The sequence below is a fragment of the Ixodes scapularis genome, unplaced genomic scaffold, assembly GCF_016920785.2.
Source record: "Ixodes scapularis isolate PalLabHiFi unplaced genomic scaffold, ASM1692078v2 PGA_scaffold10__122_contigs__length_95168666, whole genome shotgun sequence".
NCBI lineage: Eukaryota > Metazoa > Arthropoda > Arachnida > Ixodida > Ixodidae > Ixodes > Ixodes scapularis.
The window spans coordinates 82,492,997-82,563,173 of NW_024609836.1; the positions used below are offsets into that span (position 1 = coordinate 82,492,997).

The 70,177-nt window shown below is 45.7% G+C and overlaps 4 protein-coding genes across 4 annotated transcripts; 1 reads left to right on the top strand and 3 right to left on the bottom strand.

Moving 5' to 3' along the window:
- The first annotated feature begins 10,747 nt into the window (after nt 1–10,747).
- Nucleotides 10,748–11,725, top strand: LOC8053211 (sulfotransferase ssu-1). Its single transcript, XM_002435952.5, has one exon. It carries the CDS (start codon nt 10,748–10,750, stop codon nt 11,696–11,698), a length of 951 nt encoding a protein of 316 aa, XP_002435997.4. The 3' UTR covers nt 11,699–11,725.
- A 718-nt stretch (nt 11,726–12,443) lies between these two features.
- On the bottom strand, nt 12,444–16,983 carry LOC8053210. The gene is made up of 4 exons (XM_029982935.3): nt 16,853–16,983; nt 15,884–15,936; nt 13,308–13,712; nt 12,444–12,678 (listed from the first exon to the last, which is right to left on the bottom strand). Exons 2-4 carry the CDS (start codon nt 15,927–15,929, stop codon nt 12,467–12,469), a joined length of 663 nt encoding a protein of 220 aa, XP_029838795.3. The 5' UTR covers nt 15,930–15,936; nt 16,853–16,983; the 3' UTR covers nt 12,444–12,466.
- A 1,542-nt stretch (nt 16,984–18,525) lies between these two features.
- LOC115322574 (sulfotransferase ssu-1-like) lies at nt 18,526–19,473 on the bottom strand. Its single transcript, XM_029982937.3, has one exon. It carries the CDS (start codon nt 19,471–19,473, stop codon nt 18,526–18,528), a length of 948 nt encoding a protein of 315 aa, XP_029838797.3.
- A 12,124-nt stretch (nt 19,474–31,597) lies between these two features.
- Nucleotides 31,598–48,034, bottom strand: LOC121048630 (B-cell receptor CD22). The gene is made up of 4 exons (XM_042288611.1): nt 48,004–48,034; nt 46,947–47,135; nt 44,249–44,539; nt 31,598–31,860 (listed from the first exon to the last, which is right to left on the bottom strand). The coding sequence occupies exons 1-4, from the start codon at nt 48,032–48,034 to the stop codon at nt 31,598–31,600; spliced, it is 774 nt and encodes a 257-aa protein (XP_042144545.1).
- Between the last annotated feature and the right edge of the window lie 22,143 nt (nt 48,035–70,177).

The window sequence follows — 70,177 nt, forward strand, 5'->3', positions numbered from 1 at the left end:
CAAAAACAACGTAAAACAGCACCATAGCCGCTCTCACGTTGAAACCGAAACCAACCAAATTGAAGCAACCTAATGGCGCCGGGTGCGTCAGCGCCCTCTATCCGCCGGTGAGGTAACTACTAAAATGAAAAGGTCTATACATAAATGTGTGAAGGCAAACATGCTTTGAAGGTGCTTGAGGCGGGACGGCAGGTAATTCTGCCATCGCGTCTGCGGTGAACACTGTGTCTTTTGTACGATGTATGGAGCAGATTACTGCGGCTTTACACTTTCTATCATGATATGGTTCTGCACGTCTAAAAAAAAGGGTGTTTTTAGTCCACCCTAAAAGGAGAAACGCTCTTGTAACTCCTTCAGAAAGGGGACAACTTTCGTCCCGGAAAGCAGATTTTCAAAAAGATTGAAAATAAAATTTCTAAAATAAACCTCACTCATCATTTTTGTAGCTGCCCGGTAGAATCAGAGACATAATTAATTTAGTTGAAGTGCTGAAAATTGAAAAGACGCAATAAATTGTTCACTGAGCTCTTAAATGGCGAATATTAGACTATAGGAATGTTTATACCAAAAAGCGCTCTAAATTCATAGCATTTATTTGGATATACGTGTGCACGTGCGTGCGTGCGTGTGCGTGTGTTCATCATCCAGATATGCATATGAAGGACCTACTGATCAAACGAATAAGAAATGATAAAGCGCAGAAAAGCAAATCAATAAATGAAAAATTCGGCTAAGCAAGGCCGGCGTACAGACTGGTGCCGGCCATGAAGGGTGAAAACAAACCCAAAACCGCAGTATTTGTAGTCACCGACAGATACACTCTTAAAAATGCTTATACGTCTACCTTCCCGCAGGATAGTCGGAGCACTAATCATTGCGATCTGCGAAGAGACCGCGGCGAATGACGAGACTGAAAATATGTTAAGCTTAAAAATGAAATCTGAGTTGTGACATTGAGAATGACGTTTCATCCGTCATGCTGAGTGTGGCGCCATCTATCTTATTTGGTGGCAACTAAAGTCGTCACCCACAACGCGACCCCCGAGAAGGTAGCCGCACCAGTCTATTCCAAGACTGTCGGCCTTAATGCAGTTCTCGGCCCTTACGCCCTACTCCGCCTCAGAGCCACTCCCGGCCCTTCCGTCCCTCTCGGCCCTAATGCGACTGTCGGCCTTAGTGGGATGCTCCCGGTAAAACTTAGCCTTAAAGGGGCACTCATGTGGTTTTTGAGTTCGTGTTTTGATGATGACAACTGAATTTAGACGCCCAAAGTATCCCTAAAAACCAAAAAATATAGTCATGCGGTGATTATTTCTTTAATAAAATTATAGTTGAGGGCCGCCAAACCTCGGATCCGTCCGAAAACGAAACCACTCTCATTGGTCATCGCACGCATATCAAAACGATCTCGGGCCAATGGCGTTGAACGACGTTCCGTCGCGCAGCGATCCCGAGGTAGCCGCACCAGCCGCACCGGCCGAACTTCTTTGTCATTCGAGCTTTAAACCTTCGATCATGGCGGACTTCTCTACGCTCGAGGACCTGACGCCGTTAGAGGTTGACATTCTTCGGCGGACAGCCGACCTGGGGATGATTTCCTATGACGCCACTCCGACGTGCAATGTGGACAATAGCAGCGCTTAGGAGTCGTATTCGGGTTCCGAGGACGACGAAACGCAGACCTTTTCGGGCGTTCTTCGATTTGCGGTTGGGGCAAGTCGTAACCAAACCAACGTTTGGCATACCAGCGTAACCTCTGGTACGTGATGTCAAACGATGTCGCCACGTTGACTTTCGCTTCGGGAGGACGGGGAAGGCTGGTTCAGACGCTTGCAACGAGCGCGTTACCTACAACTGCGTCCGTTGCAACCGGAGCGACCGGAACGACCGCTCTGGGCCGCGCGTACTTACACCCGCAGCCACTGCCACAAGCGCAGCGGGTCGTCAGCACGGCGACCGCTTCTACGCCGCCGTCACCAGCTGCTTCAGCGGCGCCTCTAAAAAGGGGACGCACTGCCACTCAATGCCGTAACAGAATATAGACACAGTTTTCTATAGCCTAAAGCTTTATTTTTTTTTTCATGGTAGGCTTGCAGGGTACAGTGGATGAAAAAAAGAACAGAAAAAGATGCAGTACGCCGTCTTAGACGATCCTGACTCTAATACACGACTTTGCCAACAGTACAAATCTCGCCACACGCCTTTTCTACGATTATAAAAGACGATGTAATCTTAGCAGCGATATAGCAACGTAGAAATATGATTTCGTGATCAGATAGACGTTGCGAGCGTTCAGGATTGCTAACACTCATCATTTTTTTCCGGTGATGAAAATGCGTAAAATTTCGCATCCTTTAAACGGTACGCGCCAGTAATACCTTGAACATGAGCATACGCATGAAATGCGCCAAATAAGAAATCCGGGCGATGTTAGAGCCTCGAGGACACAAATGCTACGAAAGCACCACTGTAGTCGAAGTGAACAAACAGGACGGCACGGGCGCTTCTGCTGTCTTGAGAGTGCCGCCACGAGATCGCCGCACGAGTAGGTGGATCTTCCCTTCTAGTACGTGCTGGGTTATCATAGCGACACACGACGAAAATTCACAGTCAAGGATAGCGCTTTTACGCGGAACGATGAACTTTCACCACGCCGTCCACGTCGACGATAACCACCGACGACATGTTTGCAGTTCATGATACGTGCGCTTCCGCGCATCCCGTGGGAACGGGAAATTCACCCCCCGCGGACGAAGGCAAGGAGAAAACGTAGTCCCTTGTTTGGGAAATGATAATTGCAGTATTGCGTATTCTAAACTAGAACTATTTTATGTCCTGTGAAATTATCATGCACAACATATCTAATCGAACTGAAAATTGTTCCTTTAGCGAAACTTTACAAAGGCCGCCAAAATTTTCAAACATACAATAATTTCATTGCTCGGCGCAGGAACAGAAAAGAGTCCGCACATATTTCATTCCTGCGTGATTAATAGGCGGTTCTGCCTTCTAAAACTGAAGATACTAATTCACTGACACTTCCTTAACACCATCGCACCAAAAAGTAGCTTCCCCAAAAAACACTTGAGTGCCCCTTTAAAAAAAAACAAAAAAAACAAACAAACACGTATTTTGTTAATATAGTCCCCCAGTTTTTCTACCCGAATGAAAACAAGAATGTAACGGATTACAATTATTCCTTTACGTAAAAAAAGTAAAGAAATTACTTTACTATTACTTTCTGAAATATGTAATTATCCCCTTACAAAATCACTGATAAATGTAAAGGATCATAAGTAATTTCGTTAATTGTAATGGATTACGTACACGTCTGGTTATCGCCCTCCTAATTTACAGACAGTTGAATTTAATGAAAGTCTTTGTAATGCCCTAGGCACATAACAAAAAAAAATTCCTAATTACCTACTTGTCCTTGCTGGGAATTTTAATTTTCCTGGTATTAATTGGTCGAGTCTACAACTCCTTGACTACTGAGTAAACCCAGTTCAGTCCCAATGCCTTCCTTCAAACTTTGCGCATCAACGAGCTTCACCAGATGGTTTCTGGGCCCACAAGAAATAATGTCACCTTAGACCTGTTTCGGACTACCGATCCTCAATATGTGCTGGACGTCAGTATTATTCATCAGATTAGTGACCATAGGTTTATTTTTGTTACTGCAGCTGTTTAATAATGCAATTAAATGCAAAGGTGCAAGCGAGCTGGCCAAGAATGACGAAAATAATTCCTGGAGAAGGGGAACAAGGGCGACAAAGGACAAACCCAGATCTCCAAACAAAGCTAGGTGGCTGGTGCGCGACCGAAAAAATCCGCCTGGTCATGGTATCGAACCAGGGACCTCTTTATTTCCAGTGGAGCGCCCTGCCAACTGAGTTAACCAGGAGTTAGACGTCAGTAGAGCAACGGGTTTTATCAGCTGCAACCAGTCTAACACCAACAAAGCTGAACAAGGGTGAACTTTACGAGTGACCTTCGTGACGTCACTTGTAACCTTCGTGACGTCACTCGTGACCCTCGTGACGCCACTCGTGTGACATCATTATAAGAAACGTCCCATACTGCAACGCGTGGTTACGTCGACGGCGACGCCGCTCAAGCCGGAAACGTGCGCCTATGAGCTGCGCTCTAAAAATAAACGCTCATGCCGTAATTATTTGAAAGCCAATAAAACAAGCCGCTCCACTGTGGTTCCGAGCCATGTGTTTTCTTCCCGCGCGGCACGTCGTAGCCAGTTTTTCTATCGTTGTATTTGTTTTTCTATTTGAGCTGTTCGCGTGCGGCTGCAATTGTCGTCCTGAATTAATTTCTGTAGAGGGGGTGTCCACTCAGCTGGAAGCGATGCTTCACGGGCCGAAAAATCGCTTTTTAGTCAACTTGGGTGCAGTCAAAGCCACGACTTGCGTCAGGTGTTAAGTGTACGGAGCTACGCCGTATTGAGCTGGAAAGCTTCTAACGCTCAAACCAACGCGCCACTTTGAAGGCAGTTTCTCCTAGGACCGCATAGTACACTCTTAGAAAAAAGGGTATGGATAGTCCTCCCTTAGGGGAGGAACGGTCTTGTAACCTATGTTCCTTTAGAAAGGGAGAAACGTTCGTCCCTGAAGCAGGGGAGCAAAGTTCCTCCGTCGCTTGCATCTCAATATGGCGGCCCCGAATCGAGCAAATCGAGCCCAATAAGGCTTGACGAGGACGCTACGTCTCTTGTACGGGCCGAGAGCAGCAGCAAATAAACGCGTAACATGAGCTTTCCGCAAACTGTGTTTATTTCCGAAACCAGATTCCCCCCACATGTACAGAAACTTGCGATTCGAAAGCAGTTACTCAGTCTTCTCGTCGACAGCACTGCGATGTTAAACGGAGACAACCGATACCCAGTTACTTCGCGCACTTTGCGTCTTACCTTTGGTGTTCCTCGAGTCACAATTCCTTCGTCAACCGCACATCACGGAGAACGGCAAACTCAATCCGTGAAACCAAAAGCCGCTCTCGAAAGAACAAACTCGAACCCGCTGGGCCGGCTGGGCCGCTGTTTATCGCGTAGCGTGAAAGGTTAAATCGCTAGCCACCAGATGGCGGGGTCAAGCAGAGTAATTGCAAGTAGCCAGGCTAGGTGGCGCTAGGTACCGCCCAATTCATGTTCTACAAAAAATAATTTGCTCTTCTCGGGCCACTACTGCGCTTGAGGATCCTCTACTATACACACATTACGCTTTTTACAAGCATCAGGTGAACATACATCAATACAACAAACACCACACTAATCCGAACACTACACCCGTGCTCTGCGTTTCATTCTTTTATACTGGTCGTTTTGAACGTACGGAACTTTTCGGTGATTCCCTAAGCAATAAAAAATATTCCCAGCATGTTGATTTTTTCCCAGCAATGTCATACCTTTGAGAGTATTTTGAATGGCTCAGGGGATTAATCTCTTATTAAAAGGTAAACGCCCGATCATGCCGTAATTATTTGAAAGCCAATAAATCAAGCCGCTCCAATGCGGTTCGAAGCCATGAGTTTGTTTCCCCACACGGCACGTCGTAGCCTGTATTTCTATTGGTTTTTCTATTTGTGCTGTTCGCGCAAAGCTGCAATTGCCGTCTTGAATTAATTTCTGTAGAGCGGATATTCACTCAGCTGGAAGTGATGCTTCACGGGCTGAGAAATCGCTTTTCGATCAACTTGAATGCAGTCAAAGCCGCGACTTGCGGCCGGTGTTAAGTGTACGGAGCTACGCCGTGGCGAGCCCGAAAACTTCTAGCACTCATCCCAGCGCGCCACTTGGAGGGCGGTTTCTCCAGGAGCCGTAGAATATTTAAAGGGGCGATGCAACAATTTTTGTACATTGCGCAAATACCGCTTAGAACGGATCCCTGACATTAATGACCTATGAAACACGCTTTCGTTTTTCACCGCATGCAATAGAAGTCCCAGAAAAAAAATGAAGAAAAACGAGCAGCGTTCACCCCCTCAACTCGCAGCCAGAACAAGCGGCCACGTGACCTGGAGCCGATTATATGCCGCCAATGTTGATCATAGCCACGCGCTGGGGTTGGCAAAGCACAGGGCACGCGCTGAGTTCCAGATATTGTTATGGCTCGGCTATTGTCGTCGTTGCAGCGATTGGACACGGGCCACTACCCGAATGCTTCTCGAGCTAGTAATTATCACGAGCCCAAATCGAGTGCCTACGCAATTCTCGGGTCCAATCAATGAACAGCATTCAAATATCGTCATATGGGTGTACTGCGATCCCCACGTTACGTCATCAAAATTTGCAAAGGAGAGATTGAATGAAAATGGTCACTTTTCTCCTCGAAATCACACCGCAACAAAGGAGTTTCTTGGCCAGTGGCGTTGCGTGCGAGTATCCTTGAGTTCAACTAGTCCCAGTAAGCTCGTGTAAAGCGAAAAACATTCCAACTGAATATCGTTGCATCGCTCCTTTAAACAGCAAAATAAAGTGTAGCTTTTTTTTTTTTTCGATTTGACCTACTATTGTTTTTTAATGCCGAAATTCCATACTGTAAATATACGTACTTTCCGTCACGATTTCGTACTGTTCAGTCCTTGCCCCAAGCGCAATCGCTCTCGGGGACGAGACAATTCCGACAGTCACATTGGCCACTGTACGATAGCGATAGGAGCTTCTACTGTTCAGGCCAGCGTTCCAACATGACTATCCGCACGTTGATCGATTGCACATAATTCCTCAAGGGGTATTAAACTTTTTAATGTAAAGCGGAATGTCAACCTGCGACACCTCGCCCCCTCCGATCACGGCCCGACCAACGGCATCAATGCCCGACAATTTACGATCTCATCTTGTTGTTACACCACTGATACGCGAACACACGGTCACATCGGCGATAATTCCAATCTTCTGTTCACAACCCACAACACTGTTATCACGATGATGCAGCTATGTTACTGACACGCACAAATACAGAACCACGTTGAACGCCGGTTGCACTCGGCATCGGAAAACAGAACCGAACTCAGGAAGGAAGGCACCCAGGCAGCCGGCAGCAAAACCTGCCTGTCTTGGACGCAGTTCCTGCGGTTTCCATAACGTCGAAAACGTCGACACAGCTCCGCGTGGTTTCGCTACTGTAGTGACTGTAGTTGCTGTAGTTCCGTGCCGCGCGAGGCCCGCAATCCGGAGATGGCCATCCCCCAGTGTACGTGGCGCTGCTGGCACTGCTCCGGAACTTCGCTGTTTCTAGCGGCTTCGTTTGCTCGTTTGATAAAATTAGTGATAAAAACGTCAATGCAACCGAAATGTTCTGCACGTTTAGACTAGAAGACGGAATTACAGGCGGCCTTCGCTGCCGCTGAAGCTCAATCAACTCAACAGCATTTATTAAACAACGTGCGCGACCTGCTCTAAAAACGAAAGCGAAAGAAGATGAGTCGGGAGGGCGAAAGCTTTATCCCGTCTGCCTAGAGAAGGAGAAAAACGTTTCGTTCCTCCACTTTTCTCGTGTCCGCTTGGGGGCGCGTCAGTAGAAGGGAGGAAGACGCGCCGTTGCTACTTTTTTCCTCCATTTTTTCTTAGAGTGTATATTTAAACAACAGAACAACGGATGGCTTTTTTTTGTTGTTGTTGATTTTACGTACTATGTTATGCCAAAATTCCGAACTGTAAATATACGCACGTTCTGCCACATATCCAGACTGTTCAGTCCTTCCCCCAGAGCGCAATCGCTCTCGGGGAGGAGAAAACAGAACATTGCAGACGACAGTCACATTGACCACTGTAGAATAGAAGCTACGGTTCAGGCCAGCGTTCCAACGTCACTCTCGGGGAGGAGACCACAGGACATCGCACGTGACAGTCACATTAGTCACTGTACAATAGGAGGTACGGGTCAAACCAGCGTTCCAACATGACTATCCGCAGGTCAATCGATTGCACTGTAATTTCTTAAGCGGTCTTAAATGTCAACCTGCGACACCCCGCCCCCTTCGATAACGGCCCGACCAGCGGCATCAATGCCAGACATTTCATCTTGCTGTGACACCACTGGTTCCAGTCTTCCTTCACAACGCACAGCACTGCCATCGCGATGTTGCTGCTATGTTGCTGACATGCAGGAATACAAAACAACGTTGATTGCCATCTGGCACTCGGCATCGAAAAACAGAACCGAGCTCGGCACAGAAGACACGCAGGCCGGCACGCGGCAGCGAAACCTGCCTGTCTTAAGCCTAGTTCAGACAGTTGCGTTTGACTGCGTTTGACTGCGTTGCGGCTGCTAGAAACCGGGACATTGCTTCTGCTTATATATCGCGTGCCAAGATGATTCCTTGAATTGGATTCCACGCTTCATTCGAAGCACAGATGTGCCGGTGACTCGCTTTCGGTTCTCGACGCAACGCAGTCAAACGCATTCAAACGCAAGTGTCTAAACCGGCCTTTAGACGCATGCAGTTTCCGCGATTTCCATAATGTCGCCAACGTCGACACGTCGTTCAGCATTGTTTTGCAAACCGGAGCCGGTCATCCTAGCTGCTGACACTGCTGCGGAACTTCGCTGTTTTTAACGGCTTCGTTTTCTCGAGTGACAAAAATTAGCGCAAAAACGTGAGTCCAACCGAGAATATTCTGCACGTTTGGAGGGGAGACGGAATTACAGGCGGCCTTCGCTGCCGCTGAAGTTCAATCAACTCAACATCTTTTTTTTTTTTTTTTTTTTTTCATTAGACAACGCGCGCGACGTGCTCGAAAAACGAAACCGAAAGAAGATGAGTCGGGAGGGCGGACCCTTTCTCCCGTCTGCCTGGAGAAGGAGAAAAACGTCTCGTTCCTCCCTTCTTTTTGTCTCCGCTTGGGGGCGCGTCAGTAGAAGGGAGGAAGACGCGCCGTTGCTCCCCTTTTCCTTCTTTTCTTTTTTCTTAGACTGTGCTGCGTAGCCCGCAGTCGCTCGCATAGCAGAAGCCTGTCCTAAGCATGATTGCTTCGTACATGCGCGCTTCGAACATGTCAAACAGTGTTTTCATGATCAATGTCACCATCATACCATCTTACCTAGGACAATGACTGCAGAATTTATCTTTTTTGTGATGTATTAGCAGTGTGACCTAGACTTTCAAGTGTACAGTTCCTTGAACCTCGTATAAGCTGTACGCCATAAATATCCGATAAAAGAAAAAAAAGGATGTCACAGATGTGTTTTATGAGAAGACCTCTAAAACAGGGACCGACAAAACAGTATATGGCGCAAACGAAGTTCCGAGCGCAGATGACAGTCGCAAATCCAGATGTGTGCAGCACGGCGGGTACGTTTAACGTACGTTGTTTAAAACGCTTCGGACGATTCACAAGCTTTCAGAACGGGGTGAGTCAAGTATACCTCGTTTATTTTGTATTCCTGATTGTTCGCTCACAGTACTTGTACTTATAGAGGCTTGGACAGTCCACGACAGCTAAAGAAACGATCGAGTTCCAAGCATTTAATTATTATTATTATTATTATTATTATTATTATTATTATTATTATTATTATTATTATAAGAACGCCAAAATCCCTAAGCAATAAGTATGATTATAATCCGCCCTGCGAAGGCTCTCTATAGGAGATTCCCTTTTCATGTAGACACATACTCTCTTCATGTGCGCGCTCAGCTCGCATAACGAATATAAAAGCGCAAACCAAACTTCCTAATCTAGAAAACAACTGGTGAAAAACAACAACAACAACTTGTGTATACGGTTGAAGTGCCGAGGGAAAACAATGTTCATATATATGTAAACTGCGTTTTTGGAACTCAAAATTTCGCAATCGCTTACGCACCGAGACTCATACCACGACTTCGGGCAAGAACGTCACTGATTGTCGCAATGATCACGTGATCGCTTTTGTCAGCCAATCTGAGCGAGGCACCGCAGCACGGTCCCCGCGGCCGTGCCTCGCTCCTCGAGGCATCTATTTCTTCAGAGGCGATTGTTTAAGCCGTCAACCATACCAACCAAACTTTCAGTTACGCACTGCTTCTCAGAACATATGCGCTCCAATCTTCAGATTGGTTATCTGACCGGCGAGAGGCTTCGCAAAACGTTTCCTCAATATACATTACTCAAGCCGTATAAAAGAAAAAGAATAACGTAGTCGTTATTGGGTAAGAAGAAAAGTAACGAATCACACGTAACACGTCAATCAGTACAAGCCAGAAGGTGTGAATTGCCTCGGTTTTAATCTTCGGTGAGCTCGAGGGAATCAAAGTTATGTGGAGTGCAAGTTCGTCTGCTTCTAGAACATGAGTTGCGGTGATTTCAGGACGACGCCGAGTTCTGATTGGCTTTGTTTGATAGGATAGCGGGTAGACCTCAATGCTCTGTTAACTATTTTTTTTTAATCAGCCAATAAGAGCTCGGCGTTCTGACATCATGACGACCTTTGTGCAAAAAGCAGACGAACTTGCGCTCTGCATAGTTCGCTTCGCACCAAGTCAGAGCGCAGCCGACGATCGATTCGATGGAGCCAATCAGCCAGCGTCAAAAACGCGTCGTCATCCTGCGCCTTTTCGATGCATGATTTGTTTGGCCAATGATAACTAACGCACAAAAGAAGAGTGCCGTAATGATGACCTTTTGATGCTTCTTAATCGGTTCTCGAATCGTCGCCTCTTCTTTGCAGAGACTTAACGTAAAACGCTGTGTGTGCATTCCGACTGTTAACACTAAGCCACCTGTTTTGTAACCCCTGTTCCAGACGTTTTCCACATGGCTGCCAACGTGTATCGGGTTATCGACGGTGTGAACCTCGTCAAAGTATTCTCCGAGGAGGCTGTACGGTCCGCCTTCAGGTACAAACCGCGACATGGAGACATCTTCAGCGCCAGTTACCCCAAGTGCGACTCCGACTGGCTGCAACACATTGTCTACAACATCCTAACAGCGGGCGTTTCTCCCGAGAGAAAGTTGGACTTCCGTTTCCGCATGCCATTCCTGGAGCTACAGGGCGCGGACGCCGCTACTCACGGTCTCAAGCCCGGAGCGCTCAAAACTCACCTACCGTTCCATAAGGTTCCATTCTCTGAAGATGCCAAGTACATTTACTCCGCCAGAAATCCGTACGACTGCTGCGTGGCCTTCTATCACCACACCGCCACTCTTCCCGTGTACGAGTTCGGGGACGGCAATTTTGACCAGTTCCTGGAGTTGTTCCTTCGTGGCCAGGTCGATTTTGGGGACTACTTCGATCATCTTCTTTCCTGGTACGAACATCGCGACGATTCCAACGTGCTGTTCCTAACGTTCGAGGCGCTTGAGAAGAACCTAAGATTTTATGTTCTGAAGATTGCCGACTTTGTGGGGGCGACCTATGGCGAGAAGCTTCGGAAAGATGCCGGTCTGCTGGACAGAGTCGTCAGTGTCTCAGACCTCGAGAGCATGACGAAGAGCGTTAATGCGAGGGCGCGAGAGTTGGCCGAATACGTTCCGTCCGATCGGGACTTGGAGGGTCTGCATCCTTCTCTGCTGAAAGGGCTCAACTCAACGAAAAGATTCGTGAAGAAGGCAGCGAGTGAGGAGCTTTTGCGCATGACTGCGACCGGGGACTGGAAGAACCATTTCACGGCAGAACAGGTTGTCCGTATGAAGGAGTGGATTGCAGAAAAGACGGACAACAGTAGCGTGATGCAGCTGTGGGATGGCGTTGACCTTCCACGCTGAATCAGATTGACCCGAAATTAAGTTTCATCTAAGACAGTCTTTTTTTCTTTTCTTTGAAATAGCGAACTATTTATTGACGCGAATGTCAGGCGAATGTAAGGCGAATGTAAATGTGAAAATAAATCTTTAATGAAGTGAACTTGTGCCTGGAACTCAAACTCTTAAACCGACGCAGACGGGTACCAAAACGAAAGCAGATTTGTACTCACCCAAAACGCGTGCACTCTCAAATGGTGGTGTATACGTACTATGCACTGAAGATAAGTTTTTGTTTAATGGGTAGACGATCTGTGTCATGGCTCCGATAGCCATGCTATCACTGTGGCAAAAGAAGGCAGGAGACCTTTTGTCACTGCGACCGCATCGACATTGAAGACGCATGGTACCGTGGTTGAACTGATTTAAGAAAGACCAATGATCACTGGTCCTACGTCATTAAGCTGCAGTCAGACTGCCCATTAGGTCATATAAAAGGTACGGTGTTCGTTACGGACACGATGACATTATCATCTGTGGACAGGTCTCAAGCATGCTCGAAGCCTCTTTCCTTCACACATTCAGGTATGCTTCCAACATGTCTGCAGGCAGTTCTTTAATGACCAATGGAAGAGGACAAACATACAAGGAAGAAACACGCCTCAGCCTGTGTCTGCAGACTGCCGTATATGTACGATGTATTCGACGGGTGACTGCGCGTTACAGTTCAGCCAGGGACATCTCGGTGAGTAACAAAACAGAGGCGGAATTGAAGGTATACGTTGCGTTTTATTATACCCTCGGCATCGCTACTCTGCTCACAGACAGATTCAGGGCGTCTCGGAATTTCCCGTAAATCAGAGAAATGAGCGCGCCCTGAACGCTTCTCTTGAGTTCTTCGTCGTACGCCTGCTGCCTCTTCTTGTTGAGGCCAAGACTTTTACCATGGACGATCCTGAAGTCCACGCCGCCGAGAGTAAGAGTCTTCAGAACGCCCGCTTGAGCTGCAGAATTGATCGAAGTTTAACAAGATGCAATACGATGTTAACCGGTAGCCAAAACAGGCTAGTATAGTTTACCCAAATCCGATGGATTTTAACACGCATCGCTGATGTGACGTACCCTCTTTTTTGTAGAGCATGCAACGGTACAATAATTACTCCCCGAGGGAAAGAAGTCTAGCCATTGTCGATGGCGGATTAACGTTTTCACGCAAAGATTAAGCAATACCAATAGATCGATTAACCTCCGCAGTCATAGACTCTGTATAAGCTTCCCGAATCAGTACTACGTTCAAATGGGCCTGCCGTCTCAGTGGTACAGGGTTGAACGCTTCTTTGCCATTGACACTGCAGGTATTACTACTTGGGTGCCATGCCCCCTAATTTTCTCATTCTCTAAACTTGCCGGTTCAGGTAAGACCGGTGATTGTTGTTTCCAAGTCATCGGAGGACTATATAGATAGACAAACCCAAACCCCTACGCGTTGTATAAAAAAAATACATAATTTACATGTGTAAAAGGAAGTAACCTAAATTTACATAGCAGGTCAGTACACATAAACAAACGCATACGGGCTGTGTAAAAGCGCGTCATCTACACACAAAAGAGAAAACAACAGAAGAGAACTCACGAGGCCAGCTGGTCACCTCCACGAAGACGTTGGTGTTCTGGACGTAGAGGTCCAGGTTGTACTTGGTCTTGATGCCGGCGAAGTTGTGGCCCTTAGCTTTGACCTCGTAGGACACCGAAACGCCGTCGAGGTTGACGTTGCACCCTACGGTCACGTTAGGTCCCTGGTAACCTGGAGCCGAGCAGTCGCCACGTCGTCGTAGGGCGGTGGACAGACCGTGAACGGCTCCGTTGCGAAGCTCTGCCTTGAGCTCGCGATTGGTGACGAAGGTCGACTTCACCTTGACTTTGAGCTCGGGCAGTGTGGCCGGATCGAGGTTTAGGGAGCGCACGTTGCCAGGGAGATGGTCCCTCAGGACGCTGTCGAGGTAGAGGTTCGAATCTTGAGGAGTGCCAGCAAGAGCTCCTGCAAACGAGATGTGAACAATCATTCGATTTATTTCTCTTTTGTGTTGACTTTTTTCCTAGTGCTGTTTGAGTCCTAATGTGAGGACTGAGAAATGACTACCAATTCTCACGCTGCTCAACGCCGACTGACCCCGCGCGCCCGCCCGTCATTCATCCATCTTTATTTTCTTCTTTCCATCTCACACATTCCCCCCCCCCCCCAACCCCTCAGGTGAGGGGCGCTTATCCACTGTCTGTCTGTTGCCGGCAGGTACGCAGGCATCGCGTACTGAATGAAAACTCCACGTTTTCAGAACTCAAGCACAAGTCCTTCGGACAGGTAGTCCAAGCTCCACGCCGCGTTCCACGCGGCGTAGTGTGCTTTCAGAGCCCCTCTGATTTGATACATCTCGTTTCTGTGGAAACACCAGAAGCCAAGGGGGAGTGGTGGAGTGGTTTGCACACGCGATATATATATATATGTATATATATATATAAGTGAAGTAACTTTAAAGCAATGGGTCGGGAGGAGTGATAGGTAAAAGAAGTGCTCTGCTGGGAAACTATTACAGCAAAGTTTATTACGGCATTTTGAGCGGGGAGCACTGACCTGATGAAGAGCGGTCCCCGTTCAAAACGGGGTAATAAACTTTGTTGTAGTAGTTTCCCAGCATAACACTCCTTTCATTTGTATGTATATATTTCAGGAGATTGCTGTTTTCTACCATATCCTATTTTTTTTAGCTTTTTCCCCTTTTTTATTTTTTGTTCTCCATTCTTACTTCATTTCCTTCTTTTGCGAAGTAGAAAATCCGCCCTAAATTTAGAGTGACAACTTCGTTTTTGTAAATAAACAATCCTTCTCTCTCTCACACACTCTCTCTTGTACGGTTTAGGCGTAAGCTCTATCGCGGCGAAACTCGATATTTTTATTTTTAAATGCCACAATTTTGTGCAGTGAGCACCAGATAATCTCAGGTTTTCAACCGTCTTGTCCACCTGCTTAATTTCGTGTTAATTCGTCCTAAGAAAGCAAATTCTCGGGCGTTTGCATTTCTGCACAACGCGTGTTGAGTCAAGCCCTGTGAAGTAAGCTCCCAGAAGTACCCGAGTGCATCCTGCACTCAGGTACCAAACACCAGTGTTCTTCTTTGTATCAGTTCAATTATTAAGAACTGCGATTGATATGACATTTTACAATGGCAATATGATATCAGCTAGAAAAAGAAAGAAGTGTTATTTTAGCTTAGAATGCATGTGCATTAAAATGCCACACCTGAAATTCTTCTTCTTGGCCATACTTATTAAAAAAAAAGACAAATGATCGGTTTTTCGAGTACTTTACGGAGGAAGTAGACAAAGTAGAATTGATTGTTACAAAGTAAACAGCAAAACCATTTCGACCCAAGACTCTAGTACACTCAGTTTGATGTGAGCAAGTCAAAGACCATCCTCAGTGTCCAAAAGCAATGTTTCATGTTGCGTTGATATTTTCTCTTCTTGTCTTTATTTTTTTCTTCAGTATTCTTTTTTTTTTTAGATTTGAGTGGTTGGCGCTTTGAATAAAGAGCTTCCTCTCCTCGGTGCTTGATTAGAAACACTGTTATAAGTAGTCGATGCAAAAGATTACATCGATGTGTTGCAGCAAAAAGAGAGGCAGCTGATAATTAATCAACGGCTAGTCAGTTTGACCTTGTTGTGTTGCAACACAAATGGGCTACATAGTTCATAGTGCTTAGAGATCTCTATTTTAGAAACGCATACGTGAGCGCAGTAATACAGTTATGTGCTTGCTGAACTTTCTTATTTTTAACTAATTGTTTGGGCACTAAAACGCAGCAATATTTACATAAATGATTATGTTTAAGGTTTACGGCGCAAGGATCTACCATTTATCCGAAGGGCGCCGATGCATGTTAAAGCACACGATGTCAAAGTAACTTACTGAAATTGTCTCCGCTAATGGTAAACGCACAACTGCAAGGTTAGGCCGCGGATCTATGTAATAATGGGAAACCTAGCCGGTTGGAAATCGAAGAAGCATCTGATAAAATGATAAAGCTAATGCCGTACAAAAATGCATGGGGACCTGATCAACGTGTCTTTGAAAGAGTGTCCAATATTGGTGAGTACTTTGTGTATGCTTAAAATTCGGCATGAGAGTCTTCAGATATGTCACGATGTACTTACCGGCCACAAGGAAAGCCAAGAGGAAGGTAGCGTATTTCGTCATCATGAAGTTCCTGCGTGAACGTAAGCTCAGTTCGCGACACTTTTAACAGAGTAGCATGTATACAAATCCGCGCCGGGAACAATATTCATAAGGTTCGATTGCACAATCTACGACCAAGCGCGGCCGGTGAATTAAAGATTGCGGACTCGTTGGTGTTTGGGTTACTTTTGCCTACGCCATTTCTGCCATGTGGACTGCAAGTATGACTTGAAGCACCATTATTCGAAGTGACTAGGGTACCTTCATGTGCGCTTTTCTTGGGGTGATGACATCTAGCCATTTTGTTTCGATCGCTTATCTTCATTTTTTGTTCCGTGAAAGAGCGTGCCCCTGCACGCGCTCATGGCACTGACTGTGCTGCGGCGACATTTTGTTTCCGGCGATTCCTTTGTATTTTTCCTGTGAGCGCGTGCTGTCGGCATCGGGTCCTACAAACGATGGCATCACCCTAAACAGAAGGCCATTGAGGCACACTAGAAGTGACCAGCAGAAGTCATGCAAATACGTGTTGGCTTTAAAGACATTAAGTATTTAGTAAACACATTAACAAGCAAATCAAGTACAAAAGTGGACTCTGTCGTGTTGAAGATAGCTAGAGCAAGGTGGACACTACACAACCAAATGGAATATTACCAAAAAATCTATATCTTAATTTTGGGCTTAATATAATATCTATACAATATAACAATAAAGGAACACGTATGTTGTAGGAGGAGGTGTATATTTTATTTTGCTTAGTTTGTAAAAAGGTTACGTCAGTTTAAAGATTACAAAATAGTATAATTGCTTTATTATTTTAGTGTTAAGCGCCCATAAAACCCGTATAATTATGTGTGTCCGCAATCTAGAAAAAAAAAACTCTTCATAGAATAGCCACTTGGGGATCTATTTGTTATCTGAGCGAAGAAAATGTCGAGTATCCTCACCTTTGATGCGGACTCTTGAGACGGTCGTCCTACTTCTGCTTAGCCGGAGCCACTAAAACTTGTTTAAATACATCACGGACAGACCGATTGAGTAGCGCGGGTTGCGCAACTTGGCCTGGGAAAATCCACCTGGAAGGCGATAATATTCGAAAGCATCTCTCTCTCTCTCTCTCTCTCTCTCTCTGTTGTATTGTTAGATTGCGTGTCTTCGGTAGACACAGCCATTTCGATATCTCGAGAAATATCCAAGATAGCTGTATCTGTTTTCTCTCTTCGTGGGTGCGGAGTGCGCGCACTGTCCAAACAGAAACACGTCGCGGCTTGGATGTTTTTTTTTTTTTTGTGTGTGTTTTTTCATAGGATTTTGTTTTCCTATTTACGAACGGGCATCTATGGTTGCCAACATGCTAAGAAAAGCAAGGCGAGACGACTTCAAAGCATCTTTTTAGTGCTCCGCTCCCAATCAAAACAATGCACCGGCCGTTAGAAAAAAAAATACCGAAGAAGAAATCGCGAAGCAAGAAACGTGAGCGCAATAGGTAAACTGAGGGTGAGCTCGGTTCAACTTTCATGTGTCTATTAAATTATTTTTTTTAAAAATAAGTATATTTGCAGCCTATTTTGAAATCTTCTAGGCATAAATCTATGAGAGCGTTTTGGTGTATAAAGCAGGAAGCCATAGATATACGTCTTTATTTTTTATATTGATGTTTTGAATGAGATAATCGAATTTTTTTGTTTACTGAAGATAACTTTCAAAACCAAAAAGGGGCACAAAAAAAAAAAAACGAATGAAATAAGTACAATTACTTTTTAATAAACTGAACCTCCACTCACCGTTTAAGTGAAGGAACGTTTTAGTGAAACTATGAAATATGGCTGGCTGTATTACATTTATAAGATAAAAGTTTATTTGAGTTATTTCCGGACACAACATCATATTTGGTTTTTCTTGTTTTATTTGTGTTGTACGCATGGTAACAGAAACAAAAATGTAGTCAACCGAAGGGGGTGAAAAGTATTTTGTAGTATTTCTATAGAAACACGACAGTACAACAAGATTTGTAACGTTTTGCCTAGAAATTAAATTCAGTTTCTTATGAAAGTATTTTTCTGCACATTTCACACCTTACATATTAATTATAGAGAGGCAAACATGCTGAATTCCCTGAGGCCTCCTCTTACATGTTGTAGTCTATCACCACTTCTTAGACTACGTCATTAACACACTTTCTGACCCTAAATGACTAAATCAGGAGAATAAACTTTAGAAATGCCCAATTATTTTAATATCCCGAATAAAATAATTTTATTGCTCTACTGCAAGTGATAATGGACAGGGCAAACAGCGCCAATAGTTTCTACATATGCTTCTTTACATGGCGTCTGTCAAGCACACTCCCAGATATCCTTTCCCCGTGACGCTTTCCGCACATCAGTGATTGGTCTTTCTTTCAGGAGTTCAGCCTATGGGAAGGGCGATTTTATCGTATTCAAAATGCCATGCATGCTCCCGGTAAAAAAAGGGTGGGTGCCATTTTTTCCTTGAGGCCTTTTGTCGTTTGGGGCGCGATATCGGCCCTTCTCATAGGCTCAACTGGTTAGATGTATAGCAGTGATTGGTCTTCCAAGTGCACGACAGTGAAATAAACTTGCGCCAGCGTCTGAGAATATTACTCAATGACCATGTCCTTCCACAAATTCATGACGTCGGTACCCTTGGTATTATCGTCAATGTATTTCTTTATTCGGAGCAGTTGGTCGCGAGAAAAATGATTCTTCCAGTCCCCAACCACACCCTTACGTACAAAGTCTCCTGTCATGGGCTTCGCGAGGAAATTCCGCAGGTTCTGCAGTCCTTTTTGAAGCTCGGGAGGAACCTTCTCCATTTCCTCCGGCGAAACGTCTGCTCCTGGGGTCGACTTAAAGTTGGCGTCGACCGTCTTCTTCATACCTTCGAGCGAAACCATCTTCAAAACCTTCTCGACAAGACCGTCGTCTCCCCGAAGCTTGCTACCGTAATCCTCACCAAGGAAGTCTGCAATCCTGTGCAGCCAGCTCCTGGTGTCTTTCTTAAGGTCCTCGTACGTTAAGAAGAGGACGTTCGCGTCGTCCTTGTGGTCATACCAAGACAACAGATGCTCGAAGTAATCGCCGAAATCCACTTTCCTGGCAAGAAACATGTCGAGGAACTCGTCAAACGTACCATCTTGGAAATGGTACATTGGAAAGTGTTTCGTGTGGTGGTAAAACGAGACGCAGCAGTCGAATGGGTTACGCGTTATGTAGATGTACTTTGCGTCTTCAGAGTAGGGGTGCTTGTCAAAGGGAAGATGCGTCTTGAGCGCGCCAGGCTTCAACCCGTGCCTGGCGGCATCGGCACCCTGAAGCTCCAGGAACGGCATTCGGAAGACGGGGTCCAGCTTGTTCAGGGGAGGACTGCCGTCCATGAGGATGTTGTAGACGATGTGCTGCATCCACGTCGTGCCGCACTTGGGGTAGCTGACGATAAAGATGTCTCCGGGCTGCGGTTGGTAAGCCATCACCGACAGCACCGCGTCTTCTGGGAAATGCTTTCCGACAAAGACGCCGTTTACATCCCTGTAGATGTCGGCAGACATGGTCAACTGTGCGGAATCTGTAACACATTTGTATTACATCTTTGGTCAAAGTTAATCTTCACTCATTCACGAATATGAACTCTCTTTCATCAATGCCAGCAAAGGTTAGAAGCTGGAGCTATTTGCTTATGAAGACGTTTCGACAACGTGGGAGCTCTGGGATTACGGTTCCTTGTCAAATCTACAAGTTCGCCCTAGTTCCAACGTATTATGAGAAACGAAACATTCGTAGAGGAAAGCTGAAGAGGTTGTCAATAGCGAGAACGCTGCTAGAGTTTCGACGCCGGCAGCTTGAAATATGTGTGGGACAAGCTTCACATAGACCAATTTCACCAAGCGTTCGGCGCATGCGTGACGTCGCCATAACTGAAGTCGCTTTATACCCCATTCACACGACCAGCACAAAGGTACCTTCAACATAGGTCCCTTTCCAATCGGCGAATCACCTCGCGCTGATAAATCGCGAGCACATGCTACGCGCGGAGGATCGCGAACTGATTCGCCGCTGGCCATAAAAAGGTCCCTTAGCTAAAGGGACCTTTATGATCGTGTGAATGGGGTATAGGGAGTATTCACTGGCGGCCATAGCTGTGTGCGCGACTGCTGAGCGCGTGCTGATGGCGAGCTTCTACAGTTCTTTTGCAACGTGCATTCCGCACCATCAAGAGTGCCGGTCTTAGCAGCCTACTGATGTGAGCTCGTTCTGAGCATGCGCTGTAAACAGCATGCACAAATATGGCGTCCAGTGAATACTCCCTATAAGTTTGCAGAAGGCAGGCGGCAGTGCATCAGGACGGCTCGTGCCATCTTCGGGCTCTGCATGCGCTAGGATCCAGCAAGATTGACGCATGCGTGCAGAAAGACTAAAAGTTCCCTCGATGGATTGCGGTAGCGGTGGCGTAGCCAAACTGACTGGTGAGATAGGTCTATTGGATCTTGTGACATGAATTTCGCTTCTCTTTAATACGTGTAGCTTTATATTTTTCATTTCTTCAGATTTCAAGGTTTAAACAAAAGACGTTCTAACGCGCGATACAGTATGGTTCTCATGCTGAAGGTTTCTTGAAATTTTATCGTAAACGTGGCAAAAAAAGTGCTTGCCCCGCGGCGGCTTCTTGTCAATTGGACGACGACAAGGGATACAAATAAACACTGTCGGGTTGTCTATTTTGCACGGACGTGAGTACCCAGCGTTTTGGGCAGTGAAACTGTTTGTCATGAGAAAAGAGAGAACGAACGCCAGGTTGAGGTGACCGTAATGTTTTTCCCATCACGGAAACCCCAGCTGTGAAATAGATAACTCTGTATGAGCAAAACAGTGACTGGCCGTCGCCCAAGAAGCTTATCGTCCTATCTTGCTATTTTGTTTTGACTCATATTTTTGGCTATGGAAATATCTATGGTGCTTTTCCGATATGAGTACTAGGTCTTCTCACACAATCCGGAGAGTGTATATACAAACGTCAATAAAAATATTAACTGCAAAACATTCTTTATTTTTTCAGGAGCAACTAGTGGGAGCTGTCCTTTGATGCAAACATTGTAATAATTAATGAATCAAACTGTCAAAGGGCAATTAAAAGAGCCCTTAGAAGATGTCTGCGATTGCCTAAGTATAGTGATAACTCACTGTGCTGGTTTTAAGCATCCTAAAAAAAAAAATTCGAAATCATGACGATACGCGGTCAGTTTCCCTGTTAAAAGACCAATCATATATCGCAACACACCAAGGTCATTTCCGGCGATGAGAGGAGCATGTTCCAAACCAGGAGAAAAACACAATGCGCTCTTTTGGAGACGATTATTGCAGTATTATGCTCCCTCTCCGCGAAAAATTATTTTTCAAACTACTCTTACTTGCTTTTATGATCTACAAAAGCAAAGACATTTTGGAATAGCAGCGTTTGCCATCTCAACGAAATGTCGCGTTTTCATTGGTCACATGGGGTCCCATGGCTGCCAGAACAATGCTTCTCCCATCATCGGAGATGTTCTCGCTATCTTACGATTTTTTTTTTTAATAGGGAAATCGGTTGCGCATCGTTATGATTTATGAATTTCTAGGATGCTTAGAGCCCTCAGAGGTGGGTCATCGCCACATATAGGCGACCTCAGAAACCTCTTCAGGGCACGTTTAAGACGATGTAAGTTTACCAGGACGATACTACCTGAGGTTGGGACGGAAGTGTGAAAATATTTTCTATTCTGTAGACTTTTCCTTTTCTTCCGTCCTGTAGCGTCAGGTTTTTCCATCATGATAAATGTGTTTCTATAGTCGGTTGCAAGCTAAGAAAAAACCGGAAATGCCTCTCAGAGGAAAATGTAATCCTCCGCCGAGAAACGCCAGCCAATCGTTTTCATGACGTCACGATTCCGTGGACCAATCGCGATCCTTTTGAAAAAAAAAAAAAAAAAAAAAAGCTCAACATGGCTGCTGGCCTTAGCAACGCGACGCCAGTTTCTCGTGACAATTATTCTGCTTTTTTGCACCGTGTTTTACGTGCCCGAGGTTACGCCACGAAATCTTAATGGTATCGGCTTGCGTTTGCAGCAGTTTTTGCGCGACAACGTGAGAATCCAGCGACGCTATCGCCAACGAAAATTTCGAAGCGGGCGCGAAACTTAGCACTGCTGAGAGGTATGTTAGACGGTATGTTAGACAGTATCTTGGACAGAAAATGAATTGGGAAGACGGTACATTGGACATGACTTTCTTTCTTTACTAAACAGCTATTTCGTTGACAAAAACGTATTCTAACCTATTTAAATGTCCTGAATGAATTAAATAAATATTGTAGTAGTTTAAGACACGTTTCCTGGAGGAAGAAAAAGCAACGTTGCTAGCGAACTACTTTCTCGACAGCGGAGGCACTTCAGATGGGCGCAATGCGCTTGTGGGTGGAGCTAAAAGATTGTTCTTAGCTTGCAACCGACTATAGTAGACATTTTGTTATTAGGAAGGAGATCCAACCCTCGTGCTCGTATATTGGCAAAATTGAGAGCGACGCATGATCGGGGCAACAACAGCTTAGATGATTTGTTTGTGTTTTGACGCAGGGCTCGGACCGCGTATCCGAACGATGTATCTTTTGGCTAGAGCTCGATGTTTTTAATTTGAAGCCGAAAGTTCACAATGTTTACGTGGCCTAAGCAGGGAGTATTAGTAGATCGTTCTGACGACCCCGATAACGATACCCGATTTCCGCCGACGCCTTTGCGCAAGCATATCGTTTGGTTACATTAAGGTCCCCGTATACTTAGGTTACATAGGGTATCGTTATTAGAGGTGTCGGAACGAACAACTAAAACTCTTTATAGTTTCGATAACGACGTCCCATCTTACTGCCACCTGTACTCATTTTCACCTCCCGAGCTGTAGTAAAAAAAAAAATTAAGGTTTCTCGCGGAGCATTACTAATTTCCCTCCTTATGCTGAGAATCGAGATATGTGTAAGTGCGTTTTAGATTAGATATGCGTTACCTTATCAAGACGTACATGTTTCAAACGCCAAAAGCATCGCTTTTTCCTCCCACAGCCAAATCTCGAAAGAACTACTTCGCACGGCGTATGAACATTGAGCAAGACTTTCTCTTTTCTTGAGGTGAAAACGGGTATAGAGCCACTAAATGGCGGAGCGGAAGTTCGTCTGCTTCTTTTGCAGGGGGTTGTGGTGACGTTAGAACGCCAACCTCTGATTGGCTCCGATTGGAAGGATAGGAGGTAGACATCAAGGCAGCTAGCCATTGCGGTCGTCCAACTATCCTTCTAACCGGAGCCAATAGACCCTTTCCGGAATTCAGTGCCATCTGGTGACTCGAATGGCGGTTAATCTTTTACTATACTAATGGCGGCAATGAACCTGTGGTCTGCAGTATTTAATGGGGCACCATCACTTAAAGGTCAACGGTAAACGAAAATGTGCACTTCACTACAATTATTTTCAGTCTCTTTTAGTGTCAATGGCGAAACATAAGCAGCCAGTCGCAACGAAGCGCCAACCCACATAGACGCCTTGGTAGAGTTCTATACATCAAGGGGCTTTGAGGCCGAGTGAGTGCTACAAACAGATTGACTGGGACCGAGTTAGAAATGAACACTTACGCAGCGCTTGCATCCAATTCCTGATTCGCGTCACGCTAACGCCAAGAATGTATAGGCCTCGAATCATCTGCCTAGGAGCATCTTCAACTTCTTCCTACATCAGTAAACAGAAGGCCGCCATTAGTATAGCACATATTCCGTTTTCAGATGATGATGATAGTGATCAACGTGGCCAGACTGAATTCCGGAAAGGGTCTAATAGAGCTCGGCTTTCTGACGTCACCACAAGCCCCCGCAAAAAGAGGAAGACGAACTTGAGCTTTGCATTAGCTTATTTAGTGGCACTACTGCAACCAGACCGCAGTTTTTACCGACCGCCTTTTTCGTTGGCTGGACGAAATGGACGAGGACAAGTGATTGGTTGTTTCGCGTGCATCTACGAGGGGGCATTATACAGTGAGGAGCTTCCAAGAGTGCGTGATTTTACGAGCTTACGTTGTCCTGCGATTCCCAGACTTCTAACGAAACACAACCGACTGTACCGACCAGAGTGGCAGAAGCGGGTCTTTTATTCAGCGTCTTCGCTTTTAATACCATACAGTGTACTGATGCCCCCCCGCCCCCCCCCCCCCCCCCCCCCCCATAAATTAAACCCTTATCTGGGTTCTCATAAGCCTTACAAATCTCCACAATGAGATGAAACGAAACAAAAGTATATTTCAGTCGGATTTTTGTTTTTACGGTACAGAAGACATGTTTTTTTTTTCGTTGCACTGAGTGCCTTCAAAAAAAACGATAAAAAGACAAAAAAATGTGTTTTTTTTTGTTATATCTCCACGGCCTAGAGTATACAAGCAATAGTGCGACTATTTTAGTTTGCCATGAACTGATATCGTTGGAACTTTCTATGTCTTATCAGTAATCTCCAGAACGAGGACTCGTAAAGCACACCGAACTGCAGCTGTCCACAAAAGGAACAAAACATAAAATCGGACACTAAGCTTTTTGTTTTTATACCGATGTTTATTTTATAAGAAAGTTTCGGCCGTTATATCATTTAAAAAGATAAAAAAATAATAAAACTATATTTCTGCCTGATGCGCGCTGTATCCACTTCCTGTAACTCGCGGATGTTGTTATCCGGACAAATATAATGTAAGGTCTTTATTTTTTAATAGAATAAGTGTTTTTTTGGAGACTCCGACGTAGAGTTAAACCACCTATAGTTAAAAAGAAAAACAACCGAAGGTAATTAATTAGTCCAACGTCAACTTATCGGCCATGGAACTGTCCTTGTGTTCGAGGGGCCTCAGTTTTTGCCCCACGTATGGAAAATTTAATGTATTTCGAATTTGTAAGGACTTAGATAATTTTGCAAGAAACCTGAGACTTAAAAAGTACTTCTGTGATTAACCCCAAGAAAACCTACAACGAATCCCGAATGCCTTCGACCAATCCTGGACTCCTAACGCACAGCGCAATACGTACCTTGCCTTATACATTGAATTAGTTCAACGAGATGTAATATCGAGCTGCAATCGGCAGAAGAAATTACGCTGCAATCTCGCTTCTGACGAACGCGCCGCTATGCGAGCGCTTAATTCGACGGACAATATATTACCATCAAACCGGCAGATAAAGGTGACGCGATAGTTATTCAGAAGAAACAAGATTACTTGGATGAGCACTTCAGACAACTTAACGACAAATATTTTATACAGAGCTACATGAAGATCCCACTGAAAGCTACACCGAATTAATGAAAGAAACTCTAACATTACCTTCTCAAAATCAAAGAAAATTTGACATACATGTACAAAGCAATGAAGCCCGCCTATCCAAAACCTGGGTGTTTCTACACGCTGGACAAAATTCATAAACCAGGAAATCCAGGTTGACCAATTATGTCAGGAATAGACACAGTTACAGAACGAATTCCAAATTTTGATAACTTTCTGATAATGAACCTCCCACCCAAAGTTCCTTCTTTCAGAAAGGGCACAAATCACTTCCTCCGCGAGATATCAAAACGAATTAGTCCGACCAATGCTTTTTTGGTCACCATGGACGTCCACGTCGCTATATACACACAAACACTCCTGCCCAGGACGGTATCGATGCTGTATTCAGTGCTTATAAGAAAATGTCCAGCAGAAATGGTGGGAGCCATCACGTCCTTGTAACACTAATTAGATTGGTTCTAGAACATAAAAACTTCGAGTTTGAAGGGCAGCACTTTCTTCAGATACATTTCACAGCAATGGACACAAAGATGGCCCCGAAATATGCCAATCTTTTCATGGCCGATCTAGAGTACCACTTCTTCTCTAACCGCGAATTAAAGCCACTGTGTTATAAACGATATATTGACGATATATTTATAATTTGGCCACTCAGAGAGGAAGACACTTTAAAAATTTATTAGTGATTTTAACGACATTCATTCTAATATTATATTCTCGCACTCCTACTCTAAAATCAACATAATTTTTTTGGACCTAACAATGGAAATTCACGGAAATAGCCTCTCAACGAAACTCTACAGAAAGCCCACAGACCGCCAACAGTACCTTCACTTTCACAGTTTACACTCTAAGCATTGTAAAACCAGCATTCCGTTCTCCCAAGCTCATAGCTTCAGAAGAATTTGTTCCAACGTAACTGATTTTGATCGTAACGCGGAAAATCTAAAAACAGTGCTCACCGAACAAAAATATCTCCTTGCAATTATTGACAAGGCCATCAAAAAAGCCCGAGCGCTTGATAGATCACAACTTATATAGACTCGACTTAGTGTACCTAAGAATCAACAAACCAACCTTCTTGTTACTTATTCGGCCAGCCTCCCAATTTTCAATAATATTCTTAGGAAACACTTAGGATCTTACAGCAGAACGACAAACTTAACACCTTGTTTTCAGAGACATCACGAGTAGTCTACCGACGAGGCAAGAACTTCAAGGACATCATGGTACAATCCAAAAGCTCACCTTCACAAACTTTTGGTTGCCAGCCTTGCGGAAAGTAGCGATGCCAAGTTTGCGACCACATGATACGCACCAACCAAATTAAGAGCGCCAAATCAGATTTATCTTTTAAAATTAATGCAACACTCAACTGCGATACGGCAGACGTCATTTACGTGTTACAATGCAACCTGCGCGATATGGACTACATAGGCCGAACCGGAACTCCTTTCAGACTACGATTTAACAATCACAAATCACACGTCCAACTCCCTCCCACATCTCCCATTTTCCGAACAGATGAACCTACCGGACCACAATTTTGATGCAATAACAGTCATGCTTCTTCAATCAGGATTCAGTTCCAATCGCGAAAGAAAACTAATAGAGGCTATTTTATTTATAAATTCAAATCACTTACCCACGGGATTGATGAAAGTCCGGGCATACTCATTTGGCTAAAAAAAGCAGCATAAACCCGCTAATCATTTATATTGTTTTTTATTTGTTCTTAGTTTTGTTCTTGGCGTTTTGGTGATGGAAGTGGAAACGCGCCAGGGACACTTTTTCTGCAATGGCAGCAAGACCATGGAAGACGACGGGATCAATCTAGAGAAACAAAGAAGGTAATCACCCCGACAAAGAGCGGTCCCCGCTCAATACGTTGGACTTATTACATTCATTTGTTATGCCTTTTCGTGGATAATTTTCTTCTTTCTCTCTCTCTCTCTCTGTCTCTCTATATATATATATATATATATATATATATATATATATATATATATATATATATATATAGATAGATAGATAGATAGATAGATAGATAGATAGATAGATAGATACACCTCAAGAGCTGCGTTTTAATTTCACATTACATTGACCTGTATACGTCTGTAATTTCTTTTCTTGCCTCAGTGATGCTAAGCATAGCAGGGGAGTAATTTTTTAAAGAGGGCCACATCCACGTGAAGCGAAACTGAGATAAACAGGAATGTGTGCTTATCGCCTTTAGCCCTGTATCACGGCCACCTTTACATTGATTTTGTCTCGCCTAATATGACTGAGTTTAGATTAATACCTTGGAAACGATGGACCCAAGATAAACTCCGAATTTCCGTCAAAATTGGCTCAGTTTCGAATTTTGAATTCCTCTCTCTCTCTCTCTCGCTCTAAAAAAAGTAAATATAAACAGAATTTATGACATAGTTTTGTACCGTATACTTCACAGTGAGTCTACAACCATAATGTCGACATATCTTTACAAAGCCTCTCAAACAGTGGGTCGGTATAAATATCGTATCACACCTTACGCATGATTCTTAGTACTATTTTATGCAATACAAACGTACTTTTCAGGTTAGTTGTAGTTGTTGTACCCCCTAGCTAAATGGCAGTAGTTCAAGTGAGAAAAAATATTGCGTTATATATTTAATAGCAGTTTTACGGCTAGAGGATAGAAAGTAACAATGTCTATGTAGTAAACAAATGACATAAGCACAGGCAACACACGCACACGCACGCACGTGCACACACATACATACACACGCAGTACATATATCACTAATTCTAGATTTCGAATTTTAATTTTTAAAGATTACCACGAACGGGATTTTGTTTTTGTTTTTTGCGAGATTTCTTTTTTTGTGAAGGAAGATAGAGAAAAGAAAAATAGTGTAACTGCTTTTTTGGCAGCGGTCGAAAAAAATTAAGAGCAGGGCAATTTCGGCTTGCCACAAGTTGATTCAATGGTAATCGGGCCGTCTCATCCGTAACCCCTACGAAGAGGGCTCGTCAGGTGCGGCCACTGCTGCAGCTGTCTCTCGACGGAACAAAACGGGGCGCAGTTTCTAATCTCGACATCCTGTTTTGTACACGCTTCCATTCACTTGCGCACGCGCGCGCGCACGCACACACGCACATACACACAAAATCAATTATTTTCTCAGAAATGCGTGACTTTGGTCGACTTGTCGCAACCTGTCTATCGTTCTAATTTTTTTTCGTGTCGTTCCGACGACGCACCTCATCTGGAGCAACGACGCAAGAGAGCAGTCTGACGTGGCTTAAAAACTACCTTATAAAGACCTCAATTAATACATATACTATTTTAAAAATGCGCACCTTACACGTTATGCACTCTATACGTACAAATGCACGCGCGTCTACACTTTACTGCAGAATACCCGGAAAAAACAATCGCTTCAGCCCCCAGTGCAGGCACCCGGTACATTAGGGTTAAAAAAAGAATTAGAAATAACTTTGAGCCTTTCCACTCTGGTGAAGAAGGAAGGGCGGCGGAGCTGTAGCTTCTGTTCTCGGCGGTGGCGTTCCAGGCGAGCGATCTGCTCTTTTTTTCGCAAGGGAATCTGGAGCGCTTGACGCAGTGGAACTTTAGGCGATAGCGGCCTCGCGGCGGCTGCGGAACCATTCGCGCTGCTGCGCACATCGCCGCTCGTTCCGTTCCCCCTCGTCTTCCTCCGAAGGTTGCCCCGATCCATGATCGACGGCGGTGAGCAGACAACCGGCAAACACAACACTTTGGACTGCTACCGCCATCTATGAGCGACGGCGGCAACCAGAGTGTTGTGTCGGCCATGGGTGTCGACATTTGTTTGGTGCTGGACACGGTCCTGGGGAAACTAGCCCTTAACAACTCAACTGTAAAAAAAAAAAAAATCTAATTAGCATTAGGACTTTTGTATACTATTAGAAATGTACACCCTAAACGCAAAACGCAGTGTTTGCCAACGAGTCAAGCGTTTGCCCACGCCAGGTGTGGGCATTGCACGTGTATACAAACCAGATGCGGGAGAAGCGACAGCAGCGCCACCGCAGTGACGTGACGTCAGAGCCAAACGCAGGGCGCGTGGCGGGTCCCAAGCATATATTTCACGCTGCAGCCAATGAGATCATCACTCTGCAACCAATCAGATTGAGCCATTACCCAAGTAGCACACGATGTCGGGCCGTCGCTGGGACTTCGCTGGTTCCTAACGGGAAGATTGGACCGGTGGTAGCCGACGGTTTCCCGAATACGAAGGAGGGCGAGGGGTGTACTTGTTGGGGGCGGAGCCGCTGTCGGCCCGGAATTGGCGGCTGGTGTCGGGCCGGGTTCGTTATGGTGTAGCAAAACCACAACTGGGACGAAACTGGCACACGACGCTGACCCGATAACCTCTTTGGGGCCGGCCCGTTGTCGCGACGATTCTCTGCGCTACTTGGGGAGCCGTTAAGATCTCCGAAGGACATATCACGAAGCGAAAGCTCCTGCGTATATTTATACTGCTCCGTATAGCACTCTAATCAACACTAACTGGTCATTGTCTAATCAGTTCTAGATTATCAGTACCATCTTCCAATAGCCGTATAGGTTCAAACGTTGACGCTTTCTTTTTTCTTATTTTTGGCACTGTGAAACTGCGTGTCTATTGGATGATGACACCCTTTCTCGTTCTCATTGACAAAGCAGAAAACGCCATCATTGCAGTTCCGACGGGCATCACAACGAGGAAGTTTGAAAAACACTCTCAAGTGTTTTGCTGTGTACTGTCTCGTCTTCACTTCGTTCGTGTCCCGTTGAGCTTCCCTACCCTGAAATTTTAAGAAACAAGAACGCAGCCTTATAAGTGAATGGCGCACGTATATAAGAGACAGAAAGTGACAACAAAATCGGAGGCTTCCCATTTATTTTCCGCAAATCCGCCCTAGGCGGGCGCGTGGATGAGCCGTCGAGCTCCGCCAGATGGAGCGCTAGCGACGGTTCCTCTGGCCTCCTGGCAGCGAGTTCCAGCGAAGCCCGGAAGCCGTCCTCTGAGCCGAGTCCATACCAAGAACACCAGGGTCACGACCAGGACAAGCAGGACGAGCACAGCGGCCACCAGTTGCGTGGGTACTCCAGAGACCGCGCCTAAGTAGATGGTCTTAACTTCAAAAACCCACCTGGCACGCGATGTCGTCTCCCTCGTACAATACCCATTTGGACCAATACCATCTAGAAGACAATGGCCTGCGCCGTTCCCCCCTGCAGCTTTGCGAAGTCTCTTGGCCTTCAGTCTGTTTTCCGCTTGGGGCGTGTCGGGGGATTCACTAACGACGACGTCATGCACAGGCCTTGCCTTGTAGGTAGTATTGTTCGGACCCTCAAAGTATGAACAATACTCAAAGGAAATTTGATGATGATGATGATGACGATGACGACGACGATGGTTGTATTGGTGGTGGTGGTGATGATGATAATGATGATGATGGTGGCGATAATGATGATGATGATCACTAATAGAAAGTTTGAAGCCTCCACTCAAGTCACGGTACAGTTACAACGTCCTGAAACCTTGAAATGAAAGCATTCAGAGTGAGGAAGCACAAATGAATAATTGCAGCGTCTCGAGCCAATAGGAAGACAGGGCAGACGCCTGATCTGCCGCAGGTCGCTCTCCAGCTTGACGGTTCACGCAAGCTTCGGCAGCCAGGACTTGAGACGCCGTGACGACAGCGACGCTCGCACATTATATCGTGCTTATTTTCCAAAACTCAAGGCCTTACCATCAGGATCGCGACATCCTACAGCATACAACACTTCGGCCTTTGTGATGTGATTTGTTGCCACTTCGGGACGACTTTCAGTGCATGAGGGGAATGCGGAGCCCAAGTTCATCTGCTTCTTTAGCATGGGTTGTGGCGACGTCAGAACGCCCAGCTCTAATTGGTTCTATATGAAGGATAGTGGGTAGACCCCAAGGCAGCTTGCTTCGAGCTCTACCCACTATCCTCCAATCAGAGCTAATCAGAGCTCAGCCTCTTTCCGACGTCACCGCAACCCTTGCGCAAAAAGCAGACGACTAGTTCTTCGTATAGGACGATAAACACCAGTCGAAGACGCGTTCGAGGCACCTGCGGAGAGCAAGTTCGTCTGCTTCTTGCGGAGGGGTTGCAATGACGTCGGAACGCTGAGCTCTGATTGACTCTGATTGGAAAGATAGTTGCTGTAGACCTCAATCCTAGCTGCCTCGAGGTCTACCCATTGTCCTTCCATTCGGAGCCAATCAGAGGTCGGCGTTTTGACGTTGTCACAGCCCCTGGGCATGAAGCAGACGTACTTGCACTTCGTATAGATAGGTTACTCACCCGTTCGTTCGAGGAGCAGCAAGGCGAGTTGTTCGCTCCTACCGGTACCTAGGACGTTTCGGGCCTCGCACTGGAACCGTTCTATGCGAGACGGGCGCTGTCGGTGTCTGAGCACGGCCGACGCCTGGCCCTGGATGCGGATGCCGTCCCTGAACCAAGTAAACTCCGATGGCTCCGGGTTGGACACAGCCGCGCAGCGCAGGCAGGACCAGGTCGAGGCTGCTGGGCACGGCTCCAGGCGCGCTTTTGGCGGATCTGCCACGTAACATTGACGTAAAACTTGAAAAATGTTGAGGAGCCCGGGCAGGTGGTGAATCGGGAAAGCGAAGAATCATGCAGACTCCAAACGCAGAAACAGATATAAGGAATTTGTTTTGCCGCTGCGCCGTGCCACTGAATAAGCTACGCTTATGAGAAACGTCACTCACCCATCTTGGGGCTTAAAATCATGGTTGCCAGTTATCTAAAGCTTAACCTGAAGTCGCAGGAGATGCTTTTCCGTCCTCCACAAACGTTTGAACAGTTGGCGACGGAGCAAAGTCATGGGGAGTTTTCGTAGATCGTTTTCCCTACTCCGCTACGCTCTCCGCAACAGAGACGCCGCTAGAGCGCATGCGCTGCTTGCCTTGATTGGCAGTGTTGAGAGTGTTTGAGTGCGTTTTACTGCATTGTGTCGACAGTCGAAAGCGAGTCATCGGCACATCTGTGTTTCGTAGGAAGCGTGGAATCCAATTCAAGGAATAGGTTGGCACTCGACATCAGAAGAAAGGATGTCCTAGTTTTCTCGCAGCCGACACGCAGTCAAACGCCATCAAATGCAACTCTGCATAGGGGCCTTTACGATCGGCAGCTGCGTCTGCTCTGTACTAAGCACCAAGATGGCGGCGCCCATAAAAATATCGGGGAACAGAGTGCCGATACTACAACGTTGCGATACTTTAAGCATATAGCTCATTTAGTGGCTCTAGGATTGTGTTGCACTCTAAGAAAAAAACGGTGTATGTGGGTGTATCGGGCTCACACCCATTTCCAAGCAGAGACACCTGGCGGCCATTCAAATGGTGTACTTTTACTCCCATCATTCGTATCCTTCTCTCCCAAAATATTGATGGGTGCACACGTACGCTCCCATAGGACTTTGACTGAGTAGCTGTGTGGATTGGATGTGGCTCAATTGTAGCAGCATTTCATTTCAAGCATTAAAGTTAAGTAAAATATGTAAAATAATTCAGTTTTATACTGTCTACCTTACATTAACTGTTAAACAAAATAACGTTTTAAGTTAGGACAAATTTTCGCAAAACGAAAATGGTTTTAGTTTAAACGGTTGAAACGCGACCAAATGCAACAAGTAAAGGGGCAACACTGGCTTCAACAAACCGACATATCTTCGAAGTCAAGGGTAGAATGGCGGTTTCAAATCGCCAGCGGTAAAATATATTTTTCTTATCAGTGTAGAGGCGGCAGTGTGGCGGATACATTTTTAGAAGATGTATATATAGACATGCTGAGATCGCTACCACCGGACACTTGGGTCTGGCGCGGAGCCGTGACCGTGGGGGCGACCACGAAGCCCATCCTCCGAAGCGCTCAACGAAAAGTTAGGCCTAACAACCGGGTCCAATAGTGCGCAAGTGTTTCGACGCGGCGTGTCGGGCACAACAAAGCGATGGAATCTAGGGGTGGTGGTCGGGACGTCACGGAAACCGGGCAAGGAGACACTCAACAGCCTGACTTTACATTGGAGAGCAAAGACAACCGGTCAAGGGGAAAATGAAAAACGGGACAAGGCGGCAGTAGGTCCGAAGGCTGTGAGAAATGGGTAGATAGCAGCGAGACAACCGTTTGAATCATACATGGAGGCAGAGAGCAGTACGTACAAATGTACGGTGTGCAAGGAAAATAAGGCGAGAAGAAGCAGTTTGGAGGAAGACATCGAACGGCAAGTTAATGCCCTGAGAGAGGCAATGAGGGTAAAGCTGTAGGAGGCAAAAACAGAAAGAGCGGCAGTAGAAAGTAAGATGTTGGCGAAGCTCGAGGAAGAGAGGTGCGTGAGAAAGTCGGCGGAGAAAAAATTGAGAGCAATAATGGAGGAGCAAATGTGCAAGAGAAAAACACTTAGAGGAAGTGGTTAATCACTGGATCAAGTCGTGTAAACCAGCGCAACCAACGATCAACGGGCCAGAAAACGTGCCGCAAAAGTTGGAATTGGGAGACGGAGTCAAAGAAAAGGAGACATACCGCACAGACGGGAAAGAGACAGGCAGCTTTCCCCAAGAACAAACGGGAAGCGGAGAACTGAAAACGGAGCAAGAGGGACAGCCGACTAGATGCCAAACACAAAGAGGCCATGTTCAGGAGCTACAAGGAGGCCCTCAGGAGGCAGAGGACGGACCCAGATGACAGGACAAAGAAACAGGACGAAGAGAAGATGGTGGACAAGTGAGTCTTAGTGATAGGGGACACTAATGCCTTCAAAATAAAGAGAGCCAATTTAAAGGTGGTAGATTGCGACAAGAAAGTTCACTTTGCGGCTAAGCCAGGAGCACAATTGAAAGAGTCTCTGGAGGGAGCGGAGAGGGATGGAAAAACATAGAATGTAGAGGCAGAGATGGTGGTCATACATGCGGGAGTGACAGACGTGCAAGGCGAAAAGGCAGTGGAAGAAATCGCAGCGGAGCTAGGGAAACGGCTTAGAGACTGCACCACGAGAGTTCCGAAACACTCTTTTATGGTGTATGAGGTCCCAGAAATCAAAGACAAGGGGGACTCACTTAGCGAGAGGTGTATAAAGTGAAACAGGCTGTCAAGAAAGATCAGCTAGCAGCTGGTACCGAGGGTGGAGGTGGTAAAGAACACGGGAACAGGAAACGACACGGAAGGTGGCTGCAACAACAGAAAGGCAGCAATTGAAGAGGGACATGCATCGGGAACGGAATAAAAATTGTTTTAGGACTGGCATGCCAGGGAAATGTGCGACACCTATGAAAAGGCGGCGGGTGAGAAGGGAAGGCAGGCTGACTCTGGACCATAGACTACAGCGGCTCGAGGGACAACTCCAGGCGATGTGTCCCCCACAGGGACGTACCCACAAAGGAAAGGCAGAAAGAGAGATATGGTGCCCGCAACAACACGAAAGGCGGAAAACACAAAAATGCACCAGGCCAGGAAACAAGAAACAAAGAAACGAAAACGAAAAAGAGAGAAGTGAAGATTGCCTCTCTAAACCTGCAGGGAGGAAGTAGAGCGGCCTAAAGGGAAGAGGCCTTTCAGATGTTGCAAGATGATAAGATTGGAATTTTCGCTGTTACAGAGACCCACCTCAGAGATGGAGAAAGACCCCCTAAGTGCGAAGGGCTATTTTAGGATGGGGCAAACGGATATGGCAATGAAAGGAGGAAAAGAGGGGGGGGGGGGCGGTAGGATGCTTTAGTGGGCCAGGCTGGCAGAGACAAAGCCCAGAGTGCAGGGAGCACATGTGGTTAAAAGCAGTGTTGGAAGTAACGCGCTAGTAGTAACGACGTTATTGGTAACGCGTTACATTTTTCGCTAACGCAGTAACGTACTCGTTAGTATTCTGAATGACTAACGAGTAAAGTATTTCCGTTACTTTTTTACGGTATCGGTTGTCAAATTTTGTTACTCGTTACTTTTGACCAAAACTGGTGAAGTCCTGCACGAGCTCATCTCAAAATCCTGCACTAGCTCATTGCTGCACGGAACCAGCATCCGTCAAAGTAAAGTTAAAAAAAACACAAAAAAACTCACTTTTTGAAGGCGAATCAAACCTTCGGCTACCAGCTATTTCCGTTCATCCTCCTTTTTCTTTTTTTCATCGTGTCACCACCACAAGGCTTCAACGAACGACTGCGTTACAGCCTCCTCCCCTCCCTCCTCTTCCCCCTCCCCCCTGCTTTGTGCAGCAGAAGTGGACAGCGAGGGGGGGGGGGGGGGGGAGCCGTGGAGAGACATCCGTTTACAACAGTGGACAACTAGTGGCGAAGCGATTTGCTCATAACTCTAGTTTCAAAAAAAAAAAAAAGAAACACCCTTTGTGGAATATTTTTACCCTCGTTCTCCCCCTCGCTGCCTGAAAGTTCCTGACCCACATTTGTACACAGAAGAATCTTTCGCTTGATTAGTCTTTAATTCCCTAAGGTCATAATAAAAAAAAAAAAAGCTTTAAACCTGGAAAGAAAACTTACTAACACAAAACCTTTTTTTTTTTACAGAAAAACTAAGAGCTACTGCCGGTAAGAGGCAGCAAGTGATTATAGCCAGTGTGCTGGTAACCGGTGTCCTGTTCCAGATAGTGAAGTAAATCAGTCTCTGGTAATAGTATGAACCGGACTGTTACTAAAACTGGTGTACAGATGAAGGGTGATGGTTTTCTGGTTGTGTTCCAGCAGTCCTCGTTCGCATGCTGTAGTTTATAAAAGCCGATTGACTACCATCTCCGACTCGTTCTGCGCGTGAGATGGGCATGAATAACGAAACTCCGTCGCCATGGCGAGCAGGTCGGAATGAAATGTATCAACTAAAGGAGACAGAATCAGGTAATTTACAGTTTCAATGCCTAATATGCATGCCGAAAATTAAGCTGCTTCGCGCATCAAAACACTATGAAACCACTCTGTACATTTTTATCTTTATCCAAGCTTGTTAAGAAGGCTTATCATACATCTCTGCCAAACCTATGTACTCGAACAGAAAAGTAACGTAAAAATAACGTAAAAGTAACGTTCGTAATTTTTGAAAAGTAACGGTAACGGTATATCGTTACGTTTGTAAAAGAGTAACGTAGCTCGATAACGCGTTACTTTTTACCAAACTAACGAGTAACGCTATTTCGTTACTTTTTTTTGGTAACGGGCACAACACTGGTTAAAAGAGATACTGGCGGGGAGAAAGGTGGCAGTCGCAGTTGTTTACCTGTGGACGGGGGTAGATAGCAGCGAGACAAACATCGAGCTCATCAAGTGCATTGAAAAAGACTATCACAACATTGGGAGACCTACCGTTATGGAAGGCGACTACAACACATACCTAGAGGAGTTCATTGGGAGAGCAGACGGTAAGGGAAACCTGCTGCAAGACATGACGGAACACCTGGACATGGTAGTCGTCAACACACGGGACATATGCATAGGGAAGACGACATGGACGGCCAGAAGGATGAGTTCTACTATTGATTATGGCCTAGTGTCCCCGGACCTGTATGAAAAACTGATCTAGATGGAGATAGACGAGGAAGGCGACAAAAGCTTGGGAAGTGATCACAACAGATTGTTGATCACTTCCGGAGGAAAGCCAACAGGAAAGAGGGAGGGAACCTATAAAACCACACCACATAACGCGAGCGGAAGCACAAACTATTACACAGAAGCTGGAGGCAGACGTGGAAACCGGGCAGGTGGAGACGTACGGGGGCCTCATGAGGTGGTGGAGTGATCACCTGAAAACAACTGAAAAGACCGACACGTGAAGAGGAGGAGAAAATGATGGTGAGATGTGAAGGTGAAAGAGGACCATTACAAGGAGGCAACTGGCAAACAGAACTCTGCATGGGACCGTAAGGAAACAAAAGAAGGAGAAAAAAGTCACTCTACAGAAGGATTCAAGAAAGTGGAGGGAATACCAGAGCAGAAAAATAGAGGTGACAGCTCTGATTCAAAGCAAGATGGCCAAGGTAGACAAGAGATTCCTGAAATAACTGAGGGAGGCAGGACGTGAAGCCCAGCTGAAGTTCTGGCGGCATGTACAGGGCCAAAAAGGCCAACCCAGGGAGGATGCTGATATCAGAGGCAACACTACGAGAAAAAAGCTGGATCTTGGAGAAACCGACCGATACACTGAGATGTAGATTAGGGACATGTTCGCGGGGGACAGCCGACAGATGGACTGTAGGGAGGGGGACACGGAGGACGAACTGCAGGAGCAACCGGGCAGAGAGAAAATCACGGAGAGGGAGTTAAAGAGAGCAGTCAAAGGAATAGGAGCAACCACATGCCACTGGAATGGACGGTATCCCAATGAGACTGCTCAAGGAACTGGGGCCAGAGAAGAGAGCACTGCTGCGTGAGATCCTCGACCAGATCCTGAGGGAGGGACGGGTACCGGTGGAGTGGCGAACATCAAGACTCCGACTCATCTACAAGGAAAAAGGGCAGAAGCAACTATCGCCCCATAGCCATCACATCGGTACTCTACCGCGTGTTTCCGCAGGTAGTACGAGACTGACTGCAGACATAAGCAAAGGCAGGAGTCCTGGGGGAACTACAGAATGTTTTTTTGGGGAGAGACGCCTTGAGGACAACTAATTCGTACTGATCCAGGCCATAGAGATCGCACAGAGGGAGAGGCGTCCACTGTACCTCTCTTTTCTCGACACCAGCAGGGCATACGACTCAGTCGTCTATGAGAAGCTGTGGAGGCAACTGACAAAACGGGGTCCCGGAGAGGAGTGGATCAACCTGCTGAAGGAAATCTACAGAGAGACGACTGTGGTGGCACAGTTGCAACAAAAGATGACTCATCCAGTAGCCATCACCAGGGGTCTGAACACAGGGCTGTCCACTGTCGCCACTGCTCTTTATACTCTACATGGCGGGCTTCGAAAAGAAATTGCCGGGCTCTGCCGAGGGCTTGACCTTGGAATATACAAAAGGGAAGAGAACCAGTGGGGGAGGAAAAATACCTGGGCTAATCTATGCCAATGATATCGTTCTGCAGACTCCCTAGAAGGCATGCAGGCCCTCATGAGCTAGTGCAGCACAATGGGGGCGGCACTGGGGCTGAGTTTCAGTGCTAAAAAATCGGCATTGATGGGCTTAGGGGACAGAGGAGGTACCGAGGCAGATGACCTGGAAATCCAAAGAGAAAAGTACTATGGGTTGCACGATACAAGTACCTGTGGATCCACATCTCGGATGGTCAAAACTACCACGAAATCCATTAGACCAGGTTCCGGGCTAAGAGCAGGAGGTCCAAGGAAATATCGACCGCCAGGGCCCTCTGGGGCTACAACCGTTTCAAGATCGCCCGGGCTGCGTGGAAGATGGTGGGAGTGCCGGGTTTACTTTTGGGATTGGAGTTCTGTGCCTGTCGTCCCGCACGCGTAAGTGCCTAGAGGTGCGCCAGAGAGAAGTTGAACGGGCAGCACTGGGAGCCAGCCGAGGAATACCTGACGAGGCAGTGCAGGGGAACAGGGGTGGTCCAGCTTCGACGCTAGAAAGGCCCGGGACAAGCTGGGCTCCGAACGACGTCGCTGCCAAATGCAGAAAGGGTGGTGAGCAAGCCTTCAAATACATCCACCTCAAGAGCCTCTCAACTGAGTGGGTGCGACGGACACGCCAGCTGGCCCTCAGGTATAACATAAGCAGCTCTCTCCTCTACCCGGCTCCAGAACAACAACAAATGGAAAACATCCACACGAGAGTCACCAAGACCGAGACTCATCGGAGGGCGGAGAAGGCGGGACAGAACCCTTAGGGAAAAACAGGAAGTGAGGAAGATCGATTTTATAGACAACGGCAGGGGCAGTGGACTTCTGTTCGACGGTCGAGGAGGCATGCTGGGAACGCGAGCACTTTTGCTTCGGGCAAAGTACACGGACACCGTCGTGCGATGCACCCTGTGTTTACAAGGGGCCGAAGAAACGCTACAGCACCTCATCCTGGAGTGCGCGGGCCTGCAGCCGGAAGTGCCGTGCGGCGGAAGCTTTCGGAAAATCGACGAGGAGGTCAACGATAGAGGCAACGACGGCGCCGACAGCACCATGGGCAAGGGCCCGCAGCCTCTGCCGATGGTGGAGTGAAAAAAAAAAAAAAAAGACTGGCCTACTGGTGGAAGAGAAACCAAGAAGAAGATAAGAAATAAATTGGCTAGATCCAGTATGCTGGGATCCCCCGACACAAAGGGGTTAGCCGCATATCTATATTCATATCAACATGGCGTCGTAGCGAACGGGAGCGCAAAGACGTCGATTCATTGCCTTCGCGTCTTAGGAAGATACGCTCAGACTAGTAGGGCCACAAGAACCGCGAGTGTTTTTTTTTTCTGTGAGCTAGCTATCCTAATCAATTCAATCACTCGAATGTTAAGCCGCGCGTACAAGTTGGTACTCATCGAAGCTCATCAGGCAATAATGCCTTTTTCCTGTACCGCCCTGCCGGCCACGGCCTGCAAAATCAATAAAGAATGAACGAATAAATCGGTCCACCGTCAGAGAAGGGCGTCCCCGACCTCTGTTTGCGTCGCCGTGTTTACGTTTGCAACAGCCGGGATCCAGGTTGTGACGTCGGCAACTTAGTTGACAATAAGTGAAACAAACTGCCAACGTCTTTTTGCATCGGCGCTGAAAGTGTCAGGTTGAATGTTAGCGTTATGACGGCAGCGCAGTGATAATTGACTCGTGGAATGGCGTTTCATCGCCAGATTGTTTCGTAGGCCTGGAGTGAAAAGAGACCCAGTTCGTTTTATTGTCAGTATTTGCGACGTTTCGTCGACAACTTTTGTCGCGACGTGCCCTTGCATATCAACTTGGAACGATGATTGCCTTGCGTCACTGTTCCGGCGGTACGCCTTTAGGGCCCGTATTACTGCCGCGTACGATGGCTGTGGGCTTACGCGACCGACGGCGCGTACAAAAAGGAGGGCCCTCTTTCTGCAGGTTCTGCTGCCCGGGATTTCCCAACGGCGGGCTTAGGTGGCCCTGATACGCCTACCTACCTCGGGATTTTCTAGGATTTGCTTTTGCTGTGTCGGCCACCTGGGTGTCTTTTTATACAGTGTATGAAATGTACTTGTCGTTTACTTTCAGCGAGCGACGTGAAGCCAAATATAGTTCACCTAGTGAAAAAGCAATTTGACGGCGAAACGTTAGAAGAGAGTCCAGTTCAAGGAATATTTCTACGAAACATCGCAATGTCGACGAGACGTGCTTCGATGATGCACTGTTAGAAACCGTACAAACCCGTTCTAACGTGGCTTTTAAGGAGACAGGGCAATCGACGGTTCGATTCCTGTGTTTTCCCTTTCTGTCCTGTTTTCGTGTTTTTGTTGTTTCTTTTTTTGGAAAAAAAAAATGGGGCGGGGGGGGGGGGGGGGGGGAAGGGGGGGCTAAAGGCAAAATTTTTAAACTGCTCGTTCCCTTGCATTGTTTAGGTTGTCACAAATGTACGAAAGAAATTCGCCTGCATACATGCATAACAAGTGTATTTTCGTGCTTTCATGTGGGTTCCTTGGACCTTTCTGTGACGCATCTGCAAACCTGGTTGTTCCAAAGTATAAGAAAATGTAATACAGTCCGAGGAAAACATGTGAGTATGCTTAGGCAAGATTTAAAAAAAAAACTGTTGAGCTATACTCTCCTAATCGTTTCTTACAATGCTTGACAGGTTCTCCTTCGCGGCATAGCGAACACTGGCGAATGGCGAGGCAGGATTTTGGGAAACGCTTGGCAACAGCTGGGGACCATGAAACCCAAGTCGACTGGCACGTCAATGCGAATTTTGGTGAGGCACATTGCTAGACAAATGCGGTTTCTGAGCATTCAATACTTTATGCGAATTTTGTCCTTCTCAGGTGTTTAAACGAGCGATATAGAATGTCATTTTTTACTAGGTCCAGTTTTTGTTAAAAAAAAGTTGTCAAGGCTCCTTTTTCTATGCGGTCTCCGCCGGTGATTTATTCGGCCAGCTCAACATTCTTTCTTGAACAATGTGTTCAAGAAGGAATGCAATTAAATTATGACTGATTATCTCAAATTAAATAATTAACTACTGATTTACAGGTTTTATGGTCCATGTTGCAATTGCAAATCTGAAGATAGCCGTCTTGGAAGGCTAAGGAAACTTACGCAATTAATGGGACATGAAGGGAATTAATGGGACATGGTTGAAAAGTTCTCGCCTTCCTCTCACATAATTAAAAAAAAATGTATATACCTTCGGCGCTATGAGGGAGTTTTATTAGACAATTTAGGGGGCCTGACAGCGATAGCAGATAACGAAACGATGCATGTGCAAACGCGCCAGCAGAGTATTGGGTATCGTTACCCTTGTTATCACAAAACTTTACTAAAACTTCATTTTTTTTTTGCATTCCGTTTTGAAACTGCGGGAGGGAAAAGCCAAAATTATAAACGAATAATTCCAAGTTCGCTTTCATTGTACTGGTGTAAATTGTTTTAGCCTTCCACAACGGCTGTCTTTTACATTGCAATTGTTTCATAAATCCTACAATATGCAAATATAAAGTAATTGACTCATCTCGGCATTGATATTTGTGTAGTGTTGCGAGAAAAGAAGGAACAGTATGCATGGCATTTTGCGCGTTTAATTTATATAGCCTACGTGCCCCACAAGTGTTGTTTGACCCATCAATATAAAATTTCGAAATGCATGTCTGTTGGGGGTATAGTATAGAACAGGACTTACGAATGCGGATACGGGAACTTCGGATGCAGGTTTGATGCAGTTACCGATTGCCTTCCGTTCACTAGAATTTACTAATTATCTTCATCTAAAGTCTCGCAGATGCAGATGTCTCCCGATACCAAGAAAATGGTCATGGCCATTCCCTTTGTATTGGGTGACCAAGTCCATGTTCTGCTCCAGTCAAAAGTAACAATGCTGTGACTATACTCTGCTTCACTTTAAGCGCAGGCAAGGCCGAAGCTCCAAGAGCGAGCATGTGACCCTGAACAGTGCTTGCGCTGCACAAGCGCGCTTTCCTTTTGCCAGGCTCACACTTAAACTGAAATGGAGTATACATCATTACTTTTTGCTGTGACGTCACCAGTCCTCTGTAACTCGGGGGCCACTTTTCCTGGCATTTCAGAAGAAGTGTAAACCACAACAGCAGAGCTGCGATCGGCACTCAATGCGCGCGAGCGCACGGTTACACATACCTTTGGCTTCGTTGCCAAGAAGATTTGTCCCCACACTCTAAGAAAATCCCGTGAGTTTGCTTTCCCGCAAAACACTCGAAGACCCAATCAGCGCAACTTACGGAGGCAACTCAGCGAATCACGATGCCGAAACATATGTTTAGACCAAAAAACGCAGACTGAGTTGTGACATTAAGCAAGCAAGCGTGACGTTTCGCATTGCTTAATGTCACAACTCAGACTGCGTTTTTTGGTCTAAACATGTTTCGGCATTGTCATTCGCTGAGCTGCCTCCGTAAGCTGCGGTGATTGGCTCTCCCAGTGTTGTGCGTGTATGTAGACGCACAGACTTTTTTTAGAGTGCAAGTATAAACCTTTCGAAAAAAGGGCTCCTGGTAGGCCCCATTTTCAGTGTTCGCGCGTATACAGTGCGTTATTGGCTCGCTTTCCGAAGCGATAAAAATGGGCTTGCTGGACTGAGCATATCGCACGCTGGGCTGAGGACTTGTAAATATTTGAAATGGTGTATACTCTCCCCATGATGCATTCTGTCATAATCTTGGTTATTCGCGCTGCATCAGCCTCTTAGATCGCGCTAGTTTCGATGACGAGCAGTAACAGGCAGATGCGACCACAGGAGCAGACGTCATTTGAATGAGTAAATTGAACTCCACCTGAAATGAAGCGCAATCGGCGCTTTCTAGGCGAATGGTGGCCGCTGAAAAAAAAATCCTCCTGGTTCGAGACCAGGCCGATTTTTTCAGCGGCCACCAGTCACCTAGAGGGCACAAGTTAAGTTGGCTTCCAGGTGGAATCAAACTTAATATTTCGTAAATCTTCTACACCTAGAATGGTTCTCCTAAAATAATTCCTTCTAATTATTAGACGTCATCGGCGTCACTGCTCAATTAGCTTGTTTCCGAACGCTGCGCAATCTGAAAGAGGTAGCAAAACAGACGCACACTCCGCCAAGGACCCATCCATACTAAACACAAAAATATCCATGAGACGTCGAAAGGACGCCTTGGCGCAATGTGCAAGACATCGTGTGTAGACCTAATCTTAACAATAAATAACCGAAAAGCCCGTCTGGAAACGTTTAGTTGTTTGTTATATAACTCAGGCAATTCACCATCGCCTCTGGGCTGCAATACTTCTTAAAATATGACTTATAGACGTCTACAAGACATATCTCTAGGCATAGCCTTGAAATGAATGCACATTAGCTGTGCTAGAAGACAACTGCAAGATGATTCAAGGCGACTAAGGCCACGTAACGTATTCCTAAGATGTCTTCATGAGGCGGTAGGGGTCTTGCGAAGACGTTAGTAAAAAGTTTGTATTGAAGGGCGTCTTCAGACCTAAATTGCCGAGAGGCTATATGGCACATTAGCTGAGCTACAAGATGACAGCAAGAAACTGCAAGGCGATGGTCATGTAACGACTTGGCAAGATGTCTTCAAAAAGGTCTTGCACATCTTGCAAACATGTCTTACAGACGACTATGTAAGACATCTCATGGGCGAATTCGTGTCCAGTGGGTTTGCGCAGTATTCAGTTTCCTTGTTCTCCAGTTACGTCAGTATGTCCACCAAGATATTTTGAGGAGTTCTGAGAGATATTATGAAAATGTCTTCAAAATGCCTGACAGATCTTCTGAAGCTGTCTTCCGGGGTTTGGGACATCTTGTGAAAACGTCTTACATACGATAAGACGTCTTATAGATATTCTAGTGTTCAGCCGTTCACTCACAGCGGACGTCAAGCACCCGGGAGTCTTGCACCGCGGGCAGGGTGGGCGCCCTGGGGTTGGCGGCTGAGCAGGTAAGTCGCAGTCCGTCGTGGCCGGCCGTCGGTAAGAGAGACACGGTGGCCGTGCTCACGTTGCCATCCCAGTGCACGAAGGCCGTGGGGAGGGACACTCCACCCAGGGTCCAGTTGACCAGGGCCTCCGGCCTGGAGCCCCAAGTGACGCACTCCAGTTCTGCCGACACCCCGGCCACCAGGGGGCCTCGCCGGACAAGCGTCGCTCCCACCGGAGCTACTGAGTGTGCGCCGAAATAAACAACAAGATAGAACTACTTAAAGTACATTTTCCATCTCGTTCCACCTATCGTCGGTGGCAGGTTAAGAGCGCAAGACAGACTCCTCCCGCGAATCCCTCTACTCTTTCCACTTAGAAAGGAGGCGAGTTCCTCCTTGCCTCCTCTCGAGAGCGAAGCAAATACGGGTTACGAATTGGAGACGAGTCTTGCTGCCTTGCATCAATGCTCGATTGAGACAAGTCTCCATCGGTGATGACACAAGCCTCAGCCGAACGTCGACGCAGCACTCCAGTGCGATCTGAGCCCCGCGCTTGCCTCTTTAGGTGACGTATAGAAAATGCATCCCTCCGGCCTTGTTATATAGGAGGTGTCCACCAGTCACGGGTCGTTAGCTTAATCCGTCGCCGTCGCCATAGTTTACCAACGAATGTAAAAAGAGAAGAAAAAAAAGTTATTTACAGTACAATAGTGTTCTCCATTTTAAACTATCACCTAGTATCATGAGATTATTCGCGACCCCAACTAACTATAGGTGGCGCCACTCGTTTTCCAAAATGGCGGTTATAGTGAGGGTCGGAGATACTTGCCGCTGTTGAACCTGTCTAGTGTGCTGGCTTCACTGAGCGACACAAAGTATGTCTGGTAATACGAGGAAGCTGGTGTGTTACGAGCGCAGGTCACCTCTTTTTATTCTTGAAAACAAAAACAGTGTCCCGCGTAATACTTACTCCAGAAGGCACGTTTTAATTCTGGAGCGAAACCGAAAGTAACTTGTATTTTGATTTAATTTTCTCGATATAGGTCTTAATTTCGAATTCTTTCATAGCTCAAAATCTGTCTCCATCGTAATTATTTAGTTAAATAAGTGGTTCGCACAAACTTTATTTTGTGACAGACATGTTCGATTTAGGCACTTCAAAAATTTTTGGAGATTTCAGTGTCCCTTTAATATAAAATCAGTGCTGATATTTGTGCATTCTCGCTGCCTTTTGTCGCTCAGATAATTGTCATGTGAAATAATAAACTGCGAGCCTTTTAACCGGTTTTGGGTATTTAGATGGTTAATTGCTTTAACGTAATTTTCAGCATAAGAATAACAGAATAAATCCGATTTTTACAATATGTTCACGTAACGTATAAATTAACAAACGCTGTTCTCACTACAACAACCCGAAGACGTAATCTGAGTCAGACAGCTGAAGTATGTGTGTGTTTTTATAGCAACTTTATATTGCATCCAATGTTTGACCGTTTGTCTATCTTGATACCGACGTCAGAGTTCTTCATATGCTAATAAGAAAAACAAAAAAATTATACCTTTCTGGAAAGATTAATATGGTTAAATGGCGTATTTTTGTGATCGTGGCGTTAATTGGTGCAAAACTGACGTGATTTGTATTAATAATAATAATATTAAAATTCTGATATTTTAATAAGCAATTTTTGCAAGCTCTAATACACTTTGTTGCTTATCGATCTAATTTCAAACGCACGAACAAATATGACAATCAAGTGTGCCAACGGTGCCCAATGCAGCATTTTAATTGCCAAGTTATAAAATAAAATTAGTCTAAAATCAATTAAGACCTTCTCACTAATGTCAGAAATCCACGTAAAATTACATTAATACTGGGTAAAGCATATTTTGCTATGAAAGTGGCGACTTTTGACAATCGGCAAGATTTACAAAGTCGCCGCCAAAATCCTTTCAGACCAAATGCCCCTTAATTAAAAAATGAAAATTAAAAAGTATTTTTTTTAACTACCAATTTTTTCATAACATTTCGTTACTTTCATCTTTATACGCTCCGTCGTTTCGTCAATCTCAGCCTTTCCAGTTGGAAGGAACGCCTACCTGCTTGCACGTCTGTTCACTGCAGCACGTTTCATTGGCGTTGGAAGCCGATGAAACAGTTGTGAGTTTTAGTATTGCGCATACCAGCGAACGCAAGCACTGTGTGTTTGCATTAGCGCATACGCTAGCCCAAAAATTGCGGTGTTGGATTGGCGCATAGCGATGAGGCGTACGCAAAACGTGGGGCACGCAACTCTAACGCAAACGCATAGCGCTTGCGTTTGCTTCCATACGCAATACTAAAACTCTCTAATAAGGTACAATCCCATAGAGGCTGCAGCAGTACGTTGGGAGAGTAAAGAGTGTTGTTTGCGTTCGGAAATGACACTTCGCGAGTCATGATCTCGCGCAGTTCCGCCGTGCCCGCTGAGCAGGAGAATGGGGGGCCCTCACTAAAGTGCTTCCCGTTTCCGCCGCGGGAGGGGGTGTTGCACGTTTCGCGTTCGCTCTGCTCAAGTGGAAAGGGCGGGGCTCTTTGCGAGAGGAGCTGGTCCTGTATGAAAACACGCCGTTTCAATAAAAATATAAAAGTGTTTTGTTTGTTTGTTTACGCAGCATGTCGAGCGTGACGGAGGCAGAGGCAGTCCCCGCCACGGGGTGGTTGGCCGTGCACAGCAGCACCAGTCCCTGGTGCCGGCGCCCCAGTGCCGCGATGTGCAGCAGAGCTCGTCCGTCAGACAGCGAGGTGCCGTGCAGACGACGGGGGTCCGGACGCCAGCGCAGCAGAGCACCGGAGAACTCTGCGTCGACGCGCGTCGGTACAAAAATAAACTCCCGCCTAAGGCGCGAAACACATGTACGACGAAAACCTTCCGATCCGACGTGCGGACTGCCGGAATGACCTTGGGGGGAGAGGGTTTTCGTAGCATCGGAGCGCGAAACACATGTACGACGAAACCGTCCGATCCGACGTCCGACCAGGCAATACGACGGTCGGAGGCGAGGGTTGTCAACGCTCTCCGATGCTACGAAAACCCTCTCCCCCCAACGTCATTCCGGCAGTCCGCACGTCGAATCGGAAGGTTTCGTCGTACATGTGTTTCGCGCTTAACTCATCGATACTCGTCCGTTAACGACGCGCATGCCGGGTGTAGACCAATGTTGACGCGCCCGTTACATAATGTAAGTAACGAAATACATAGCGCTACTCGTAACGTAACGTAGCACAATACCGTATCGTTCCTTTCCAAAAAAAAAAAAAAGAACTTTGCTTTTGCGTTACTTTTGATTTGAGTGTTTGGTAGTGATAAGCCGCGGTTGCGAACTTCGACATCAATTAAACGTTTATGGAGCGATTCCCGCGTTCCGGAGCGGTGTAATTAAAAGAGCGCACATTTAACACACACACACGACTCACAATTAGCGTAAGATTTCATTATGTGTTTATTTTTTGATTATCGCATATGTAGAGTACAGAGGTCCCGAAGGCGCGTTGGACCTTTAAAGGGAGGGATGACGTAACTAACTTTAACCAAATGTAAAGAATAGCACGTAACGCTGTTTGATAAACAATGCCGTAAAATTGTAAGTAACGAAAATAGTTTACTCGGTAGCCATTTAGGATTATAACGAGTACATTAGTGCACTACTGAAAACCTAATGCGTTACCAGTAACATCGTTACTGGTAACGGCACGCATGTTGTTGGCCAGTATTCGCAGCGCAAGCTCACAACTGTTGTCACTGGTTACTTTAAAAAAATCAGGGAGTGGCGAATCTCTTATACTTGCTTTTCGGCCAATCATATTGCGACGTCAGCCGATAACAATACCAAAGAGCCAATCATCGAGCAAGAATAGATAGGGAAGATATTAAGCAAGCTCTTCGTCTACACTCTACCATCCCCAAATTTTTTGGACATCTATACGCCTAGGCGCATACACTAAATACTGAATACTAAAACATAATAAAAATAAACAGCGCAAGGTATCCTGGAAATACTCTAGATGACAGTCATAAAATATCAATAAGCAGTAATTAAACTTTTGGACGCGTAGTTTTTTTGCTTTTTAGGGCTCTACAATTTCCTTATTATAGAATCCTACGGGCCACATTCACATAATTATTAAGCTGTGCTTTTCTTGACAAAAGATCGTAATTTTCCCGAGGATCGTAATTGCCTGGGATTCATAGAACATTAAAGATCAACTAGAATTTCGATATTTTCTCGAAAACATTTTATTTCTTCAGAATATCCCAGAAAGTTGGCCATGAGCTATACAACCACCACGAAACGACGCGTCGCAAACTGATTTATCTGGAATTGTGACCTTCGAGTGGCCCAGTGTGTCATTTCTACACCGGAAGTCTGGTACATTCCGATACGTCGTACACAACCTGTCGGGCGTTCTATCTCGCAACAAAGACCTTTAGCTAATCGCTTTCAACGATCCGGTACCGCTCTGCGCCCGCGCTTCAAAGCTTGCCTCCAAGTATCCAGCGGAACATCCCGATACCATTATACCTTCTTGCGTAAGCTCAACGTGCTAGAACTCCTCACCACCTTTCAATAAGTTCGGTTCCACGCAAGATATTGACAACGGCGATGACTAGCGTCTTATTCGGACAGCGGTCTGAAGAACTTGGAATAACATCGTTCAAAAGTTTCACGCGGTACGTATGTCTCACCCGGTGGAGGCAAGCAAAGCAGCGTGAGTGGGTCTCCCTCGAGCAGTGGTCCGAGCTTCGGCCCCACCAAGGAGCCGGCTTCGTCGCTGATGGTGGGGGCAACCATGGGACCTGTAACGGTACGCAGCGATTCGCGACTCGAAACAACTTTACCGAGATAGTGTCATGCCAAACACTGATGTTTGAAGCACACAAACAAAATGTCCCCACTAAAAAAAGAAAAATAATAATAATAATTACAAGTTTCTTATTTCATCTTTTTTTTTTTACCGAAAAAATGAGCTCCGCATTGTCGAACGCTCATTTTTTTCCCCCAAATGTAGCGCTACAGCTGTTTGAACCAGATGGCAAAGTTTCAGAACTAACCGTGACCTTATTCGTAAGCTATAAGTGGTTTTCTTAAATTTTCAATGGAAAAATGGCGGCCACCGCGGACTTCTATATAGAATACATCAGGGCCGAATGGCGCCCGTTACCCAAAACGGGCAAAAACCAGCCCCATTTTGCCATTAAGTTTTTGAAGAAAAAAAATTTTGTTGTAACTTTAGGATCGAGATAACGGTTTGTTCAGAAACTTCGCCATACCTGGTTCGGACCGCTGGCGCTATTTTTGGGCGGAGAATGAGCGCTCGGCGATGTGTAGTTAATTTTTCAGTAAATAAAACATGTTTTTTTTTTTCGTGAACAGTTATGAGACATATTGGCTGCCTCCGTGATTTGTACAAAAGTTGATTCACAGACTTTTTATTTAGAGTGTTTGTTCTGCGTTTTTAATATCTTTTTTTGTTATAGAGTGTTTGCTCTGCGCTCTCAACGTCTTTTTTTTTATAGAAAATTTGTTTTCCGCTTTTAACATCTTATATTTTCTTTATTTTTGTTTTCTACATCACCTCATGGTCTAAAAAATATGTTGTTTTCCAACCCGCGACGCTGGAGAGGGCAAGCACCATCGGAGGAATTCGTCTCACTCAACACCCGAAGCAAGACGCTGCTGTTGATGCCCCCGTCCCTCGCACAAAGGTAGCAACCCGAGTCCTCTCGAGTCAGGTGGGACAGACGCAGTGTGGTGTCACCGTTTGATGCTTGCAGCTGCACGTCCGCCAAGGACAGCAATACGCCGTCCTGCACAAGTGTAGTGTTCGGAACGACTCAGACTTGCTTATCATGCATCCCAGGAAAAAACAAAAATAGTGTTGAGCTCGATTTCTACACAGAACGCTGAAGACCCGTCATAATGCCCTTTTCCCCCACCCCCTAAAAACAACTAAACACACACACACGCACACACACATAAGTACACACACGCACACATGCACACGTTTGGATCTTCGTATATGCTGATGACAAAGCATACTATAGTACGGTTAGAGACAACTCTGTTGTTTTGTTAGTACTGCCCAGCCCGCGGTCTCTGTGTATAACCTTTTCCAAGTGTTTGGATGCTTCGTCATTGCTACTTCACCTATGTGAGGATATTGAGCTCAACCTCGGTCCGACCGAAGCAATGTTGGCGAAAAGTCTTGAGAACCAACAGCCTGTAGGTAACACCCTAAAGGACATAAACACAAACCAAGCATCAATGGAGCAGTCGATTAAAGATGTGCGGACGAAACTCTCTTCTATAGAAACTTTGAAAGCCTGAATAAAAGCAAAGACAAAATTCCAGAGACCGAAGTAAAAATAGATAAGGCGTTCAGCCTTGTCGCAAAACTTGAAAGTAAAATTGATTACCTAGAAAATAGTGCTCGTAGAAATAACCTTCTAATTTATGGCCTGAGAGAGGAGGAGGAGGGGGAGGAGCAAATATATTAAAACAAAAATAACAAACAACGTTTGCTGAGGCATGCCCCGAGTAAATATCAAAATTACCCAACGACTGCACAGAATTGTCAGAGGCTCTGAGAGCCGTCCGTGGCCAGTAATACTCCGTTTCATTGATTTCAACGAAAAAATGGTTGTACTCAAGAATTCTAAAAGGTTAAAAGGCACAAAACTAATATTCATATAAAAAGACTTTTCACCCTCGGCGATGTTGATGTAATCTGGTGTACGTTTAAAGAGATAGTTACTCATCGTGAAGCTGAGCTATAGAAAAAAGAAAATTAATAGACAGAACCCATGAATTACATAACAGATCATACACCTAAAACGTAAGATGAAAAGGAAGCGGCCAAAACAGCCAAATGCGCCGGAAGTCCACCACTTACCTTATGAATTAAGCCCAAAAATAAAACCGGCCAGGGAACACTATATTCATATTACTTTGCCCATTTTTTTATGCATGATTCTCGGAAATTTTGGCGTTATTTATCGAAGCGGGAAGGCGAAGTTGTCCAGTTCGAGATTCATGGTGTCATGTAAACCGGACTCTACCATTTGCTACAGTTTCAATTGTTATTTCCAGTTTGTTTTTTCGAGAGCATCCGTGCCTGATGCAGCAGTGCCCAGAATGAGCGTGCCTGTAATGCCAAAGATTCAGATCACACAAGCAGGAATTTTGGCGTAGGTTTTAGGTCTAAATGCCTAGAAGTCGTCAGGGCCGGAGTGCGTTAACAACACATTTCTGAAGCGATACGCTAAGTGGGTGCCATACTACCTACACGTAATTTTTGTTGAGCCACTGCGAACATCGAGGCTACCAAACGATTGGCTTTGTGCAAAACTTGACCCCATCCACAAGACCGAAAATAAGCATATTAAAAGCAATCAACGACTCATTTTACTGTGAGCACATCCTGCAAAATGCTCGAGCATATTATCAGTAAGGCAATTACGATGCATTTAGAAACTAACAGTATCTTTTATCCACACCAACACAGGTTTAGGGCAGGATTGTCAACAGTGACTCCACTCGCAGAAACTACACATGATTTTGCTCTAACAATCAACGCGAGTCAACAGATAGAGGCTTTCAAACATGTGCCTCGCCAGAAGTTGCTAGAAAAGCTGCAAGCGATTGGCGGGAGGCACTCACTTGATCGAATGACGTTTTAGCGAACGCCCACGTTTGACCGAATGACACTTTAGCGAATAGTCGGACGCCGCGAAGCGGCGTTTTCGGGTGGGCCAAATGGGTTCACATTTTTGTAATGAGTTGCCGCAGACTGTCGCCGCGAAGCGGCGTAAAGCGCAGCGCGACGGATGGGTTAACGCGCGCCCCCGTTATTCGCTAAAACGAGCATTCGCTCAAATGTCGCCGTTCGCTAAAATGTCATTCGCTCTTGTGATATGGACCCGCGATTGGCATAGGTGACACACTTGTTTCGTGGATAGCCAGTTACCTATCTCGGCGCAAGCACTTTGTTGCGTTGAGTGGCGAAAGTTCTGGCATGTTAGACGTGTACTGAGGGGTGCCACAGAGATCGGTTCTGGGTTCGCTACTTTTCTTGGTTTATATTAATGATATGGCACTGTGCGTAGATTCATCCGTGAAAGTGAGGCTCTTTGCAAACGACCGCGTTGTTTATACCACGGTAACCGGGACAGTAAGTCAGGACATTCTTATCGTTGGAGAATATATATCATTGGTGTGAGAAATGGGAAATAAACTACATAAAGACCACCACCGTTATTATTAGCAACAAGAGAATGAGTCTGGATTTCACCTACAGAATGAACAATAATGTCATTGGGAAGTCCAACGACGTTAAGTACCGTGGGGCTATGATTAGACACCAACCTCAGGTAGGACACTCCCATAACAAATGCTTGTGGTAATGCCTTCCGCAAACTGGAATTTCTGAGAAGAAAATTGAGGAACTTGAGCCCGGAGACCAAGCTTACTGCATATAAGTCAATTGTCAAACCGGCACTCGAATATGTCAGTATTGTGTGGAGCCACCACCAGGCGTACCTCGCTGCCAGGATGGAGAGGGTTTAGAGGTTGGCGGCTAGGTTAATGTTTTCTAATTCTGCCCGGAGATGTAGCGTTACCTCTATGCTGACTGGTGCAGCATTAGAATCTCGTGAAGCCAGAAGATCAGTGGCCACCGCTTCGGGGTTTGTATTCTCTTTAACATAGTAAAATTAATATAACTCGTGAGGGTCATTTAAAACCTTCCTTTCATCGGTCTAGGAGAACAAATCACGACAAGGCAGCAATAATAGTGTACTTAAGTACTCCTTATTTCCTCGTGCAATAGACGAATGGAACCAGCTACAGGAGTTTATGGTTAATAGCGCATCTGTCAAGTCGTTTTTTGGAAAGCCTTACTTCACCACATTAAAGGCGCACTGTTTCCACCATGTGCGCCTGGCGAGTTTGTTGATCCCCTGCACTTGTTGTGCACTTTGTAATGGTCATTGTGATGCAACTTTTAATCCGATAAAAAATATCTGTACAACTGTTGTATTTGTGTGTCTTATCTACGTATCCCCACACCTGTTTGGATCTTGAATGATTCACTGTATGACTAAATGAATAAATAAATACATTTATTTATTTATTTGCTGTAATGTTGTGAATCATTCAAGATACAAACAGGTGTGGGGATACGTACATAACACACATGAACAAATGGATCGTACAGATATTTTTCATCTGGTTTAAAGTTGCATCACAGTTGACCGTTAAAATATGCCCTTAGAGGAAAAGGTCTTGTGTGACGATCGAGGATTAGGCAGGAAACGTTTCGGAACCTGACAGGTCCTTCCTCAGTCAGTTAATTATTATTTGATGTAGAGAAAGGAAATCAGAGATGTTAGCCTGGAGTTGATCTCCTGACTGGCTACTCTGAGTGGGGAGGGGAGTTAGGGAATGAAAGAGATAAGTATGAAAAGAAGGCGTTCCATCTCAGGCCCACACACACACACACACGCACGCGCAATACATAAATTAGAAGAAAAAAAAAAGGTGGGCAACTTTTGTGACCTTAGGTCAGAGTCTTTTGTCAAGGCCTGTTGCTGACAGGAACTTTAGAAGGGCATTCGTTCACTTTCATCGGTATATTTTCGTCACGTGAAGAAAAAGAAGTAAAAAAATACTTAAGACGTGAAAATATCTAGTAATTAAAAATATCGCTTAATGGTTTGATACTATAGAACTAAAAGGGCAAGACACCTTATTAAATTGTTTTAAAAAAAAGAATAATAATCATACCAGGTAAAGCCAGTTCTGGGGCATGTGGTTGGCGTGACATACCCTTTTCGAAAAACAGAGTCACCTTGTGGCAGTCCCAAAAGCTCCAATATCGGCGTCCTAAAGATGGTGATAAGAGATCATGCTCGGCTAAATCAAGTACCCTCGATTTCATGAATCGAAGGTGACGTAAAAGGACCAACATCTTCTCCCCTTTCTGCTTTATGCTTTCGAAGATGTTCGCTTTTTTTCTGGTGTGGAGCAGCTGTGTATAATGCCGCCATTAGAGCGTCGGTAGTCCACTCTAGCGTCGGGTTTGGTCTGCACAGGGTGGGTAGACTGACTTTCGGGAAGGGTCTATACCTGGTGTCATAATTAGTTTATCATTTGTTAAAACATTTGCTCGTGTCGTATTAAACAATCAAGCGCGGAAGAGAAATGAGAGAGAAAGAAAAAAGAACAGTGCGGCACCAATTATAAGATCTATATTAAATATCAATATTAAATAACACTTTAAAACCCGAGACGTAGGACAAAAACAAAAAAAGCGACAACACAGTTTTTGTTTTACGTGTCGGGTTTTAAAATGCTGTACGTTTACCAGCTCGCTTGCATCTTCTCTGTAATTTCTATCACGGTGATCTTCCTTTAGAAATGTCAAGGCCCCTGCGGTTCTAGAGTATTAAATTTATAAATTAATGATGATTTCTTATTTTTCCGGTTTTAGGTGGTTCTAAAGTCTCATTCAAGTATAAAGAAACGAAAAGAAGAAACTCCATTACGTTCGGGAACAAGCGTACGAATGAGACTTTTATGTAGATTCATACGTTTTCGTACACTTGTAACAGTTTCTCAACTATATTAAATTATGTATCTTTTTTTAAATTTAACCAAATAAACGACATTTCTTGAATTACAATTAAACTTGTTGTTTATTTTTCAACTAAAGTTGCTTGTTGTACTACAAATGGAGTCAGTAAGCAATAAATTAAACATAAATTACAGCGATTATTATCACACCTTACGCGAACGAGAGAGAAAGAAGAACTGGACTGTCACATGAAGTTTGCCTTTTGGACGTCGGTTCTAATGTGAATACGCAATTAACTATTTAATTACTCGAAATGAATTACCCCATTATATTGAAAGCTAATAATTTTCCTCAATGGGCCCTTTGACACAAACCACTACGGCACCAACCTTTTTTTTTTTTTTTTTTTTTTGAGTGATGCGTATTTTTTGCAGGAGTGATTTTGCCCGCGTTTCCGGAAACACCCTGTATATACACGTTTCTATTGCTTATCATCGAGACGAACAATTCCATGTCAATCGGCTGTTTACTCATGCGCGGCGTCTGACATTCCTCAAAGCAAAGCTATACTGCACATGCTCAGAACGCTTTTCGCAGCCCAGTAGACACGTACCAAGGTAACTTGAAGACAACAGAAGATACCACGCGTCGAGGGAGTTTGTTTCCCCCTCTCCCGGCAAGCGTAAGGAAATCGTAGTTACCTTGTACCAACGGATGCCGAGGTGTGACGGACTTCTCGGGCAAGGCAAAGACACAGTCGACCCGAGCAGCACCTCTCTCGTCGGCTCGTTTGCACAGCTGGACGTGGAAACTGTCACTGGGTACCACAAGCAAAGTCCCAGGAGGATGTCCAGTACTGGTCGACTGCCAAGCATAACGACGAAAGTTGGCACCACAATGATTGCTACAAATCAGGTAGCCACAATCGAAAAAGTGCTTTCAGGGAGTTCCTCTCCTCGGTCTATTTTAGGTATACGGCGAGGTTATGCTGTTTGTGTGCGTCGGACGCCACCCAGAGCCGACGATGTAGTAGGTGCTGATAGGTAAGTTAACTAAATGTCCTCCCTGGTAAGAAGCAAAATTTTCTAAATTAGAAAGTTTGCACTGGCCGCCGGCTCCAGACACTGTTTTTCAAGGTGCTGTGTTGCCGAAACCTTCGAGGTCAAGTTGCGAAGATTTTGAATGTATTTTTTTTCTCATAAACTAATGAATGACGTCACAATTAGCAGTGCCCGCACACATAACGCAATAACTGGGCCCACACACGCTACCTCCGGAACCACGTGTCTCTACAAGTCTTCACTGTAGATAGTCCAGCGCTAATTCAACGACGTGACGGCGGATGTCCCGCTGGAGTCAGTCGAGTTGTTTTGTGTCAAAATCAGGAAGCGCGGAGAAAGGTTTTCAGGCTCCATACATAGATGACGCAGAGGTCGACCGGCGCGATTGACCAATGAGAGGCTCATTGTCGGAAAGACGAACCGTTATCTACGAACGCCATGTTCTGAGAGCGGCGCTCGAACCCATTGTGGAAATGGGGCTGGCTAATTTGCATACTGTTGCGCCGCAGGTGCAACCGCGCGCTTCGGGGTCGCGCGTTGAACGCGGTCCACACCTGCAGTAGACAGCGTAGATGCCTTCCACCGGCCTATAGCTCGCTTTAATCTCGTTTAAGAAAGTTTTAATCGGCTACAAATTTGACGAGATGAGGGTTGTCAGACTAGATATATGTGTACATATACCTGTACGAAAGTTGCAAACGTGAGTCTGTGAAGTTGGAGGATGGTTTAACATTTAAGCTACATGTATCCTGGCCGCGCGCGCGAGTGTATGCTCGTAGTTGCTGTATGATTCATTTATTCCCTAATTGTCTTTCACCATTTAAAAAAAAAACGTGATTCATTGAAAGACATATATATGTCCCCTTTGAACAGATCGGCTATTGGACTGTTCCACACCTACACACCGTTTCACACACAAAAAAAAGGGGGGTGGGGGTGGTCACTGCGCATTCACCGTTCCTGATTGGTCTTTGACCAGTAACAGCAGAATGCATAAAGACGACGGATGCCGTGACGATTTACTTTTCATTCGTTCATTTGTTGACCCTTAACGGCCCAATTAGGGCATTACATAAGAGGGGCTTTACACTGCTTGATTGGGTTTATCGGGTAACAGCGCCGGGTGCGTTCGGATTTAATGTGAACGGAGTATACACCAACTCATGTTTACAAACAAACCGGAGCGCCCGGGGCGCCCCTAGCGGACGCCACCGGCGCCGCGCATGCGCGATGGGGGTGTGGGCAAAAAGCTCGCCGTCGCCCATAAACAAACCATTGAAATGCGATGTTGTCGGCGCCAGTGTGAGTCCTCGCGCTCTTTTTCGCGTTGGAATTGTTGATTCTACGTCCTCCTAACGATGTCTGACTACTTGAGTGGCATCAGCGAAATTAACGAGGCTCGTTACACCGCAAAACTTCGCGTGATTAATCTGATATGCGGCGATTCATTCCGCGTGGACGCCGCAGAACGTACGCTAAAGCCTGATTCACATGATGAGATTTCGCTCGCAATTTTCAGTAGCGACGTCGCACGGACTGCAAAAGCGTGAACCGTAGCTGAGATGGTCGACGTCGATACTGAAAATCGCAAGCGGAATCTAACCAAGTGAATCAGGCATAACAAGTCGGTGATGGCCAGTGGTAACAAGGATCAACATCTTCTTGTATCGACTGTCGAGCCTGCTTACCAACCTTCAAACTTAAGTCTTTTGAGGCCTGCACTTAATTCTTATCGCAAGTACCGGGCCCACGTTTGGTATACGGGCCGGTGTCCTCTAAAAGAGCAGACGACAAGCAGAAACGTTTGAAAGAGCAGACGACAGTCCGAACGATCAGGCGACCTTTTGAACTTGAAGACGCACTGAACGTAGTTCGCAGGTGGTCCGTACAACTTGACGGTTTTCCGGCGTTCATTTTGGAACAAAACAAATAAATTTGATGGCCAGTAGTATCCGTGAATTTAACCCAAAATGCTTTCCGCCCAAGCAATCGTGGTCCGACGGCGTCTGGTTTTCCCTTTTCACTGGACATATCCGCGTTCTCGGACGAACCGAGCGCATGAAAACTGACCTTCAAACCTTTCTCGACACTCTTAGTACAGCCCCAGTCTCAGCATTTTGACGAGAAGGCAAATTTTTGTCTGGTTCCTTTCAAAACAACGCAGAAACACACGTCTCAAATGGGCACTTCCGCCCACAGCCCCGGACCGGAAGTGCGTCCGACGCGCCACCACCGCGCCGTGACCTAACAGAGATGAGTTCGCGTATAGGCGTTAACTCGGTGGACACTCCATCGCGAAACACTTAAAACCGATTTGATCGGTTTAATCACGGGGAGGGATAGCTGTATACTTTTAAATGGCCTGTGCGGTGTGAGGGGCGAGAATTGTGAACGTCTTTCGCCTGTCCTTTGGGCCACATGTTTACAATAAGGGGAACGCAATACCTCTCGTCCATCCCAGTATCTTCACTCTGAGAGAAAAAAAAAATGCGGTGGCTTAGCTCGGCTATGCCAGGATATACGTAGCGTGAGCTCATGCGCACAAAATGAGCGGCGCTATCAAGCGGCTCCGGTGCAGCGTCAGACTTGGCTACTGCGCAACGGAGGCGCACAGCTGGGCACGCGGCGGCGCCAGTGCGTCTGCCGCGGCTATCACGTCACTCCTCTGGAATGCGCAGACCGGCGAGGCGGACGCGGCGGCGGCGGCTCCGGTGAGCCAGCTGTGCGCCGTGTGACGTCACTGCTCCTCACGCATGCGCAGACCGGCGAGGCGCGCGCGGCGGCGGCGGTGGCTCTGGCGCGCCAGCTGTGCGCCGTGTGATGTCACTGCTCCTCGCGCTTGCGCAGCACGGCTCTTTGACAGCCACGCGAAACTGCTCAACCTCGGCCAGTGTAGCTCACGCTACAAAAATAGTGTACCTATATAGCACACCCCAAAATTTCAGATCGACGTACGGCGCACTGACGTCGATTTGACGGCCCCAACTTTTGCGAGGGGCTTGATAGCGGTGCGATATACTAAAGTGCGTATAAAAAACTACAGAAAAAAAATTAAACGTTCACGAATCTCAGTAATGCAAAATTAGAGCGCAGCTCTTCAGGAGGAGGGGAGGGTACGGAGAAGAGGGTATGTCCCCCCCCCTCCCACTCCTCCTCTTCTTCCATCCCCTCCTCCTCCAATTCAGTTTCCCCGCTAAATTTAGCACGGAAAGCGACGTCAAATGACTTGGTGTCACGTCACCTATGAACAAATTCAGTTCCTCCGCTAGACTTAGCGGGAAAATTGATGTCACAGTTTAGAGGGGAATTGAATTTGTGTTGAGGTCACGTGACGTCAGTTTTCCCGCTAAATATTGCTGAGGAACTGAATTTGTTCATAGGTAACGTGACACCAACGTTATTAGATGAGCTCAGTTACGGAACCACTCATAGACGCTGCATGCACGAACACTACCCCCCCCCCCCCTCACTCACCACGACTCGCCCGGTGTCGCTCGACGCGCCGCCAGACGGCTGCTTTGGTAACTGAATCGGAATACATACGTTTCAACGTTACTAGAAACGTAAAAACCAACGGAAAAAGCTCTTTTTGTAGTAACTTTTATTGGGGTTTAGTACAAAATGCGAGGCGCGTGATGTTTTCTAAAACTTTAGTTTGCAAGGTTTTGGAGCACAATTAATATTGTTTTTATACACCCTTCCCTCAGCAGTGATTTCAGGTAGCGCGTCCCGACCTAGGCGCATCTTAACTTCGGTCGTATTCCGCGGCGCGTCCGCTGGGGAGTCGGGGGTGGCACCCCTGTAACCCTTTCCACCGTGTCTGTTTCGGCTCCGAAATGGCCGATTGAAGCCAAAATAGATGTCAGGTGCAGTTCCTTGAGTGACCGCTGCAGAATAAATGGTGGCGTTGTGATCGCCATTTGTCGCTTCAGCTGTGCTCTTTGGAACACACAGTTATGAGACGAAAATATAGATGGCGCTTCGAACGACGGCTGGCGGATTGAAGTGAGTGAAGGGGGGGGGGGGGGGGGGTACCCCCCTCGTACCCCCCTCCGCGGGAGTTCCACAACTGAGGTAATCTAGTAACGTTGCGTGACACGAAGTCATGTGACGTAATTTTCCCCGCTATAGTTAGCGGGGAATGGAATTTGTGTTGAAGTCACGTGACGTCAATTTTGCCGCTAAATTTAGCGAGGTTACGCCACCGCCATTGGCGACGCCGCAAAATCCGGAAACAAACGCCTAAAAACTGCGCTCTAAAAAACTAACAAAACAACGTTGAGGTTTTATAGTCGGGCCAATAAAACCCCGATTATTATTATTTCTTTTCTTTTAGTAAGCAACACGTAGATTAACTATTTTAGTAAGTTGTATCACACGTCTTTGAAGCGTCTCGTGAAAGTTAGTCGCGTCTGTGTGACGTCCGTGCGCTGTACGTCGAACTGAAGTTTTGGGGTGTTTTATATGAGGCAAAGGGTACCCCGGTGGTCATTCTCCCGAAGATTAAACAATTAGGTTCATGAAAAGTTAATTTGACGACATTGATTGTAGTTTCCTATCTTATGTCAATCAATAGGTAATTAATTTGTTATTTTCACAGAAAACATAGCCGAGCTCCCAGATATATTTATTTATATCGTTAGAAACAAATATTGTACAACATCCTCGAGACAAAATGAGCGATAGCTATTTCACGGCTTTATTTTTTGTGTTTATCAGAATGTATTTTGTTTTCATTTTACAATATGTATTGGAAATAGCATACATTTTACGTATAGAATCAAATATCTTGTCTATATTTTTTTAGTTGATGCGACTGACTTGTGCTGCGATTTGCTCGCGGCAGAACTGATCGTCACGTGACTTACCGTTATACAACCGTTATACGAATGACCATCATATCACTGACCGTCACACCACTGACAAATTATTTTTTTTATAAAAAAAAAAACACTTCGATTTTAATATTTTTAGCACCACAGGAACGTATATGCCGTCTGTTTTGTCATGCCAATTTATTTCTCATCGAGATAATATGAAAAATACTACATAAAAGATCCGTTACACCACTGACTCATCAAAAAGGAACGGATTTATTTGTATTTATCAGTAAGCTAATAACATTTCAGTTTTTGGCCCAGGGTAAATGGCTCTTGTAAAATTGTCCTGAAAACGTGTTAACAGTCTGCATGCTTAGAAATTGAATAAGGTTGGCAGAATTTTTTTTTTAATGTGCATATCTTTTGTTACACCACTGACATTCAGGTCGGTCACACTTGCTTCTTTTTAAAATTCGTAGAAATATAAATACTTTAGCAACACTGGACGCTGAGATCATATCATAAATTGGAGCTGACGCAGGCGTACGATTTTTTTTTTTTTTTATCAAACCTATAAAAGTTCACTTCGCTAAAACAAGAGTTCACGCCTTGGAAACTTGGGTGACGATTAGCAGATACAAAACGAATGCTGAAATGGCACGTAAGGACGCAATCTAAACTCAATTTCTTTTTCTCAAATAGTCTTAATTATGAGAACTTGCAAATATTTCTTTTTAGCACATCCTGATGCTATGCTAGGCAAGCTATATTTTAGGAATGATGGGAGGAAGGAGTTTGAAAGTTAGCTGACGGTCACATTAATGTTTACTTTTCGGGAGAATGTCCCGCCCCTTTTTTCTGAGAGTGTTAATTGACCGATTAGAAAAAGACCAATGATTGGAGATTCCCGAGAGGTTACACGCATGACTCGACACAAAGGCGTTCAGCGAACACGAGGCTAGAGCCAGTGTTTAATGGCGCCCAGCCTCTGGTGGAATCCTTTGCTGCAGTGCTTGTTGTAGTCGTCGTACTCCACATTGAAGGCTGCGATGCCAGAGGACAAGTGGCCGTAGACCCTGAGGGTGTAGTTGACCTGCGCACCGGTAGGATCATAAACACTGCGCATGCGCAGTTTATATATATATATATATATATATATATATATATATATAGAGAGAGAGAGAGAGAGAGAGAGATAGATAGATAGATAGAGATATATATTTACAGTGCGCGACATTTTAAGTTTTTTTAAACTTTTGGAGATAACATGGGGGAAAAAAACATTACATATCGTGATAAACTCCGCACGAGAGGCAAAGACACAGTATAGAAGAAAGCAGACAGGACAAGCGCTGTTTTCGCCATGCTTTCTTCTACTGTTTTCTTCCACTGTGTTTTCGTCTTTTGTGCGCTGATTGTCACCATGTTCGATGCGCACCAACTCGCCCTAATGTCCACCTTGCTAAGCCCCCTTTACAGTGCGCCGACTAAAAAGTTTCAACAAACTCTGCGAGGAGTTTCTATACTCCAGTTCGCGTCACGAAATGTGGTGCTGTTTTTATTGAAAGCTGGTATCCTCCGTATATGAGTGCATTTGATCCGAACGTTCGCAGAGATGACAGTGTGATTGTTCATTTTTAGTTCACTGAACTCTTACGTTGCTACTGCGTTATTCTGGTCACGGTAACGCTACCCTTTTTTTACATAAGACTACGAACAAGCAAAAAATAGAAAAGTTCAATCAATGTTTTGCGTGTACCGATTGGTTCTGAGCGCATTTTGTTTTCCCGGTGAGTTTTGTGTACGACCTGTACAAAGTTAAAAAAATGGCAATTCGAACAGTATGATCTTAGAACTCTGTGAAAAGAAAATCCCAAAGTCCTAAATACATCCTAATACCAGGTAATTAGATTAGAAACCTAGTATTGCTTACTTCCGTCTGATAGATGGAGTGTCGTGAATTGCAACCTCCTCACCTTTCTGTCGAGCGTCTCTTCGGTGTCGAACACAACAACGGTGTGTGATGCCTTGTTCCCAGCCACTTGGAACCCCTGGGTCTTCTCTACGAAGCGAGTTGAAAACTCCGGCACCTGCGTCTGGATACAGACATAAACGCGAGTGTAGTGTCGTCTATTTTAAGCGCCTCTTCTACCTATTAAAACTCAGATGTGTAGTTCGAGATTTCACTGTAACCGTGTCGTCCTCTCAAAAAAAGAAAAAAGCAGCCTCGGGTGAAGTCACAGTGTTTAAGGTTTCACTTTGCCTCGTCCGTTCTGTGCATTTTGAGTTAGCATAAGTGAACAAAATCCTTCACCTTCTCGATATAAGTTTTTTACAATTTTGAAACCTTATTTTATGGTTTGTCCACTGTCTTCCAAGACGTGTTCTAAAAGCTCAACTTCAGTATTAGTGTAGAGGGCAGAGGCCCTGTCAGGCACCAAACCGTTATCTCGGCCCCCCACGCGGAACAATCCGGATAAACAAATAAAGAAAAAAAAATGTATCGCAAGAATCTTGTCACACTGGGGTTATGGACAACTAACAGCGCTCTCAGATATATAAAATACAACTTCACCGCTTACAGACAAATTATGAAGGCAGTCGAAGGTGTCGGAGGAAAAACTTCAAAGAAAGCCTCATTGAATTCGCGAAGAGACATCCGACATTTTGGTCAAAAAAAGTTGACTTTAAAACTTGCAGAAGGCTGCGTTTCTACAGCGGAGCTGCTAGGGGCTAGTTTCCCCAGGATCGTGTCCGCCAGCAACTAAATGTCAACACAATACTCCGGACAGCTACCGCCATCTACAAACGACGGCAAGCCGGTTGTTTGGTTTCCGTCGTCGCTCATAGATGGCGGCAACATCTCCAGCCTTTTCATTCTGGCTTGCCGACTTGCGGCCGGCCATTACTTCAGTCCCACCATACTACAGATTCGTGTGGTTTTCGTTCTTCACCAAAAAGGAAAGACGGACAGTTTTTTTTTTTTATAATTTGTTTAAATACGTTTTTTTTTTGTATTATTGTCTGCACCCTAGCTTTAAACTGGTTAGGTCACGAAAGAACATGTATAAAATGGAAATTGCCAAAGAGAGCATTGGTCGCCCCCCAAAAAATTATCTTATTTTGGTGAACGGATCAACGTGTCATTTGTCATGGCAGCCTGGGATACAAGAAATTAATCTCGGTAAAGAGTAACCTGTGGTGCTCTAACTTATGACACGAACTCCAGGGAAGTCATGCTAGTTATTTTTTGCTCAAAGAATGCTCAGCTACGACGATGTTTCTACACTCCGTGTCAACGTAAACTTGGCAAATGGCGAAGGCTACAGTCCAAGTGAGCCAATCAGCGCGTCGAAGGGTGACACGTGACTATACTTTATCTCACTACTAGTAGCGCGCAGTGTTGCCGAAGCCACGGACGAGAGAGAAAGAGAGAGAGAGAGAGGAAAGCAGCATTTCGATAGGCTACTCCCCGAGGGGGATTAACCTCTGGAGCAAACTCTGGGGCACACAAAAGAGAGAAAACAGGGAGTTCCTCCTTCCCTCTTCTCCAGCTGCTTGGTTTTCGCTCTCGCTCGTGCACCTTTAGTAAGGGCCGTCACGTGCTTCGCCTTCGTCACCCTGATTGGCTCGTCAAAAAGCTGTAGTGTTCGTTCTTTACTAAACCATTCACCAGGCTCCCGGAAGGCGTCCAGCAGCCTTCCCGCAAGCCTCTGTATTTCCTTTTGAATCTGAATGCTCTCTTTCAGATTCTTTTTACCGGTTCCCATAGACCCTTCTTCAGAGGTGCGCGCCATCTAGTGTTTTCTGCGCCAATTATCCGAGTTGGCCGTCGTTCGGGCACGAACTCTGAGCGCTCATTGGACACGAGGGTCCGCGTCAGCGGTCGGCGTCAACTCGGATCCAATCACGAGGCTTCGTGCCCAGGAAATGGCGACCGACCGCCAATGTTAGTCGGCGGACTTTCGAAAAGGGTCTGTTTGCCCACGCGGCTCGCTAAAACTCCTTAAAGGGGCCCTGCAATCATATTTAAGCGTTTACCTTTTTTGCGGTTTCCACGTCTCTTGGGGTTCGGGCAAGCCAGCGGGCACGGAGAGAGTAACTAAATATCAGTGCGTCATATTTTAACCGGACGACGCGGACACCTCCTCCACCGACGAGGGCGACCCGCGGTACCAAAAGCGCGCAAAATGTGACGTCTTTGGTCCTGGGCTTACTACTGGTCAGAGCCGCTAAAAGCTTCTTCGTAGTCGAAATACGCAATATAAGTGGCGCGAACCGTTCCAATTATTTATAAAAGTAGTTTTTTGTATAGTATTTCAGATCAGAAAAGAAACAAATGCAGTTTAGAAAGTACGGAAAGAAGAAATGACCCGTCGACATACCCGCGACTAAGCGGCGGAAAAAACGGCGCATACTAGAAAGAGCTATAGTCAGTTACAGGTCAAGAAGGTAGCGGCAAATGCCCCTCAAAGGGAATCAGATATCCCTCCGCCACCTCCGCATCCAATAGCGTCCCACCGTTTCCGTGACGTCGCGGCCAACGCGCGAGGAGGGTCTTGCCTTTCTGTACATATTTGCTTTATCTTTCGACTTTGACTTAGCATTGTGGAAGCCACGAGAGGGAGATTAAGTTCTCCCCCATCGACGGAAACAAATGCGACTTTCGGGGATTAGCTTCCCCCCCGATGGATACAAAGGCTGCTTTCAGGGGCTCGGTTCCCTCTACGATGAATACAAAGGTCGCTTTCCTAAAAAGTGGGATCGGAGACAAGTTGGAATCTATTGAAGCCGAACAAGGAGCGTTTCCAGTGAACTCTTCTTTTGACTGCGGAGAGATTTGAAACGGGCGCATCACACTTGTGGGAGGAGCTTCTCCTACCTTCTTGACTTGTAACCGACTATAGTGAGATGACGCACCGCCGAACGGCAGGCGTAGAAAGGTCCCGGATGTACGCGGCGGCGCTGCGGTCGTATACCGGCTCGAGGATCCGACCGGTTCCGGGCGTTCCGAAGGCTCTCGGCGCGGGCTTGGCTGGCGATTTGGCCCTTTGGCGGTATGGCAGTGCGAAGTGGCTCCCGTTTTGAACTGATCTTTACACCGTGTTTGCTGTCGTTTGTGGTCAATGAAGTGTTATGCCGAATTAGTCTTTAATTGCGCAGCAAATGAAATGCGAGCCGCCCTGGCCGCCCGCTTCCTACAGCTTATCCAACACGTGCTTTAGTGGCGCCCTCTCGAGTCGTCGACACGGAATGCGGCAGCCGTGAGCGCTCGATGAGCTCACTACTCCTCCTCTAGTTCACGGCCACTCAAGCCAGGACCTACGACGTCATGAAGGAGGTTATTTTTTGCTTGTTTTTGTAATTCTAATTTGCCTATAACTTTTAAAATAAAGCGAAATTTGAGAAAAGAAAAGTTTCTTTAAGTTACTACGTTCAGTGCGCTCAGGTTCGGTGCAAATTAAAAACCAGTAAAAAGTTGTTGCAGGGCCCCTTTAAGAAAGTGCGTGGTCGTCAAGCTTCTCACTTTGCAGAAGGGCACCAGCTTCATTTTCTCAGCTTCCACCTGCGTGCCTAAATCGGGGGTCCAAGCTTCCTTGACTCGGAACTCGGAGACGGCCATTGTGAACGAGACCATCGCCGTCACCTTCTTGGGAATCGATGCCTCGCGGAGAATCTTGCAACCATATTCCTGCGCGATGGGGGTAAAAAGGCAGGTTGTTTCAAGTTTTTATGACTACACTGTGTGGTCAAACGCGGAACGTGACGAGTCCCGAGAATCTTATCGCTCTACAACCAACGAGATTTCTACCGCAACCGATAAAAAACCCAAAAGCACGAAGCACGAAGCACTGTTGACTGCTTGCTCGACTGGCAAGCCTGTCCGCCACTGACGTCACGGCACTCAAAAGTGCGGTTATATTTGAATGTTTACTTTTACATAATTTTCATTTGCCAATTTCACAATGACTATTCTGAATTTCGCAATACTAAATAGTACACCGGAAAGGGTAAAGGCTGGGGATTTAGAAAATGTAATTAGTTGGAGTAGCTAAAAAAAAAATCGACGGAGTACCCCTTTAAGTCTCTTTGAGTGGCAGCCAAAAATTTTCGCAAAAATGCGATTCTTTTATTAATTTATTTAATGTGCTGGATTTGGTGCAAGACATTGGACACAAGCCACTTTACGAGTGTGCATGTTGAGGCATTGATGGTCATGAGTCAAAATTGAACGGTAAAGCTGTGCTCGCATCCTTTATATGAGCCGCATTTAAAAATCTTCACCCCACAGATCGCGAAGTGTGATGACGAAATCCGGGGATGGAATTGTTGTCAACGCGACACCATAACTTCGCTATCAAAATTTGCGAAGAAGACCGAAATAAAAGTCCGCTTTTATCCATGAAATGACGCGACGACTAAGAAGCTTTTTTGTCAGTAGCGTTGCGCCCCACTATATAGTGCCAGTAAACTTGTGTAAAGGGAGAAACAATATCGTTGCACGGCCCCTTTAGGGTCATGGAACTAGTTCTATTTAGATATATATCCCTAAAGCGGTCATGTATATGTGACTTCTAAATCCGCATATTGCATATTTCAAGTCTGCACGAATACACCATCAGCTAGTGCTGTGTGCCGTTCATTGGCACACTCAATAAAAAGAAATATCCTGGCCAGGATATATGACTAGAGATAATTCACAACCGCAATGACACAATGTCCTCTGCATAAAATAAGCTTAAAACGATGGCGATGTCAAATCGAAAATTCAAACGGTTTCCATGACGTGTTCCGACTCGGGAGTTGACTTACCACGGATAGATAGTTGGCACTCGCTGGAACCCGCCAGGGAGCGCCACCGGTCAGCTGATCCGTTTTGTCGGGGAATGAGGTCACGTGGGTTATCAAGACTAACATCGTTATCGGGAATGCCCTGCGTACAAACAATGCAAATTCCAAACGTCTAAAAAAAAAAAAAAAAAAAAAAACCTGCACGTTTACGTTTGCGCAAAGGGCACGGTATGATGTATCGACGCAATCTGCACTTCTCGAATGACGAGGCATAAAAGCCAGTATGACTTGAAAACGTAATCTGCGCACTGCCCCTGTGCAGACCGCGTTTTTGAGTCAAACTGCGGTTTATTTGTTGAATTTATTTATTCACTTACCCACCACGCCTGCCAGCAGTACAGTACATCTCTTGATTTCGTTAACGCGCAAGCTCTTTTAAAAACTTTTTTTTTAATGTATCGATGAATGGAGCAGGCTATACACGGATGCTGAAAATAGTGAAAATGTGCGTGGTGGTCTTGATAACATTTTTAATACTTACAAAAGTTATAGTTCTTTTAAAATGCCTACTAACCTGGCTTAGCCTCGCGGGTGGCGGTATGTTAAAATAAAATAATAAATAAAACTTCAATCTACGCCGTCTGTAGATGTGAACGATCGGCCAACAACGTATTTTTGCGTTTGTCTTTTGTCGGTGTGGGCAAATCCTCAAACGAAACCTAAATAGAATTCGATGTAACGACATATCGTTATATCCAGTTTCTGGTTAAAGCGAGACACTTCCAAGACATATTTGGCGCTTATCTGTCCTTTCTTATCATCTCTCCTAAGTCCTTCAGGGTCCCTTTCAAAACTTTATATAATGTTAATAACAGGCTAAGAGTGCGAACAAAACGGGGACAATGAAGATACACACACGACGGGACAGGCGCTTTACTCTCAACTGGTTTTTAATAGCCAGCATCGTCACCTACATACACACGCAATATTGCCCTATCTTCATGACACCCAATCGGACACCCAAAAAACAGCCATCCAAAAACGCCATTTCACTTTAAAGCAGATAGACAGGCGAAGCGCTGACGCAATTGCCTTCTTCAATTGCCTACAACGATCAGCAAGATCCCCCCCCCCCCCTCCCCTTGCCACCGCCTGAGTCGCCTAAACTTCGCTGAGATTGTCTCTAGAACATTGTATGATTTTCTCTTGACTGCTAGGCGAATGACTAAGCGCAAAATGCGATTAGACCGAAAGAATGCTCTGAGCGCAGGGACGATTATCACGACGTTTCACTTGAGATCATTTGTCTCTGCGCACTCTGCATTCTTCAGATCTACTAGTATTACGAACTTCACCATTCTGCCTCATTCTTTTTTTTGTCTTTGTCATGATTGGCTGCTTTCCTGTTCTGCGGGAAAGTCAACTCGCCGAGTGTCTGTACAGTGCTGGGTGTGTACATATATACACCGCGGTACGCTCAGGAAACCAATTATTACTCCGCATTTTAAGTCAATTCAGTTAATGGAAAGCGCGATTGATGTCAAGCCCACCAACGACAGTTTAAAAAACCTCGACGTTAAAAACAATTATCGGCGTTCTAAGTACGTCACGCGCCAGTATAAATTATAAGAGCATCGGAGAGTTATTAAGATTAGCACCCCGTAGAAAAAGGAGTAAAGGAAAAAAAACTATAGCGTACGCTAGAAACACTTAAGACTGCCTAGGTGTAGGAATGCTTTCGCATTCCTACAAGCAGCGAGCCACGTCGTCCTTTTTCACGTGGCGCTCCGGCGGCACGCTGCCCCACTGCGCAGGCGCGGCACCTCCGCCGGCTCCACGGCTTCCGTGACGATGCATTTACGTTGCTGTGCTTTTGGCCAATGGGAATTTAACTGCCGTTTCGCTGCTACAGAAGGATTACAGACAACGCCGGCTTCGCTTCATGGGACAGTGAATGCTTTCGCATTAAAAATCAATCCGTTCTATAGCTGCGGCAAGTGTTGGAGCAACAATAACGAACGCCGAGTAAAGTTTCTCGGGGATCTCAACACCGGAAAAGAGACGTTATTTTTCGCCCCGTACTTACTGCAGAACTTCATCGACCTTGTCGACGTACTGCTTGGATAAATCTTCCTGGTTGACGTTTTCAAATCTCATCCCGAGCATAACATGGTGGGCTTTCTTCGAGGTGCGGTGACGCGTTTTCAAATACCTCTTGAAAACCTGAAAACACCCAACAAATGGAACAGTTGCTGTCCCACGTCTGCAAACTCAGAACGATAACACACTCGCAAATACAACCTGCGCCCCCCCCCCCCCCCCCCAAAAAAAAAAAAGTATTAAAAAAAATTGCGCGTTCAGAACGCTCATTTTTGACCCAGATGTATAGTAGTGGTGGTTTATACGAGACGCCAAAGGTTCACTCATGTGACACCATTGCACCACATGACGTCATACCACGTGACACTGATATCGCCACCACAATTTAGCGAGATAACGCACGGACGCATAGGCGCCGACTACGAGGGAACTCAAAAGTCCGAGACCCCCCCCCCCCCCCCCCCCCCTTCTCCCGACTCTTCGGAAAAGCAAGT

What these genes read in the sequence shown, in the direction of transcription:
- LOC121048630 (XM_042288611.1), bottom strand. Translation starts at nt 48,034, where the DNA reads ATGCGTGCCGTTACCAGTAACGATGTTACTG. An exon ending in TACCAGTAACGATGTTACTG is followed by an intron (nt 47,136 to 48,003) that starts GTAACGCATTAG and finishes GCGTCGACGCAG; the next exon opens with AGTTCTCCGGTGCTCTGCTG. An exon ending in CCGGGTGCTTGACGTCCGCT is followed by an intron (nt 31,861 to 44,248) that starts GTGAGTGAACGG and finishes GTTACGTGGCAG; the next exon opens with ATCCGCCAAAAGCGCGCCTG.
- LOC8053210 (XM_029982935.3), bottom strand. Translation starts at nt 15,929, where the DNA reads ATGATGACGAAATACGCTACCTTCCTCTTGGCTTTCCTTGTGGCCG. An exon ending in CTTGGCTTTCCTTGTGGCCG is followed by an intron (nt 13,713 to 15,883) that starts GTAAGTACATCG and finishes TCTCGTTTGCAG; the next exon opens with GAGCTCTTGCTGGCACTCCT. An exon ending in GGAGGTGACCAGCTGGCCTC is followed by an intron (nt 12,679 to 13,307) that starts GTGAGTTCTCTT and finishes TCAATTCTGCAG; the next exon opens with CTCAAGCGGGCGTTCTGAAG.
- LOC8053211 (XM_002435952.5), top strand. Translation starts at nt 10,748, where the DNA reads ATGGCTGCCAACGTGTATCGGGTTATCGACGGTGTGAACCTCGTCAAA.
- LOC115322574 (XM_029982937.3), bottom strand. Translation starts at nt 19,473, where the DNA reads ATGTCTGCCGACATCTACAGGGATGTAAACGGCGTCTTTGTCGGAAAG.